The sequence below is a fragment of the Trachurus trachurus genome, assembly GCF_905171665.1.
Source record: "Trachurus trachurus genome assembly, chromosome: 13".
Lineage (NCBI taxonomy): Eukaryota > Metazoa > Chordata > Actinopteri > Carangiformes > Carangidae > Trachurus > Trachurus trachurus.
In genome coordinates, this window is record NC_139892.1 from 4,663,220 (window position 1) to 4,735,308 (window position 72,089).

The following is a 72,089-nucleotide window of genomic DNA, read 5'->3' on the forward strand; positions in this document are numbered from 1 at the left end:
TCCCTTGGCTGCACACACAGCCCTTCATGCCGTTCTCTCTCCTCATTGGATAAAACTTGTAGGGTACGAGAAAAGTTTTCTCCTCGGCTCAGCTCTCCTTACTCTATGTAAGTGATTGCTGTCGGAAGATATAACTATTTAAGACTTATATTAACACAAAAATATCGCTTACTTCTGCTTTAAACATCAGCAGTGGTTGTGTGAAAGGTGCAGATGACAAGGCCGTGGCAGGACCAGGATCAGTCTGAGTCCAGACAGGAGGAGGGAGACTGATTCAGATTCAGATTCAGATTCAGAAAACCTTTATTGTCCCCTGCACATAGCAGTGGATTTTTTTCTTAAACGTGTGCATACATGCGCATAAAAGAAACATAAAAACACAGTTTAGCATAACATAAAACAGACAACAAATAATAAACATGTGCACGGAGATGGGGAAGACAAAGGAGGTGACTAGGGTTGCAAAGGGGTGGAAAATTTCCAGTAAATTTCCAGAAACTTTCCATGGGAAGTTAAGCTGGGGAATATTGGAAATATTCCAAATTGGAAACTTTCCATGGGAATTTATGGGGATTATGGGAATTTATAGGAATTATTGGAAATGTATGGGAATTAACTGGAAATTGGGGGTAATTTAAACAAGTCTTAAGCAGACATCCCTGCAAAATAATACAATTAAAAAAACATGACATTTCAACAGATTTATTTGTGAGTAGAACTGTATCAAGTTTTAATTCTTGTATGAACAATCAATTCTTTTACTGAAAAACAAAAACATGAATGTTGACTACTGAATATTACTCTCTCTCTCTCTCTCTCTCTCTCTCTCTCTCTCTCTCTCTCTCTCTCTCTCTCTCTCCCTCTCTCTCTCTATATATCTCTCTCTCTCTCTCTCTATATATATATATATATATATATATATATATATATATATATATATATATATATATATATATATATATATATATATATATATTACTTACTTACTTATTACTACGACGGTATCTGATCATCTGCGAACCTCCGACTTTCATTCTTGATCAATGAAAACATTCTTGCCAAGTGTTTTCGCTTTTGTCCGTCTTGCACCGGTCCAAGAATTTCACTGTGTGCGCGGAGGCTCATGGGAAATGTAGTGAAAACACTTCGCTTTCCATAGATATTCAAGTGTACTTGCATTAAATCTGGTTGTTTTAGTATGCTACAATATATTTTTCACAACTATAATTAAGTTCCCTGTTAAGGGCCAACCTTCAATTTTGTAAATTTCTGATTTATTCCCTTTTATTCCCATATATCCCAGTTAATTCCTATATATTCCCGTTAATTCCCATGGAAAGTTTCCAACTTTGAAAAATTCCCGCAATTTTACAACCCTAGAGGTGAGTGTCAACGTGAGGAGTGGCTGTACCAGCCTCGGCTAGCTCAGCTGGACCTATAAGAAGGCCTTGACTGGACCGTGCTGGCCTCAGCATCCCAGTCCTGACACCCTGCTCCACGGCCAGCTGAGTGGCAGCACTGCAAAAACTCCAAAACTTTCCAAGAATATTTGTCTTATTTCTTGTCAAAATGTCTCATTTCTAGTCAAAGCTAATCTCTTTCCACTTCAAATAAGACTCATCACCTAAAAATGAACTTGTTTTTAGATCATTTTCACTTGTTTCAAACAAATTTTCACGTGAAATAAGTAGAAAAATCTGCCAGTGAAAGCAAGTTTTTAGTGCTTGTAATAAGAAAGAAAAACTTGCTCCACTATCAGATTTTTCTACTTATTTCAATTGAAAATCAGCTTGAAAGAAGTAAAAAGTGTCTTTAAAACAAGCTGCTTTTTTATGTGACGAGTCTTATTTTAAGTAGAATTAGATTTGTTTTGACTAGAAATGACATTTTGACAAGAAATAAGACAAATATTCTTGGTAAGATTTAGCGTTTTTGCAGTGAGCCTGCGCTCCATTGAGGACATGTGTCAGCAGTTTGTCTGTCCTCCTCCCCCCAGATAGAAGACTGAAGTCCAGCTCCTGTCTAGAGGCTGTGAGCTGAGCCTTAGACCTGGTCCTGCTGGGACCTGAATCCAGACTAACCCTCTTCATGTTTCACATGACAGTAAATGAAAGTTGAACCTTGAACTGACAGGTAGAACAGACTTCCTGCTTTGTCTGAGTGGATTCTGCTTTAAGGGCATTGGCACCCGTGTGACTGTGGTTTCCGAGGAGACCGGGGTGTGGCTGAAGGAGTGTTTTATGGCTTCATGTGAAGCATGAGGCCAGCCAGTTGTCATTTTGACACCTTAGGGCTTGGTGTGTGTGTGTGTGTGTGTGTGTGTGTGTGTGTGTGTGTGTGTGTGTGTGTGTGTGTGTGTGTGTGTGTGTGTGTGTGTGTGTGTGTGTGTGTGTGTGTGTGTGTGTGTGTGTGTGTGTGTGTGTGTGTGTGTGTGTGTGTGTGTGTGTGTGTAAGCAGGCAGGTCATTGGAGCACAGAAGCAGTGACGGTGATGAGGAGGGAGTCTAGGGAGCACATGTAGTCCTGTCATTGGTCTTCAGATAGTATCTGGCACCCACATGGTCAGTGCTGCCATTAAGGAGCTCATAATGTTTGACTGATGATGCAGCTCTGTTTGATTTTTTTTGTTAGTTTTTTTTTTTTTACTGCATTTCAGTAGATGTCCTAGCATCTGGATAGAGGCTCTCTGCACCTCCAAAAGCTTGTAGTTCAACAAGGGATAGTTCAACATTTCGTCAAATTGGCCCATTGCCATAATCCCTATAGTGATAGCAGGAGGTTTGTTACCTTTAATTGTCGGTGCAAGCTATTTTTAGAACGGCGGAGCAGAGCCGTGAGCAACGTTACCACACAGAGTTGTTTTAGAGGGAAATTCATGCAAAACCGCTGATGCGCGTTCTCATCGGGGACAGTTCTTCATCAAGCAGTCTCTGTATTTCCCTCTAAAACAACTCTGTCTGGTAACGTTGTGTTATTATCTCATAGTGTGGTGAATGTGCAGCTCACAACTTGTCCACCAGAGCGTTGTGGAGTTGTTGGATTGTGTATTTGATGAGTTTGATGAAGGGAAACCAAGAAATCCCATGAGCCTCCGTAGCGTAGCTCTGAGCAGCTCACGGCTCGAACTATCCCTTTAAATTGGAAGCTGAATGCAGAAGCAGCTGTGTTGGCAGCAGTAGACTGTGGTGGTGTGAAGACAGCAGAGCCTGGCAGCATCACGGTGGCTACAGCAGACTCTCCTGGCGTCTGTTCCACTTTAGATTCCTCCAATCAGCAAACAACTCAATTCCATATCAACATGGATATTGCTGTTTGGAGCATTGACTGGCTGCCTCACACAGCAGCAACACAAACAGTCCTATTGGCTGTGGAGCAGCTGAATAATGGACAGTGTGTCTGCTGAGCATGGCGTCTAGACCTTCTCTCCACTGCTGCACTTAGAGAAAAGCTGATCCAGATCTCCTTCACTGATGAGCAGGCAGGCTGATGGTGCAGCTCTAATCTGTTAAAGGGATAGTTCACCCAAAATTCAAATTTCACTCATTATCTACTCACCCTCATATCGACTGTGAGAATTTTCAGAGTCCTCCGTTCCTTCTCTGAGTTACTCAGTTACTCTTCTCTGTGCACTGACACAGGAAGAGCAGTGAACTGAGACACTGGGAGCTTCCGCTACAAACAAGCTTGAAATATAGACTTATTAAATTTTTTTCGGAACAATTTCTCATGTCGGGGCTTCAACAGATTGAAAGCTTGTCTTTCACTTGAGAGGGCCTTCATGTTTGTATCTTAAAATGTTGTTGTGACATGAATGAACGGTGCTGTGGGAGCCTGTCAGATATTTACTAAAAAAAACATCTCTAGTTTTGGGGATTTTGCTGCTGACGATAATTGATTATAATGTGCTGAAAAGTCCAAGGGTTGTGTTTTTTGATGAAGGCGGGTCTAGATAAATGTGACGTAATGTCCCTTTTTGGCATTTTCACAAATAGAATAAAGGTTTCCCAAATCCTAATCTGTATTTTAAAGACTGGGAAGGTGTTTGCTCTTGGCAGCAGCCGTCCATCTTCAGTCAGTTTAATAAAGTTTCTTTTTTTTTTGCTGGAGCTTCAGCTGGCTGGTGGTGGCTGACTTCCAGAGCTTTGCATGTCCTTCATATTCTGTGTGGTGGTTAGCCGGTGTATTTTGAGCAGCATCCGTCTTTTCCGAGCCAAACCACCTCCACCAGAGAGGACGGTCCAGCAGCTCAGTGTAGGGATGTGGACGCTGCTGAGGCTGATTGATGCTCTTTGTTCTCTTATTTTTACCTTCAGACAAGCAGAGTTAGCTGTGATGTGTGACCAGCTGTGAGGACTCAGGATGTGTTTCCACTTGTTTTTGCAAAATGAGTCCGACAAACTTGATATTATCATTTTGCACATTAAAGGGATAGTAGCATTTTTTTTAAAGTGGGGTTGTATGATCTACAAATAGCCCCTAAGTACTTTAATTGCAGTAGAAGACTCTCTGCACTCCTCCCGTTAGCAACGCCAGCCCATAGCCCTGCCCAGAGATTTACAACATACAGTGTTGTGAACAGACCCAAAGAAACGGCCTATTTTCACGGCCTAAAAGAGGTTTTACCTGGAAAAAAAAATACACAGTTCCATTGTTCGCTATAATATAATTTTTTCCAGCCCCTCAAAGTGCAGGAAAAACACAGTTTTTATTTGGAGCTAACCAACTGCTGATCGGCCGGCGCTAACCCTGGGCGGAGGGATACGTGAGTTGGTTAGGTCCAAATAAAAACTGTGTTTTTCCTGCACTTTGAAGGGCTGGAAAAAAATATATTATAGCGAACAATGGAACTGTGTATTTTTTTTCAGGTAAAACCTCTTTTAGGCCGTGAAAATAGGCCGTTTCTTGGCAGGGCTATTATGGGCTGGCGTTGCTAACGGGAGGAGTGCAGAGAGTCTTCTACTGCAATTAAAGTACTTAGGGGCTATTTGTAGATCATACAACCCCACTTTAAAAAAAATGCTACTATCCCTTTAAGGGGAGACACTACAGGTGAATAGGGCAAACATTTTAACTAACAGATATCACCATGAAACGTTTATCACTGACATTAAGACAAATATTTTTTCTATTACAAGTTTTGTCCAATTTTATGTTTAAATATGTAAATGAGGCAATATCTAATGAAATATGCGCTATATCCGAAATCTGAACAATGGATAAAGCCACTTTCAAAATTCTAGTTTTATTTTGTTGACACATTAGAGTCAGATGTTTTTACAAACTCTTCTCTTTTTATCACTCTGTAAATGTGAAAATACTGTCACCAGCCCTAAAAAAAAAAAAAAAAAAAAAAAAATCAGATTTCGCCACGTTTTCAGGAATAAAATGTTGTATGCCCTGTGTTGTCGCCCTACAACATTTAGGATACACACACACACACACACACACACACACACACACACACACACACACACACACACACACACACACACACACACACACACACACACACACACACACACACACACACACGTGCACACACACTCATATAAAATGTAGCATGTCTGAAAGTCCGGACAAGATCCAGAAAGACACTTCCCATGAATCCTAGCAGCAGAGTGAAGATCCAGTCCAGGCCAGATCCCAGCTTCTTGAGAGGTGACGTGTGTGTGTGTGCCTGTGCCTGTGTGCGTGTGCGTGTGTGTTGCCCAGAGACCAGATGGTGGAGGAACCACCCACTCACTGGACCAACCACACCTTCCAGATAAAACTCACACCGTGGCTTTGTGTTGATCTACACTTCCCCAGCACACACACCTTCACACACACACACACACACACACACACACACACACACACACACACACACACACACACACAAGTGTGAGTGTGATGAAGACACACAAAGCATCATATGTGAGAGTGAAAGAATGTTGACTAAATAAAGGAAACTTGTGTCACGTTTCAGTCCTGCGTGTGTGTGTGTGTGTGAGGACTCGCTGGATGTTTCAGTGCTGAAGTATTAAACACACCCTGCATCCACTGAGAGATACTGTGTGTGTGTGTGTGTGTGTGTGTGTGTGTGTGTGTGTGTGTGTGTGTGTGTGTGTGTGTGTGTGTGTGTGAGTCAGTGTGAGTTGATGTGTGTGGAGATGCTGACATCCTGAGGTCATCTCGTCTCCGGCCTCGTCCAATCAGAGACACGTGTCTTATCTCCTTCTTCCTCCTTTTCTGTTTTTCTTTTCTCCTCTCTTTCCTTGGCATCCTCCTCTTCTTCTCTTCACCCCACCTGTTCTTTTTCCCATCCTCTCCTCCTTTTTTCATCATCTCCTTTTCTTCGTTCACTCGTTCCTTTGTCTTCTTCAGTCTGTCCTTCCTCTTCGTCTTCCACGTCGTCATGGTAGCTCTCCTCTTCTTTAGCCTCTTTTCATCTTCTTTATTCCTTGTTCACTCATCTCCTGCTCTCTATGTGACATAAGCAGTGAAGCAACTCTAACACTATCATCTATAAATACTCCTCCATATCTCTCTCTGTTGAGTAGAGATCTCCCATTTGCTCTCATCCACATTCCTTCAGCCAGTAGCAGCTCATAGCAGGAGGAAACCAAAATGACTCATATTTGCTTGGCATCATGAATGTGGTGATAGATGAACATTAGTTGTGGTTAGAATAATGGAATGTTTAAACAACTGAGATGACGTTTGCCAGCATTTGAAGTGAGACAGTAGTTTTGACATGTGATGTCAGAGAACAGAGGAAAGGGGAAAGAGTATCTGACAATGCCACAATGTGACAAAGACAAGTGTTTCTAATGGACATCAGTTAGCTGTCTGATCAAATCAAAACCTTAAAGGGATAGTTCAACATTTTGGCAAATTGGCCCATCGCCATAATCCCTATAATCATAGCAGTAGGTTCGTTACCTTTAATTGTCGGTGCAAGCTATTTTTAGAACGGCGGAGCTGAGCCGTGACCTGCTCAGAGCTACGCTACGGAGGCTCATTATGGGATTTCTTGGTGTCCCTCATCAAACTCATCAAATACACAATCCAACAACTCCACAACGCTCTGGTGGACAAGTTGTGAGCTGCACATTCACCACGCTATGAGATAATAACACAACGTTACCACACAGAGTTGTTTTAGAGGGAAATTCATGCAAAACCACTTCAGGGACAGTTTTTCATCAAGCAGTCTCTGTATTGCCCTCTAAAACAACTCTGTGTGGTAACGTTCTGTTTAGGGATGGGCATGATTAATCGATGATCGATTATTGATCGTTAAGAATTTTATCGATCATGGAAAATATTTATCGATTTATTATAAGGGATCATGTAGAGGGCAGAGGTTGTCTTGGAGAAATAAACCACGGGTTTATTTTTTCATAACAACCAATAAACTCCATATAAGTATTATTATACAGGCCTATTATTATTATTATTATTATTATTATTACATGGTTTAAGAGTGAAATAATTCATTAAATATGACGAGGCGCTTGTGTCGCGGACTCGTTGCAGCAGAGACGTGAGCTGAGACACCGCGGCTCCGCCTGCTCTGATCAGCAGGTTTGGTTTTCAGCAGCGGTGTGGAAGGAGCCTCCACTCTCTCTGTAATACAAGCTACAAGTCATTTATCTAACATCACAATTAGTCCGAAGCTGTTTTACGACGGTTAAAATGAAACTTAAAGCAGATATCAGCTTCACGGCCGTTTCGGCTAATGCTGCGTTCAAGGCAGGCTTTTGAAACCGTAAGTTACAGCTTCAAGTCACAACTACGACTTGGTAGCGTTCCAGGTAACCCGTAGCTCGTGTTTTTACCATCCTGTTGTCTGTGAAAGTTCCCTATAACGGCCACTCGTAACTTCCGACCCGTGAACTCGTACCAGATCGAACTGGTATGACTTCACAGGAAGGAAAAACACAAAGTACGAGTTTCTTTGAACGCACCATGAGTTAGCAGCCCCCGCCCTTGTCAGGCATCAATTGGTCCTCGTGCTACGTCACCACATTCACGCGCATCCCTTGGCTGCACACACAGCCCTTCATGCCGTTCTCTCTCCTCATTGGATAACACTTGTATCCCACAAGGAAAATTTTCTCCTCGGGTTACAGCAGAGCAGAGTGACGGAGAGACTCGTGTTTAGGCTGAAATACTTCATGTAAGTGATTGCTGACGGAAAATAGGACTATTTAGGACTTATATTAACAAAAACATTCCACTGATATCTGCTTTAAGGTAAATATCCTGCATAGTTTGTTTCTCTTTTCTGTGCCGCGCTGATCAGAGCGCCGCTCCGCGGTGTGTTGGCCACAGAAAAAACAATAAAACACACGCTTTCACAGTTTGAAAGTGCTTGTTATTTTTATTTGTACAAGTGCAGCCAAACACGAGGCTGAAGAGAGAGGGACAGAGTGAGCCAGGCAGCGCAACAGTGCTTTTTTTTTTTTTACCTAAATGATGCCGGCACATACAGGTGAAGCACAAGCACACAGACGTCCGTGTAAGTTGTTGTCTGACCTTCTTCCTTCACGGGGATTGCCCTGGATTACTGGCACACGCCATAGCTGCACGCATTTTAAAAAAAAAATTATGATTATTAATATTGATATTAATATTAATATTAACGATTAATCGATAATTGATCGTTAATTTTCCCGAAGATCGATCAAAAAGATTTCTTCAAATGTCCATCCCTAGTTCTGTTATTATCTCATAGTGTGGTGAATGTGCAGGTCACAACTTGTCCACCAGAGTGTTGTGGAGTTGTTGGATTGTGTATTTGATGAAGGAAACCAAAAAAATCCCATGAGCCTCCGTAGTGTAGCTCTGAGCAGCTCGCGGCTCTGCTCCGCCGTTCTAAAAATAGCTTGCACTGACAAATAAAGGTAACGAACCTACTGCTATGACTATAGGGATTATGGCAATGGGCCAATTTGCCAACATGTTGAACTATCCCTTTAAGAGTTTCTCGCTCTACCTCTAATTTCACCTCCTCATTGAATTCCTCTCTCCCGTTCCTCAGGGTGTGTTTAATCCTGTGTTCTCACCTCCGATTCAACAGAGACAGGAACAACACCCTGTTCCCGCACCAACACACTCCAGATTTTAAACATGGCCAGTCAAGCGTGCCATCTTGCCCTCTACATGCACTCTCCGTCTGTCTCCGGCTTAAGGCGCTGAAATAAACCAAGCTACTGATAGCAAAGAGCAAACATTCAGACTACAGGGAGAAGATTGTAGTGTTTCTTCTCTTTCTAAAGAGAATGGATCGTTGGTGGCATAACGCTGCTTGAAAACTCACAAAACGTGCACATGCTTCAGAGTGACCCGGTGAGAATGTACGTATTTCAACTTTAAAGTAATGGAAGGATTTCACAGCAGCACGACAGTGACGCACAAGCATTAGTACCCTGAAGTAAAGGCTGGTGACTGCTGTTGGTTCTTCAGCCTTGATCTGGACAGACAGAGCTTATTAACTGATCCAATCTGCTCTAAAGTAATGCTGTTACCACTGAAGCTCAATGACTCTCGTCTTCAGTCAGCATATGACTTTTGACCCAGGGTTTATAGGGATGGGAATCACAATACGTCTATCATGACACTATATTATGCTGTGATATATTGCGATTTGTTTATTTTTTTTATTGCAAATGATGTCTCCTAATAAAAACTTTGATCTGTTTTTTTTCTGATAAGATAAACTTCTTATTCTGTTCTGATGGATACTTGGCATCCGTATATACAATATTGCCATCATGCAAAATATGGCCATAAAGCTTGTCCAGTCCAGTTGTCTTAAAGGAGCATTATCGCAAATACAGCAGGAATAGCATAAAATAAGCTGAAGTATGCAAAAGATGGGTCGGGGGGAGCCATAACTAAATTTACAAAAAAAATCGCCAACAGTGTAGTGTCCGTGGGGCTAAACGAGGCTCCTCTCTCTCTCTGACAGCTGCCCACTTGTTTATATCTGATATGCTCCGCCTGGCTCTATCTAGTGGCCGAATTAAGAATTTGGATTTGCGATAATGCTCCTTTAAAGGGATAGTTCACCCAAAATTGAAATGGCACTCATTATCTACTCCCCCTCATGTGGACTAAGGGCTGGGAGAAGTTTCAGAGTCCTCCGTGGCTTCTCTGAGTTACAGGGGGTCTCGGCGTAGCAGTGCAGGTCCATATAACGGTTGCAAATGGATACCAACTGTCTTTGTAACAAAAAGACACACCAAAAAACATCCAAATACCTCCATGCTGCTCGTATGTAATGTCCGTCTTGTATTGAAGCCCCGAAATGCGAAATGGTCCCGAAAAAAAAAAAAAAAGTCTATATTTCAAGCTTGTTTGTAGCGGAAGCTTCCGCTACAAAACAAGCTTGAAATATAGATTTATTAAAACATTTTCGGGACCATTTCGGGGCATTACATATTATATGGACATGCACTGCTACGCCGAGACCCCCTGTAACTCAGAGAAGCCACGGAGGACTCTGAAAATTCTCACAGCTCTTAGTCCACATGAGGGTGAGTAGATAATGAGAAATTTGAATTTTGGGTGAACTATCCCTTTAATTCAAAGGCCCATACACAAACAAATGAGGTTCAAGACGCCCAGTCCACAGGGCCCATGACCTGACACTGTGCCTTTACATGAGTCATGAGGGCTTGTGGAAACATTATTGCCTTCAGCTCTGCTCTTCATAGTCTTTTAGTCTATCTTTTAACTTTGAATGTTTTGAGCACAACTTTATATCAAATGTAACAATGGAAAACAGACCTTTTTGGGAGATGTCAAGATGCATCCTATCTTATACATTTAAGCCCAAAATGATTCATACCCCTGTCAAATACAAGGAATTTCTCTTCTATTTGTTTCAGTTACAGATTAGTATTTTTTAAATTAGGTTTACGGACGGTGTACGCAGACATTAAACAAAAGACTGTACATAAAGATGTGTGTACCAGATTTAGCAGAAAGCTAATTTCCATCTGTACTTCATTACATAGAACACACATTCAGACGTCCCAGACCCCAATACAATAAAAATAGTGATATACAACATCTATAACATAAACAGTACATAGAACACATAGACATTCCAACTACTTCTGATGTAAAGTGTGAGGGAGAAATGTGCTTAGATAAAGTGCTGGATTGCTTGTGGCAGGAAATTACAGATATTATAGTTATTATATTATTATAGTGAGAGGACAAGAATAATGAGGATTTGAAATACCAATGATGGTAATTAGAAATTGCAGAGGTGATTTAAATACCAACAAGGGTAATACGCAAGTGGCACAAAAACGGTCCCTACTTTCCCTTTCCTTTGCCTTTTTTTCACCAGATAAAAGCCACATCTCTGTGCCCCAAAACTGACCACAGAACTGAAGACCAGAAGCGTTTGTCTTTCTCAAGGTGCGACTTTGCAAAGGTCAGGTGAGCTCTTACATGCTTTGGTCTTGGTTGAGACTTAGAGAGACCTAGAGAGTCAGGCCACTTGTTCTCAGTTCCTTCAGGACAGCCTTGGTCGTGGTCCAACATCTGGCTTGAGCTCTCTGAGTAGCCGAGGTGACACTACTGACCTTCCACAGCATCCTTTGAGGGTTTTCACTGAGTTCAATCTTTGGTTGATTTGTTGATGATACTTTGCAGCGTTGACACTGGCACCTTTTTGTTTCCTTTTCCTTCCTTTCTGGTATTTACAATGTGTGCTCTTCAGTCCTCACTCTTTGCCATGGCAAGTCTTGTGTTGACATGATAATGACTGAAAGGTCACAAGCAGGTCAACTTTTATAGTCAGAAAACGTGTCCCCAGAAACATTGAAAATATAAAAAAAAATTTTTTTAGACCCTTAAAGAGAATGGTTTATTCCAACATCCTATGGCTATTTGTCTTGGTAGCACTGGGGCATGAATCATTTTGGACTTGGTGCATCTTGTTCAACATTTAAAAACACCTTTTAACAAAGTAACGTTACTTAAATAAATTGGCCATGGCTTCAGACTTTCCTCCATGTCCTATTTATGTTACATCTGAGGTGAAATACTATTCAGTAACTAAAAAAAAGAGAATTTTCTTGTATTTGACAGGGGTATGAATCATTTTGGGCTTAAGTGTATATTATGAATCATGACGACTTTTAATTTTCTTCCATAAAGATGAGTGAAGTATCCTTCTACACATTCATCAGTCGCTATTAATTCATTAGAGTTGGATAAAAATGCGTCTGTCAGACTCTTCACTTGAATGAGCTGTTGGTTCCCCATCTTTCCATTGGCTTTCTCTATCTAGAATACATCAACCTCAGCTGTGAGCACTACCAGGAAGAGGATGCGTTTGAGGTCTGATTGTCAGACCACATCCAGAGGTGGTCTGACTCTGGGCCACATGTGGCCACATTCTTTTAGCTGTGTGAACACACAGGGAGATGGATTGGGGAACATGGCTCCAGAGCATCACTGAAGAGGATCATGACTGCAGGTGTGAACAGGGCCTCTGAAACCCCATCATGATAGGTCAAGTCTTTTTCTACACCTCCACCCCTTCTTCTCGATGTGTTGTGTTTTATATGAATAAAGCTTTGCTTACTCACATAGTCCAACAGGCTTGATGAGGTGATGGAGGAAATCCAGTGTCCGCCAGAGGCACTGAGAGGATTATTCTGACTGAGGATCTATCATGTCTGTGATCATTCATGAAGTGAAATGTGAATATTAAAGGGATAGTTCACCCAAAATTGAAATCTCATTATCTACTCACCCACATGTGGACTAAGGGCTGGGAGAATTTTCAGAGTCCTCTGTGGCTTCTCTGAGTTACAGGGGGTCTCGGCGTAGCAGTGCATGTCAGTATAACGGTTGCAAATGGATACCAACTGTGTTCGTAACAAAAAGACACACCAAAAAACATCCGAATGCTGCTCGTATGTAATGTCCGTCTTGTATTGAAGCCCAGAAATGCAAAAAAATGCAAAAAAAAATTAAATGAGTCTATATTTCAAGCTTGTTTTGTAGCGGAAGCTTCTCGAAGCTCCTCTTCCCGGTTCGTCAAATTTGGACGAACTGGGAAGAGGACAGATTTGACGAACCGGGAAGAGGAGCTTCCGTTACAAACAAGCTTAAAATATAGACTTATTTAATTTTTTTTCGGGACAATTTCGCATTTCGGGGCTTCAATACAAGACAGACATTACATATGAGCAGCATGGAGGTATTTGGATGTTTTTTGGTGTGTCTTTTTGTTACGAAGACAGTTGGTATCCATTTGCAACTGTTATATGGACATGCACTGCTACGTCGAGACCCCCTGTAACTCAGAGAAGCCACGGAGGACTCTGAGGCCCCGTCCAGACGAATACGCGGCTTCACCGAATCCGATCTTTTTCTTAATCGTTTTGAAAAAAATCTCCGTAAACACGGCATCGTTTTCAGAAATACCTGCGTCCACATGGATTCAGTGAAAACGACCCAAAACGCTGTAGTACCTACATACTGCAGGCGTGTGTGGAGCGGGTGGAGCATGTGGCGCTGTAGCACTGCCACACACAAACACAGAGAAGAAGACGGGAGGTCCCCGCTGTAATTCAATAGAAGAAGAAGTCCCCCACTGTCTTCAAACTCAGACATGGGATTAAATGTTGACAGGGAGTCGTGTCAGAGTAAATATGATGATCAGTGATGATTAAACAGACGTGATTCAGCTGCAGCGTCTGAGCGACCCGACGGCAGTCGGCCGTTGTTGTTGTTACGTCCATATAGGCTGTTGTGCAGCTGCTGCAGCGGTGTGTGTGTGTGTGTGTCTCAGGTTACAGGTAGAGCGGCGGGGGGCATGACATCATCGTTTCTGAAAAAAGCCGTATTGGCCGTCCAGACGAAAACGCTGGGGCGGTGTTTTCAAATTTTCCCACTCTGGGACCCGTTTTCAAAAAATACCGTTTTCACCCCCTGAAAACGCCGGATCCGTGTGGACGCGAGGCCAATCCGATAAAGTATTTATCCGGATTAGAAAAAAACGGATTCGTCTGGACGGGGCCTGAAACTTCTCCCAGCCCTTAGTCCACATGAGGGGGAGGAGATAATGAGTGAAATTTGAATTTTGAGTGAACTATCCCTTTAAGTGGGTAACTTCCAATATGACATGATAGATGATGATGACTAACTGGCTCTACTGTAGCAGCTCTGCAGTAAGCTGCCTCTAGACCAGTGGAGCTGGCTCAGTGGATCATGTATATCTGTGATTAGCAAAGGCTAACCCTATGCCAACTGTCACTGTGTCTCTCTGTGTGTGTGTGTTTGTGTTAGTGCATTCAAGCAAGGTGAAAAGTTTCACACACACAGGTGGCACCATGTGGCATTAGCTTGTTGTAATGAGAGTTAAGCAACACCTAATCTACAGCTATATGTGCCTGGCCTTCTGGCTGCTACTATTACTGTGTGTGTGTGTGTGTGTGGGGGGGGGGGGTCACAGTAAGATGTGAATGTGAGGACAGCTGCAGGTCTAACGACCTCACCTCCTGCCCCCCCAAAACCTTCATCTGTTCAGCTGACACCAACATGTTGTGTATGTGCAAACAGTTCCTCCCACATCCACCAGCTGGCTTTAAGGCTTTAACAACTGGCACACGGTCAGGTGCGAAGGGGGTCAGGGTTTTTTTTTTTTTTTTTTTTTTTTTATTGACCAAATTTTACAAAACCAACAAGGTATACGTTCCTGTGTAACAGCACATCAAAAAGTACAAAGGGACAGTTATACAGTAATTTTTTAAAATATAGCTTGAAAATAATGAAATAATAATACTAGTAGTAAGATGAATAAATAAATAAAAATAAGTCAGAGATGGGTACAACAAGGATGAAAAATACGATAAGATACATAAAGTAAAATAATACTAATAATAATAATTTAAAAAAAGAAAAAAAATAGACATTAATAAAGGGTTAGTCAGAGGTTTTGGGGAAATACTTTTCATAATTGTCCAGTAATGTATTGCTTTTTTTGTTATTGATCAAATAGAGAGATTTAAACTGAGAATTTAGTTCAAGTAAAAAAGGAGCGAATTTAGGTACAGAATTAGCAAATTTTTGTTTGTGAATAAAGAATTTTGCGTAAATGGTGATAAAATTCATCAGGTGTTGAAGAGCGCGATCTTCTGGATTAACGTAGTAACAAATTATATCTTTAAAGGTAAGGGAGTGGACAGAAAAATACTTGGCATTTTCTCCTTTACTGATAGATAGAGAGATATTAGTGAAAGGGGGGTGGAGAGATGGAAGGACTTGCAGCAAAGGACGTGGACTGGATTTGAATCCGTCGCTGCGAGAAACACTCGTTTTAAACTTTCCCCTAATGGAATTCTTCTGGGCTTTTTTTCCCTCACTCAGGACATGTTGAGGATACAAAATCAGTTGAGTTTGCTTCTATTGCAATTTGTTCAACCTTTTTTCATAAAATGACTGGACTATATTGTCATGGTGGTCATGTCCTCCTTTCTGCTCTGTAGTTTGATTGCAGGACTATAAATGTGAATTGACTGAGAGTCATAAAAGCCTCCCAGCTCAGGATGTACTGTTCCAACTCCTGGAGTGGTTTTAATTGCAGATGATAAGCTGTAGTTGGTGTAAAAGAAAGTGACAGGTCAGTGAACAGTGTGTAGTAACAGCTGAATTAATGTGTCCCTCAGCCGTCCTGTGTGAGGAGGGACCAGGACACTACAGCCACAGCTCAGCACGGCTTAACCCTGAGTTGTAACTCTGTGCCTTAAAGGGGAATTGCAGTTTTTTTACAATCTGGACCTTATTTCTAGCATAAAATATGATCATTTACTCACCCAGATAACTTTGGTGTCGATGAAATTAGCTTCAGTCGAGAGCCGCATATATCCGTATAATGTGAGTCTACAGAATGCAGCCTCTAAAAAACACATTATCTGCAGAGAAACTCCTTCATTTCACCAATATTTAGTTATGATAGGCTAGTGCTATTCCCCTCTGAGACCGGGGTTAGCTGTTATCAACATCCGGGGTCTGTACCTCTGACCTGGATGCAGTAGCAACAAGCTGCACCGTTCAGAGATGGCATCATCCAGGTCAGAGGTCAGTAGGTCAACCTACAGACCCCGGATGTGGATAACAGCTAACCCCGGACCCAGAGGGGAATAGCACTAGCCTATCAGAACTAAATATTGGTGAAATGAAGGAGTTTGAAATGACACCAAAGTTATCTGTAGCAGCAGCAGCAGCAGCAGCAGCAGCAGCAGTGCTGCACCACTGATGGAACATGACTGTTTCACATTATGCAAGTAAGCTGTAATGGGATTCTGCCTCTCTGGCCTGATAGCTCCCAGCATGCACTGCAGACTATATTATTTATGACATTGCCATGGTAACGGGGGGAGGGGAGGGTTGGAGTCTGGATGGGGACAGACCCTCCTCAGATGCAACAACACAACAACAATAGACTTAACAATACACAGCAACATCCACCCTCACACATCCAACTTGTGATCACACTGGGTGGGGTCTGTCCATGAAGCAGAGGAGGCATGCACATTTTGAGGCTTTTTTTTCTGACAGATAACTGATGCTTGTTAACCCATTAATAACCGTTAACTGATAAGATTATATACTCTATTGAATGTCTTTTTTCTTTTTTCTTGTGGTTATAAAACACACACGCTGCTACAGCTGTGCAGCTCCACATCCACTGAGCTGTGGCTCAGCTGACGGTGCTCAGATGGAGTTAGATCTTCACATGTTGAACTGTTTTTATACAAAGTGCAGCCAAACACCAGGCTGCAGAGAGAGGCAGATGTCCCTCATGGGGACTGTGCTGTAGAACTGGCACATGTCAGTCCTCCTGTGTAACCTTTAGCTACAAAATCGGACTGAAGGCACATGGAAGTCTGTACGTGCACAACACGCCCTCATGAGTTTTTTTTTTTTTTTTGTATTTTTGTTTTTGGCGTTTTTGCCTTAAAAAAAAAAAATTGATAGCACATAGTGAGATAGACAGGAAAGGGGGAGGCAGAGAGGGGGGGCGACCCCCATTCCGAAGGACCGCCATTCCGATGGTCTGCCAGTCCGAAAATTCCTTCCGAGGGGCCGCTGTTCCGAATGTGTTTTATTTTGAAAATTGACCGGATTCCATGTGGTTTGACTTCCTGCCTGGCTTGACACGATCGCGCCGCGGGGACAGCCCCCCTCCTCCCCCTCCAAAGTTTCACCCAGGTGCGAGTCTGATGCAGCCGCGGCGCTCCTGCTGAAAAATAAATGTCCTTGCTCTGTGCTTTGGTTGGGTTTAGGCAATGTAGAAAGGAGTTGGTTAAGTTTAGTAAAAAGATCAGGTAGAGGCCAAGAAAGTCTCTGCTTATATGCAGCTCTTCCAGGAGTCGAACCCTGATCTCCCGCGTCGGAGGCGGATGCTCCCCAACCTTTTTATTTCTGCGGACCGGTCACCGGTGGAAAATTTTACCGCGGCCCGGGGGGGGGGCGGTCGTTCTTTCTCTTCGGGGGTGGGGGGTAGCGTACGTTCTCCTGTTTACATTACATGTAGGCCTACTGTATAAATATAAATATAAAATAAATATATATATAATAATAATATATATAATATAAATATAATGGAAGCAGGTTTTCCGTGCTTTTGTGGTGATCTCAGGATATTCTGCTTAAATCCAGAACGCAGGGAGATAAGTTTTCTGTGAAGTGATGAAGTGTTCCGGCCGGGTCCCGCACACACACTGCGGAGCTTGGAGCATGTGAATCACCTGTTGCAATGAACCCGTAATTAAAACAGGACTCGTGCTTTTTCTTTTAGAACAGCTTTCTTCTTGTTGGAAGGCGTCGGGTCTTCTGTCGTCTCATTATTGAGTTTTTCCCGGCCCGGCGACGTGTGTTTTTCACTCTTTTACGTTTGTGCCTGCCTGTCAATTGCCTGTCATTTTCCTGTCAATTGCGCAGCACTGGGAAGATGCACAAACGGAAGTGGCAACATTTTCAAAATAAAACGACCAGAAGTGTGAAATAGACAAAACAAACGATTTTTTTTTTTTTTTTCATTTTCATTTCATCTTTCTGCGGCCCAGTACCAAATGATCCACGGACCGGTACCGGTCCGCGGCCCGGTGGTTGGGGACCACTGCTCTAACCAGAACCGGCAGAGAGAGGGGGAATGACATGCAGGAAAGGTCTGCCCGACGCGGGATTCAAACCGGGGACGGCTGCGTTGAGGACTGTAGCCTCTACATGGGGCGGCCGCCTTAACCACTGCGCCACGCACCGCCCCACGCCCTCATGAGTTGATGATTTAAGGAGCTCATTTAAAATAGCAGAGATGAGTCCATGATAGCAGCCTGCTGTAGACTCACAGCTGGATGGCAGCTCGCTGTCATGCTCCATGGATGTGACTGTTCCATGACTCATTTGGTTTCTGGTCATCGGCCATCATTTCTAGTTCAGCCTGACTCAGCTGCCACTGTTGCCCCCCCGCCCCAGCCCCCCCCCCCCCCCCCCCCCCCCCCCCAGCCCCCTGTGACTTGTTAATGTCATTTCCTCAGTTGTTGAGCTTAACGACACTGTTTTATCTGTTTGTATGTTGTATGTTACAAGTAACATATTGATTGCTGGATAGTATTCAAACATTTCCTAATTTGATTATTTAAACAGAAACAATGCAATCAATCAACAGTTAAAAAAACAGATTTTAATATGCTTTCCCTGGCCAGATATTTAAAGGAGAATTCCGGTCATTTTTGACCCCTACATCGTTGTCCTGATGGTCACCCAGTGTTGGTGGAGCAAAAAACGCCACTAAAATTGATGCAGGCAAACCAGAGTTACACCATGGCTAGACAGCGCTAGCGATAGCCACAACGCTAAAGTATGACGGCAATTTTTTCAACCACAACAAACACTCAAAAAACAATCAAATATCTATGGTACATGACTGGAATCCTTAGAGACACCACTGAACTCATAAACTGTATGGTTATACTGAGTATAAACAGTATAAACTTTGTGTTTTTGCATGTAGTCACTCACCTCAGACAGCTGAACTTTACAAAAATACACGTTCAGAGATATTATGGACATTACCACTGCACTGCTCCACCGGTTATTTTAGTAAAGAAATCATCACAACAAGGACAAAGTGTTTGTTTCTGTGGCGGGGAGAGCAGGCGCTCTGCGATCGCTTAGTAATGTCTTTCTGGGATGTTTCAGAGTTCGGCTGTCTGAGGTGAGTGACTACATGCAAAAACACAAAGTTTATACTGTTTATACTCAGTATAACCATACAGTTTACGAGTTCAGTGGTGTGTCATAAGGATTCCAGTCATGTACCATAGATATTTGATTGTTTTGTGAGTGTTTGTTGTGGTTGAAAAAATTGCCGTCATACTTTAGCGTTGTGGCTATCGCTAGCGCCGGGTAGCCATGGTGTAACTCTGGTTAGCCTGCATCAATTTTAGTGGCGTTTTTTGCTCCACCAACACTGGGTGACCATCAGGACAACGATGTAGGGGTCAAAAATGACCGGAATTCTCCTTTAAGGCGGCCCAAAAAGCGTCAAGTCAAGATCACTTTGACCACACAAAACCAACTGTGGCTGTAAGTGAAGAATGAACACAGTCTAATCAACTAGACTGGGGCAAGCCGCCCCTCAGCAGTCACAACCAGCCTGGGACTGGTCTGGGTGCAGTTTGCATGTTCCTGTGCCTCAGGAGGCTGAACTCTGCAGGTGTGTAATGTCTGCCATGAGTCCATAGCCAGGATATTCACTTTACAAAGATATCTAAGAGAGAAGTAACAAGTGCAACTGAGAAGTTGTAATGTGCCAACAACAGCTTGTAAAATGTAAATAGATGAATAAATGTGTTGTGCTGTGGTTGTTGTAGTGAGCAGTGAATGGGTGAGAGCCAGGGCCAGAGAACAAAGAGACAGAGGGTGAAAATGCTTTTGTCAAAATTCCGGTGGACTCGTTTTCTTCTCAGTTTGATCCCCCCACTCTTTATTTTCCTCTGCCCCCCCCACTTGCCCCTTTCTCTCTCTGACAGCCTGGCTCTCTATTCTTAGTTTGTGTTCTTTCACTGTGTGTCTCTCTCCCGGTGTTTCTGATTTACCTCCCTGTCCGTTCTCTTTTGTCCCGCTCTTTTTTTCCCTTGCTGGCTCATTGTTGGGTGACTCAGATGGGACAGAGTTCTCTTTTCATTCAGACTTTCTAAAATATATGTTTTTAAATTCCTGCCACATATTTGAACTTGAGAAATAAGTGTATGCATAACATTTTCCAGTTGGATTAAAAGGAGAATGGGCTGATGAAAGCTCAGAGAATAGAACGCTAAGTACAGGAGCATTTAGTACACACACACACACACACACACACACACACTCACACTCACACACTCTACTCATATCGTGCTTTTTGTAATGTGTGTGTTGAGTTTGCTCTTATTCTGGGGTGCTGTCCCAGGGTTGTGTTGGGAGACTTACTCTACCGTCAGTCTTACTTCATCCACTTATTTCTCTTTCTTATGCCTCCTATATATATATATATATATTAGGCCTGGGACAATAATAAATTTAGCTGGACGATATATTGTCCCACAAATTATTGACGATAAACGATATTATTGACACATTTTTTTGAGAACATATTAACCACTAATATAATAATAATATTTCATAATAATGCAAATAGACCCTTTTAAATGCGATAAACTTTTATTTCTCATGAGTATTTTCTTTTTAACCATTGTAATTGGAGTGACAAGAACTTATATAGCTCCTAAATAAATAAAATAAACAAAAAATAATAAACAGTGCAGTGCAGCTCTTCTGTCCAATAACGTCACACAAGCTCCACTTTTCATTCAAACAAACTAAGTTAATATGACTTCCACAGATGTAAGATTGCATCAATGAGACTAACGTTAGCATTTATCTCCTAAAAAGTATTAAACCAGCCGGCGGTAAACCTCTAAAAACCTGCTGATACGTTTTCTCCCCCAATGACAGAGGTTGACCGGCCCGTGAGCTGCTGCAGACGGCTGCAGACTGTGGGAAGCCCCGCTCCTCCTGCTCGCTGCTACCACATTAGCTCCAACAACGTCGGAGGAAATCTCCTAACAGGCGATATGTGGATGAACTGACCACAGACTGGGGATCTAAACTGTGACTTTCTCACATGAAAAAAATATTAAAACTTTAAAAAGTGACGTGTTAACAGCGCGGCAGCAAGAATTACGGTAAAACAGCTTTTAGCTGCTTAGCTTTACAGCTAGCGCTGCCGGTTGCTGCCAAATGCATTCTGGGAAACAAAGATCCTGGATGACTGAAAAGAGGGTTCACTCCTTTCATTCTGCAAAACAAACGGCCCAGGTGCTGAGACCGATGCACAGAGTGAAGCATCTTGTCATCCAGCCTGGTTGGAGGCCAGAGACCAGGAAAACAAATACGTGCACATGGCGATTTATCAAGGCCGGAAAAACTATCGAGTTCATTTTCATTTATCGTGCGATTAATTGATTTATTGATTATCGTCCCAGGCCTAATATATATATATATATATAATTTTTTATTTTTTTTATATATATAATATATTATTTTATTTTTTACAAGGGTGTTTCTCTGTTTTTTGCTCTAATAATTGATTAGACAGTGTTCCCAAACTGGACATGGACTATTCCAGAGAGGCAGAGACAGTGGTCTGGTTGGACAGTCAGTGCTGCCGTGGTTACAGTCAGGACTGATCCACACAGGTCCACCCCCAGACAGCCAGCCAGTCACTCTGACCTTCTATTGACTGAACAAGCTTCTTCTCCTGCTCATCTGTGATGGACCCTCAGCTTTTCTAAATACTCAGACAGCTGTTCTGCTGTTTGACCTGCTCTTGGCTTCAGCCCTGTTTTTAGCCAAATTAGCATTTGGATCCATTTTTGGTAAAGACTGAATCATATTTGTTTTGAGAGGACAGTGAAGAGAGACAGGAAATCAAAGCAGAGAGAGCAGGGGAATGACATGCAGCAGAGATGCTGGTTTGGGGCAGATGATGTCCATACTGGACATGCTGCAGCTATGCTCTGACCATTCCTCTTTCATTGATTCCTCCCAGCAGCTTGTCTTGACCTTGTTGACACGTGGTCAGTCAGGACTTGATTATGTTTTAGTGTGAAGATTCTGACTAGAATTCAAGGACAGGGCTGTGGCGGCTGGAACATGCTTTCATTGAACAAAGATATTCAAGTCTTTACACCCTCGGGGGTCAAATGTCCTGTTGTCTGTCATCTGGGATGTAAACAGTTGTAGTTGTAGTTTGGAAATCATAACGGAAGAACAGGTTTGTTAAAGTTAATGGTGACACAGAGGCACAATGAGAGATATGACTCATTACAATGTGGTGATCTTTCTTTCTTTCTTTCTTTCTTTCTTTCTTTCTTTCTTTCTTTCTTTCTTTCTTTCTTTCTTTCTTTCTTTCTTTCTTTCTTTCTTTCTTTCTTTCTTTCCACAACACAGCCTTGTATTTGAAGGGTTGCTGCAGCCACTTCATTCCTCTATACAAAGTTCATAAGTTGGTTTCTACCAGTGAACAGTTTAGTATGGTGACAGATACATGTTTACTTAATGTAGATTGCACGCACACACGCACGCACGCACGCACGCACACGCACACACACAGGCCTCAGTTGGCCCCTGAAGGCAATATGCAAGGCCGGGCTGGACAGATGGACAGATGGTAGCATGCTGCAGTTGTCCCTGTGTTTGTGTGTGTGTTTGTGTGTGTGTGTGTGTGTGTGTCTCTGGGATGGGATGTCTTGCTTACAATAGCCTGCATAATCAATATGCGGCATGCACACACACACACACACACACACACACACACACACACACACACACACACACACACACACACACACACACACACACACACACACACACACACACACACACACACACACACACACACACACACACACACACACAGATGGGCGGACGGCTAGCCTGTGGGTGTGTATGTATTTCAGTTTTCTTTAAAGGGATAGTTCAACATTTTGGCAAATTGGCCCATTGCCATCATAGCAGTAGGTTTGTTACCTTTAATTGTCGGTGCAAGCTATTTTTAGAACGTTACCAGACAGAGTTGTTTTAGAGGGAAATTCATGCAAAACCGCTGTTGACCAACTCTGTGTGGTAACGTTGTGTTATTATCTCATAGCGTGGTGAATGTGCAGCTCACAACTTGTCCACCAGAGCGTTGTGGAGTTGTTGGATTGTGTATTTGATGAGTTTGATGAGGGAAACCAAGAAATCCCATGAGCCTCCGTAGCGTAGCTCTGAGCAGCTCACGGCTCTGCTCCGCCGACAATTAAAGGTGTGTGTGTGTGTGTGTGTGTGTGTGTGTGTGTGTGTGTGTGTGTGTGTGTGTGTGTGTGTGTGTGTGTGTGTGTGTGTGTGTGTGTGTGTGTGTGTGTGTGTGTGTGTGTGTGTGTGTGTGTGTGTGTGTAGGCTGTTTGGAAACACACTCTGATGACTTTGACCACCACCGTCCTTTCCTTGCTTAACTCTCTTCTCTATATGTTTTATGTCTCAGTGTCTTCATTCCATATTATCTGACAGGCATTCCCTGTGAAGTGACATGACTGGACTGGTTGGTGGGGTGGGGGTAACTCTAGCTCTCTGTCTCTGTCTCTTGCCCTGTCCTTGCCCTGTCCTTTGTCCTCCTGCCTCCTCTTCTTTCACTCGTTTTCAGCCCGTTTTGCTTTTGCTGCGACTGTCCTTTATTTTTATTTGGCCACATTCCTCTTCAAAATTACCATCTGTCTCTTTACCACACAAACACAATGTGTGTGTGCGTGCGTGCGTGTGTGTGTGTGTGTAGTGGAGGCTTGGTGCATGCATGGATGGTTGTGCTAGTGATGTCTTCTTCCAGTAAATGTGGCTGCAGAGGCTGACACAGCTTTTCCAGGAAGTACTGACATTTATTTGCACCCATCTCTCTCTCGTGTGTATGTGTGTGTGTGTGTGTGTGTGTGTGTGTGTGTAATCTACATTAAGTGAACATGTACAGTATCTGTCTGTACAGTAGTAACATAAAGAAGGATGGATGATGTACAGAGAGAGATGGACATGAGAGTGCAGCTAATGGCTTGTATTGAACCTATGTATTGATGTGGAGCGGTTCTGAAGGAGGATGTGTCCTGTCTTCATCTGCTGCAGGTTCCAAGTCTTTGAAAGCATCAGATATGAACTAGGCAATGCAGCTTTTTTTTTTATAGATACATTTTCATATTTTAGTACAGAGACAAAAGGTAAAACAAAAGACAAGTACAAAATACACCCAAGCTTCACCCAAAGCTTTTTGAAGTCGGATTGAGTAAGTCATTTGCTCTAGGACATGCAATTGTTTTACAATGTTAAAGGGATAGTTCAACATTTTGGCAAATTGGCCCATTGCCATAATACCTTCATCAAACTCATCAAATACACAATCCAACAACTCCACAACGCTCTGGGGGACAAGTTGTGAGTTGCACATTCACCACGCTATGAGATAATAACACAACGTTACCACACAGAGTTGTTTTAGAGGGAAATTCATGCAAAACCGCTGATGCACGTTGCCTTCAGGGACAGTTTTTCATTCTGGGGTTCCAGGGAAGCTCAGTTTACCTGGCTGAACATTGACAGTAATGTGGGTCAGAGGAACCAATCAGAGAAAAGGAGCAGAGGAGGGAAAGGACTGAAGGAGAGAAACTTGACTTTAGGCAGAGAGAGGGAATCACTCTTTCCATAATGAAGATAACAGATCATTAGAATCATAGTTCCCGGCAGCTCTGACATTCAGTGTGAGGATGGATGAAACTCTCCCTACACTTGTGTCTTCTGATACTGGTATCTCGCCTGTGATTGTTTGATTTTCCTGCTCCTCAACCTGCCGGCTCTATGTTTTGTCATGCAGGAGTGGCTGGCTGCAGCTTCCCAGAAGATGTCTGATAATGGGGAGGTCGAGGACAAGCCCCCAGCTCCACCTATGAGGAACACCAGCACCATGATCGGATCCTCCAACAAAGATCCCACCCCCCTTAACCACGGGTCCAAGCCCCTCCCACCTAACCCGGAAGACAAGAAGAAGAAAGATCGCTCAATCCGATTCATCCTGACTGGAGGAGGGGATAAGAGTGAGTATTCCTCAGTTATGAGAGTAGGAAACCTTTTCCATCACATTAACATGGACATACATCCTGTAGAGTGGGCATCAAGTAGAAACATTAAGAAGCAAGATCTTGGCTGAGTGGTCGCCAGGATGGATCACTGTGGATCTGATTTGGCACAGGGTTTAAAGGGATAAAAAATTATATTATAGCGAACAATGGAACTGTGTATTTATTTTCAGGTAAAACCTCTTTTAGGCCGTGAAAATAGGCCGTTTCTTTGGGTCTGTTCACAACACTGTATGTTGTAAATCTCTGGGCAGGGCTATGGGCCTCCCGTTAGCAACGCCAGCCCATAGCCCTGCCCAGAGATTTACAACATACAGTGTTGTGAACAGATCCTGACCTTTAACCAGCCACTCCACAAATCATACAACATATCTGACTTTATTTTATTTGAGGTACTTGAGGTTTTCTGCTAGCTTTACGAAAAGTGATGGTGATTTCTATTTACCTTCTTCCCTACAACTTCTTAACTGGAAAATAAAACATACATTAAAGAAAAACACTAACACTTAGTGTGAATAGTCTGCTAATAAATGCAACTATAATAAAATTATGCCATATGAAAAACACGGTCAAAGTGAAGATTTTTACATTGACCAACTAACCCTAACCCTCTCAGCTGTATCCTGATGTAGCCTGATGAGTTAAAAATCAAGACAGGAGTTTATATGCATGAATGGACATTTACTGTACATGTCGATGTAACAAGATAAACATGCTCTGCAGTATTTCCAATGCTGTTTTGTAAAGTAATAGTTGACATTTTGGGACATGGTCTCATTGCCACAGTATGTAGCACCAGTTACCAGTAACAGGTGGGAATGGCTAAATGTAACACACACACTACTAACATGATGTTGTACGATACACACTGGTTGTTTGTTTTTCAGCCTATAAGAAAAAGGAGCGCCCAGAGATTTCTCTGCCGTCGGACTTTGAACACACCATCCATGTTGGATTTGATGCTGTTACGGGGGAGTTTACTGTAAGTGTGTGTGTGGCAACTCTCCAGCATCTGTGCTGTGTGTTTGTACCAAAGGACCCATGTTCATTGTTGTATGTCAGTGTGTTCAAGTGTGTGGAAGTGTGTATGTGCCTTTGATAGACTCGGCACATGAACCTTTTCAATGACTCCCATTAGATAAAGACATCTTGTTGACTCGCACACGGGTCATTCTATGAAAATGGTGGCTTTTTGAACAGCAATTTCATGTTTCATTTGGATTATTTTTTTAACAACTTAAACATGGTCACATAACAGTTAACCACTTACCATTATAAATCAACATAGGCTAAATTACAGCTTATTTTAATATTTTTTATTATATTACATTTAAAAAACGCTAATGGTGGTTGGTGTTAATGATCATCACTGGTGTTACCCACTGGTCCCTGGTGTTACTAACGAAAACTGGTGTAGCCTAACTAACTAGAACAATAACACCAGTGACAAATCGACAAGATGGCCTATTCAAGATGGTGGACATTGCAAGCAAAATCATTGCTTGCATTATAACTGTCTTATGCATGGTTTAATAACAATAAAACACTTTAATTACAAAAAAACATGTATATTTTGTGTCATTGTTGAACACTTTTGAGCGCTTTTCCTTGTGAATAATGTAGGGACAGGAAAGCCACCATTTCTAGGCTATAGAATGACCCACACATGCAAAATTATAAAACAAGTCAACACAACCTCAAAATAAGTGAGTGAGGTGACTGCAGTAGAGCAGTCTACAGAGTTGTGTGGTTGCTTTAAAGGTAGAGTCTGGAGTTTTGTTTGTTGCAGTTTGTAAACAAAACATTGAAACTGGGCCCCTCCTCTGGGGCTAAGCTGTGTAGCCTCCAGACCCAGACAGCAGCAGTTGTCATGACAACAAAGGAAAGGAAAAGAGTGAAGCGCTGGAGCCGTGGGCCGATAGCCGACTGTCACCAACACCGGGAGCCTCCAGTTTTATGTTGTTATGCCGTTGTGGTGAGCTGCGAAGACGGTGTTAGCGGCGGATGCTAACTGCTACCGCTAGCCGAAGTTAGCATCGAGCAAAGATGGTTTATAAACCGAGCTAGCTCCCCACAACGGTCCTCATACTTGTTAGCAGTCGAGGCTTTAGTCGTCAGTGACGATGGGGAATCGGTCCGCGGCTCCAGTGCTTCACTCAGACTGTATTTCTTTTTCTTTGCGGTCCTGACTTCTGCTGCTGAGAGAGAGAGACGTGCTAGCACTCGTTAGCATCAGAGACAGCTAACACGGCTAGCAGTCCTGAGCCTCCTACTCTGCTGCACGTAGCTTCACCTGAACTCTGTAATTGGCTGGAGAGAAAACACCGACTCTCTCGCTCTCCACCCAGAAACGTCCACATGTAGGAACAAAGCAAAAGTCCAAAATACAGGCAGACACAGCCCCCACCACACAGGACTAGAAGCCCAGAGGTGATGATTAAGATGGATTTCATTTAGGCCTAAGTCTAATGTTTATTTTTGGGCACAAAACTCCAGACCCAACCTTTAAAATGAAGGAAAGATGAGCCCTGAACAGAATCAGGGATGGTGTGATGGAGCAGGAAGCAGAGGAGTGTGTGTGATGGACTGACCCTAACAGAGGAGTAGAGAGAGAAAACAAGGAGATGTGACCCACTTATGTGACTGAGCTACAAATATGACAAGACAGCCCTGTTAGGACTCTTTACCAAGCCTGTGTGTGTCTGTGTGCGTGCGTGCATGCAATTAATATTTGTCATCTTAATGTTATAAAGTAGTGGGCATGGCATATCAGGAAATACAGTACAGTGTGTGTGTGTGTGTGTGTGTGTGTGTGTGTGTGTGTGTGTGTGTGTGTGTGTGTGTGTGTGTGTGTGTAGGGCATGCCGGAGCAGTGGGCCCGGCTCTTGCAGACATCCAACATCACAAAACTGGAGCAGAAGAAGAACCCCCAGGCTGTCCTCGATGTGTTAAAGTTCTACGACTCAAAAGAAACCACCAACAGCCAGAAGTACATGAGCTTCACAGGTACACACACACACCTTACACCTCTTTTTCCTACTCTTTTCATTTTGTGAAGCAAGACACAGAAAGTACTGGAACGTCAACATGACCAAACAAACATGGCAGCATCTGCTGACAGCTTTTAGTGTTGCTGATAGATTTAGATGTGACACACTGGGAGGGAGAAAGAGCTGGAACTGTGGTTTTGAGTTGTTGCAGAAGTCACAAAAGTTAAAGGGATAATTCAACATTTTGGCAAATTGGCCCATTGCCATAATCCCTATAGTCATAGTAGTAGGTTCGTTACCTTTATTTGTTGGTGCAAGCTATTTTTAGAATGGCGGAGCAGAGCTGTGAGCTGCTCAGAGCTACGCTACGGAGGCTCAATTTGCCAAAATGTTGAACTATCCCTTTAAATCGGGATGATAACTCTAACTCCAAGAAATCCCATGAGCCTCCGTAGCGTAGCTCTGAGCAGCTCACGGCTCTGTTCCGCCGTTCTAAAAATAGCTTGCACCGACAAATAAAGGTAACGAACCTACTGCTATCACTATAGCGATTATGGCAATGGGCCAATTTGCCAAAAATGTTGAACTATCCCTTTAAGTCGGGATGATAAAGAGAAAGTATTGAAAAAGATAAAGCCGTGAATTAACATAATACAAAATACAGCAAATGCAAAAGATCAACAACTAGATTTGGGTGGTGTGTGCTGCTGGTGTTTTTGTCTTCTAATGTTTCATGTTTTGTCTGCAGATAAAAACGCAGATGCCTACAGCTCCTCCATCACAACGGTGAGAAAACATCTGTCAACACACAGACACAGCTGTGTCTGTATCCTGTATCTCTCCCACAGCAACACACACACTGAGACATAATTCTGTTAGGATGCCTCTGCACGCCTTTGTTCATCGCCACAGCTATCAGCTGCTCTGAGAGCGATCGGATGGCATACGGCTCTTAGAACCACACCATACAACATATTGCTTTCTGTTTAATTCATAAACACAACATAACAACATGAAGCTTGTAAGAAATGAAGAGGAACTACAGGAAACTGAGCATCTAATCTATGTTTAGTTTGGTTTGAGGGTAGTGATGGCAGCAGGCCACAGGAGCTGCCACTGTTTTACTTCATGTTTTTCACATTGATTTGAGAAACATAAAAGTCTCTCTCATCTGTTCTTATTGATCATCTGTCACTGTTTATCATGACTGTGTAGGGAGACACACTCAATGACATGCTACATGCTCACTCTCAAGAATCAAAATCAGAATTTATTTTTCATTGCACAACAGCACAACGAGATTAAAAGCTAAACCTTAAAGTGCACCTCATAGAAATAAGACAGACAATAACAGTAACGCATTAGTGCCAACATTCAGTTGTACAGCAATCAACAATATGAGTATGTGTATGGATAAAGTGATAAGTGCAAGTGCAATCAATCCCACCTACTCACTTCTGAACAAAAACATTAATACCATACATCAAATATATTTACCCCATAATATGATCCAAACCTCCTTGGTAGCTGTGGCTTCAGTAGTTTGGCCTCAGCAGCCCTGCAGTGAGCAGTGTGCTGCTGCTGTGTGCTTGCATTACATCTGGTTGGTCAAATCTGTTGAAGTGAAGATTATGCTACTATGTATTTTCCCCAACTATATTGAAGTTCCCTGTTAAGAGCCAACCTTCGACTTGGTAGATTTCCGGTTAATCCCATGGAAAGTTTCCAACTTGCCAAATTGCCAGAATTTTGCAACCCCAATTCTGTTATTTTTCTACTCTTCAGGTGGTTGCTTCGTTGCAGGAAGTGGATGACTGTGTCAACTAATTTCATGTTTAAAATTGTGAGCTGAATACAGCATGGATCTCCAGCTGGAGTTCAAACCCTTTCATTCAGATCATTTCAGAAGCCTGGGGCCCAGTCAGAATAAATTGGGCCTATTTTTGCGGCCTAAAATAAGTTTTACCTGAAAAAGAATACACAGTTCCATTGTTCGCTATAATATAATTTTTTTCAGCCCCTCAAAGTGCAGGAAAAACTGAGTTTTTATTTTATTTTATATGATGATAAAGAGAGAGTATAGAAAAAGATAAGGCCATGAATTAACATAATACAAAATACAGCAAACGCAAAAAATCAACAACTAGATTTGGGTTTTTTGTCATAAGCTGTATGAGCATTTCTAATATAGCAGCACACACACACATACACACACACACACACACACACACACACACACAGCTCCTAACTCTCTTGTGGGTCTTTGTTTTTGCCGCAGTGAAAGTGTTGGGCAGGTCCCTTTAAACCAAACTGAGAGTGAAAATAAAGAGGAAGGAGGAGGAAGTGATGCTGATTCTCTCTCTTCCTGTCTTTATTGTGAATCAGCATCTTTTCCTCCTTTCACATATCACTGTCTCGGCTCGGCTACTTGCTGAGCATCAGACTGTCAAAGACACTGACATAGAGGAGAGGAGGACGTGTGACTAGCCAGACATGACCAGTGCTCTCCCACATCAGTGGTGATGATGAGAGAGGGGACACCCAGAGAGAGGGAGGAGAGGAGCTGAATGAGCAGGAGGAACAGTCTCCAGGTAGAGTGCAGGACAGAAAGTCTCCTGGTAGTGTCCAGGTGGGACGGTCTCCTGGTAGTGTCCAGGAGGGACGGTCTCCTGGGAGTGTCCAGGAGGGACGGTCTCCTGGGAGTGTCCAGGAGGGACGGTCTCCTGGGAGTGTCCAGGACAGACAGTCTCCTGGTAGTGTCCAGGAGGGACGGTCTCCTGGTAGTGTCCAGGAGGGACGGTCTCCTGGTAGTGTCCAGGAGGGACGGTCTCCTGGGAGTGTCCAGGAGGGACGGTCTCCTGGGAGTGAGCAGGAGGGACAGTCTCCAGGTAGAGTGCAGGACAGACAGTCTCCTGGTAGTGAGCAGGACAGACAGTCTCCTGGTAGTGAGCAGGAGGGACAGTCTCCAGGTAGAGTGCAGGACAGACAGTCTCCTGGTAGTGAGCAGGAGGAACAGTCTCCTGGTAGTGTCCAGGAGGGACGGTCTCCTGGTAGTGTCCAGGAGGGACAGTCTCCTGGTAGTGTCCAGGAGGGACAGTCTCCTGGTAGTGTCCAGGAGGGACGGTCTCCTGGTAGTGTCCAGGAGGGACAGTCTCCTGGTAGTGTCCAGGAGGGACAGTCTCCTGGTAGTGTCCAGGAGGGACAGTCTCCTGGTAGTGAGCAGGAGGGACAGTCTCCCGGTAGTGAGCAGGACAGACAGTCTTCTGGTAGTGTCCAGGAGGGACGGTCTCCTGGTAGTGTCCAGGAGGGACGGTCTCCTGGTAGTGTCCAGGAGGGACAGTCTCCTGGTAGTGTCCAGGAGGGACAGTCTCCTGGTAGTGAGCAGGAGGGACAGTCTCCTGGGAGTGAGCAGGAGGGACAGTCTCCTGGTAGTGAGCAGGAGGGACGGTCTCCTGGTAGTGTCCAGGAGGGACAGTCTCCTGGTAGTGAGCAAGAGGGACAGTCTCCTGGTAGAGTGCAGGAGGGACAGTCTCCAGGTAGTGAGCAAGAGGGACGGTCTCCTGGTAGTGTCCAGGAGGGACAGTCTCCTGGTAGTGAGCAGGAGGGACAGTCTCCTGGTAGTGAGCAGGACAGACAGTCTCCTGGTAGTGAGCAGGAGGGACAGTCTCCTGGTAGTGAGCAGGAGGGACAGTCTCCTGGTAGTGTCCAGGAGGGACAGTCTTTTGGTAGTGAGCAAGAGGGACAGTCTCCTGGTAGTGAGCAGGAGGGACAGTCTCCAGGTAGTGAGCAGGAAGGACAGTCTCCTGGTAGTGTCCAGGACAGACAGTCTCCTGGTAGTGTCCAGGAGGGACAGTCTCCTGGTAGTGTCCAGGACAGACAGTCTCCTGGTAGTGAGCAGGAGGGACGGTCTCCTGGTAGTGTCCAGGAGGGACAGCCTCCTGGTAGTGAGCAAGAGGGACAGTCTCCTGGTAGAGTGCAGGAGGGACAGTCTCCAGGTAGTGAGCAAGAGGGACGGTCTCCTGGTAGTGTCCAGGAGGGACAGTCTCCTGGTAGTGTCCAGGAGGGACAGTCTCCTGGTAGTGAGCAGGAGGGACAGTCTCCTGGTAGTGAGCAGGAGGGACAGTCTCCTGGTAGTGTCCAGGAGGGACAGTCTCCTGGTAGTGAGCAGGAGGGACAGTCTCCTGGTAGTGAGCAGGAGGGACAGTCTCCTGGTAGTGTCCAGGAGGGACAGTCTCCTGGTAGTGTCCAGGACAGACAGTCTCCTGGTAGTGAGCAAGAGGGACAGTCTCCTGGTAGTGTCCAGGAGGGACAGTCTCCTGGTGGTGAGCAGGAGGGACAGTCTCCTGGTAGTGTCCAGGAGGGACAGTCTCCTGGTAGTGAGCAGGAGGGACAGTCTCCTGGTAGTGAGCAGGAGGGACAGTCTCCTGGTAGTGTCCAGGACAGACAGTCTCCTGGTAGTGTCCAGGAGGGACAGTCTCCTGGTAGTGTCCAGGACAGACAGTCTCCTGGTAGTGTCCAGGAGGGACAGTCTCCTGGTAGTGTCCAGGAGGGACAGTCTCCTGGTAGTGTCCAGGAGGGACAGTCTCCTGGTAGTGTCCAGGACAGACAGTCTCCTGGTAGTGAGCAGGAGGGACAGTCTCCTGGTAGTGTCCAGGAGGGACAGTCTCCTGGTAGTGAGCAAGAGGGACAGTCTCCTGGTAGTGAGCAGGAGGGACAGTCTCCAGGTAGTGAGCAGGAGGGACAGTCTCCTGGTAGTGTCCAGGACAGACAGTCTCCTGGTAGTGTCCAGGAGGGACAGTCTCCTGGTAGTGAGCAGGAGGGACAGTCTCCTGGTAGTGTCCAGGAGGGACAGTCTCCTGGTAGTGTCCAGGAGGGACGGTCTCCTGGTAGTGTCCAGGAGGGACGGTCTCCTGGTAGTGTCCAGGAGGGACAGTCTCCTGGTAGTGTCCAGGAGGGACAGTCTCCTGGTAGTGTCCAGGACAGACAGTCTCCTGGTAGTGAGCAGGAGGGACGGTCTCCTGGTAGTGTCCAGGAGGGACAGTCTCCTGGTAGTGAGCAAGAGGGACAGTCTCCTGGTAGTGAGCAAGAGGGACAGTCTCCTGGTAGAGTGCAGGAGGGACAGTCTCCAGGTAGTGAGCAAGAGGGACGGTCTCCTGGTAGTGTCCAGGAGGGACAGTCTCCTGGTAGTGTCCAGGAGGGACAGTCTCCTGGTAGTGAGCAGGAGGGACAGTGTCCCGGTAGTGAGCAGGAGGGACAGTCTCCTGGTAGTGTCCAGGAGGGACAGTCTCCTGGTAGTGAGCAGGAGGGACAGTCTCCTGGTAGTGAGCAGGAGGGACAGTCTCCTGGTAGTGTCCAGGAGGGACAGTCTCCTGGTAGTGAGCAGGAGGGACAGTCTCCTGGTAGTGAGCAGGAGGGACAGTCTCCTGGTAGTGAGCAAGAGGGACAGTCTCCTGGTAGTGTCCAGGAGGGACAGTCTCCTGGTAGTGTCCAGGAGGGACAGTCTCCTGGTAGTGAGCAGGAGGGACAGTCTCCTGGTAGTGTCCAGGAGGGACAGTCTCCTGGTAGTGAGCAGGAGGGACAGTCTCCTGGTAGTGTCCAGGAGGGACAGTCTCCTGGTAGTGTCCAGGACAGACAGTCTCCTGGTAGTGTCCAGGAGGGACAGTCTCCTGGTAGTGTCCAGGAGGGACAGTCTCCTGGTAGTGTCCAGGAGGGACAGTCTCCTGGTAGTGTCCAGGACAGACAGTCTCCTGGTAGTGAGCAAGAGGGACAGTCTCCTGGTAGTGTCCAGGAGGGACAGTCTCCTGGTAGTGTCCAGGAGGGACAGTCTCCTGGTAGTGTCCAGGAGGGACAGTCTCCTGGTAGTGAGCAGGAGGGACAGTCTCCTGGTAGTGTCCAGGACAGACAGTCTCCTGGTAGTGTCCAGGAGGGACAGTCTCCTGGTAGTGTCCAGGAGGGACAGTCTCCTGGTAGTGTCCAGGAGGGACAGTCTCCTGGTAGTGTCCAGGACAGACAGTCTCCTGGTAGTGAGCAAGAGGGACAGTCTCCTGGTAGTGTCCAGGAGGGACAGTCTCCTGGCAGTGAGCAGGAGGGACAGTGTCCCGGTAGTGTGATGGGTCTGCTGTCTCCGCTAGCACATGTAACAAACAGGCTCCCCCCCTCTGACATCATGCAGGTCGCTAAGGCTGTGTCTGAGACGCCTGCCATAGCAACCGTTTCTGAGGATGAGGACGAAGATGAGGCCGAGCCACCGCCGGTGATTGCCCCCCGACCAGAACACACCAAATCAGTAAGGACACACACACACAATTTCTTTCCTCCTGTTTTTCGTGGTAATTTTTTTTCCTCCTGTTTTTCGTGGTAATATTATTCTGTTTTTCGTGGTAATATTTTTCTGTTTTTTGTGGTAATATTATTCTGTTTTTCGTGGTAATTTTTTTTCCTCCTGTTTTTCGTGGTAATATTTTTCTGTTTTTCGTGGTAATATTATTCCGTTTTTCGTGGTCATTTTTTTTCCTCCTGTTTTTCGGAATAATTTTTTTCTGACTTAACGAGATTTCAAAATCCGGTGAGAAGCTCCCACCTGCAAGTAACGTTTAACCGCTGCAGTCAAGCCCCCACTTCATCACGGATCTATTACATCTTACTGTAGATCCATGAGATACACTGATAGGAATTTTTATTCAAACTCCACTTTGGTACAGGTTCCACCATTGCTTTATTTTCCAGACTGACGGCTCCAACACAAGCATCAACAAACTTTTCCCGGGGCGAGCTACACACGTCACATCAGGGAACGTATAACAAACAGCCTTCAAAATAAAAGTACTACTCATAACACATTGAGTAAAGGCACTTTCTTTTACATTGCTTAACATACATCCATGGATATACTCCACAAATAATACAGTCTTATTTTCACTGTGTTCCCAGTAAGTTCAGATTTATATTGAAAGGATACTACCTGTTATTACAGAACACCACCTCAGAGAGTGTCACTCAGAACAGTCTGATGGAGCACCTTTATTTTTAAATCAGTCCTTACGTTACTTGCAGGTGGGAGCTTCTCACGGGATTTTGAAATCTCGAAGCTAAGTCAGAAAAAAATTACCCCGAAAAACAGAAAAATAATTAGTCAGAAAAACAAACCAAAAAAATAAATTACTCAGAAAAACCGGATTTTTGTTTTTATTCAAGTGAATGCAATACGCTTCCATAATCAAGTGATGCATGGCAAGGCAAGGCAAGGCAATTTTATTTGTATAGCCCGTTTTTACAAACAGTTTGTCTCAAAGGGCTTTACATGGCATCGTAACAACATCCTCTGTCCTTAGACCCTCACATCGACTGAGGAAAAACTCCATGGAAAACCCTTTTAACAGGGAAAAATCGGAGAAACCTCAGGGTGAGCAACAGAGGAGGGATCCCTCACCCAGGATGGACAGACGTGCAATAGATGTTGTTACAGACAAGAAAACAGTTTACAGTTTATGTCACAGAATGTGACATAAACTGGCCTATATGTAAATAGATTGAGATTATAAAATGCAAAGACAGAGAAACAGAGACACAAACATTCAATCAGACACATTAAAAATGATTGTGTCATCATAGCTGAGTCACTCACTGATATCTATCTTTAATCTGTGAAAAGACCTGCCTCACCTCTCTAATCAGACTAGAAAGACTGTGTGTGTGTGTGTCACAGAGAGAGATGCAGTCACAGGGGAGAGCTGAGGTTTTTATTTAGAAACAGTCTTTCAAAGCAGCTCTCTGTTCTCTGCTAGGTCAGTTCAGGAACACACACACACACACACACACACACACACACACACACACACACACACACACACACACAATATCTGCGTGGCCTCACTATCTCTATCCGAGTAAACAAGCACATTGTCTGCAGAGCCCCTGCTGTATTGCCATCATTAGGGACCCTGGTTCTGCTGGTTTCCCCTGACCCCACCAGAGCTGTCCTGATGCCAGCCTGCTGACACTCTGTGACGTACAACAACACAGTACTGGGCATGGGTGCCATGATGGCTTTGTTTGTCCCACCGGAGTTGATCTGGCTTGGGGGAGCAGCTTTAGGCAGAAAGGCAGAACAACAGTGCCCCCCAGGTCTGTGATGGTACCTACAGACTGAACAGCATGCTGTGTAGGCTGTATGGAAAAGGTGGTGATAGGAGAAAAAAAAGCAGCTTTAACACTGCAAAAACTCAAAATCTTACCAAGAATATTTGTCTTATTTCTAGCCAAAATGTCATTTCGAGTCCAAACAAATCTCATTATACTTAAAATAAGACTCATCACATTAAAAAGCAGCTTGTTTTTAGACACGTTTTACTTCTTTCAAGCATATTTTCACTTTTCACATTTTGACAAAAAATAAGACAAATATTCTTGAAAAGATTTTGAGTTTTTTGCAGAGCTGTTTGGAGAATTGCCTTCCAATGAGGATAACCTATAGGTCTGGCAATAAAGTCTGGTTGGTTCTAGGCTGGTGCTGTGTGTTCACTCACTCTTACCTCCAGTCACGCAGGCAGCTATAATATCAGAGTTAGCACTGATGTGTCTGGTACCCCTCTAGCCCCAAGCAGGGGGCTGCAAGTAAAGCAGCCAGAACACTTACAGAGAACGGCAAGTCCTGGAAAGTCTGTTACATGGAAAGCAAAGATCTGTGCAATTGCAAATATTGAGTGAGAAAAGCAGTCTTCCTCTTGTTAGCATCTGTTAGCTCTGTCATAGTGTCTGGGCAGCCTGGTCAGACCACAGAACAGACTGAAGTGAGATGTGATAACACTGTTCAACATCCCACTGATAACAAGTCTTCAATAACTACATACTGTTCTTATGTCTCACTGTTTTCCTGATTGAAGGAATGAAATCAATTATTTTGAACATACACATGGAATTATATATTCATTTAATTAATGAGTGCATTAATTAAAGGACAATTCCGGGCAAATTCAACTCGAGGCTGTATTCTCCTAACATTTTAGGTCTAAAAGAAGGAATCTGAAGATTTTCAGTTTAATTGCTCCTGTTTTGCGGTAGTTGTGTCTGTCCCCGCATCGCCACGGCAGCGATGAATGGGAGCGGATTGAAGTTCTGCTGCTTAGGCCGTTTACATCCCTCAGATGGCTACTCCAAAAAGTCAAGAGTTGGTATTTCTGTGTTTATGACACAAACGGGAGCTTCCGACTGCACATGAACACACCGAGTGTCAACTTGAGTCTTGCGCGAGACTTTGAATTAGATCTAGTTTTACAAACATGTCGGCTTGCTTGAAGTAAATAAACTTCTCGGTGCATGTTTGAGTCGCCATCTGACGCTGTCTGTGGCTTTGAGGGATGGAAACAGCCTAAGCAGCAGAACTTCAATCCGCTGCCATGGCGATGTGGGGACAGACCCAACTACCGCAAAACAGGAGACGTTAAACTGAAAATCTTCAGATTCCTTCTTTTAGACCTAAAATGTTAGGAAAATACAACCCCGAGTTGAATTTGCCCGGAATTGTCCTTTAAAATTTAAATAAAATAAATAATTACGAAATAAGATAAATTCAAGTGAACAAAACTGAACAAAAACAACTCTGAGCATGGTAAACTGCAAATGTAGGACCGATCAAAATTCATTGCATTTCAGGCAGACTTTGAGATGTGTTTGTTGCGCACGCTCATATTGGGATGAGGATGAAAATGTGATTAAAGGTTCACTCAAAATTGAAATGTCACTCATTATCTCCTCCCCCTCATGTGGACTAAGGGCTGGGAGAAGTTTCAGAATCCTCCGTGGCTTCTCTGAGTTACAGGGGGTCTCGGCGTAGCAGTGCATGTCCATATGACGGTTGCAAATGGATACCAACTGTCTTCGTAACAAAAAGACACACCAAAAAAATTGTCCCGAAAAAAATTAAATAAGTCTAGCTTCAAGAAGCTTCTGCTACAAACAAGCTTGACATATAGACTTATTTAATTTTTTTCGGGACAATTTCTCATTTCGGGGCTTCAATACAAGACGGACATTACATACAAGCAGCATGGAGGTATTTGGATGTTTTTTGGTGTGTCTTTTTGTTACGAAGACAGTTGGTATCCATTTGCAACCGTTATATGGACATGCACTGCTACGCCGAGACCCCCTGTAACTCAGAGAAGCCACGGAGGACTCTGAAACTTCTCCCAGCCCTTAGTCCACATGAGGGGGAGAAATTTCAATTTTGGGTGAACTATCCCTTTAATGGTGCAGTCCCTACAGACAGCTTCCTTTGTCAGTAAACCTGAAAACATGATGTCAAGAGAAAAGTTTTCTGAGTTCCATCAGCCGTCCTCCTGCCTCAGTTTACTCTCTTTTGACCGTGAGAAGAACTAAACACATTAAAACTAGACAATGGTTCCAATTTTGCACTATAATATTTTGGGATTTTTTAAAAAGAGGAAACCACAGTACATGTAAACAGTACAAAGGAAATGAGTGGTTGTTTACACACTATATATTATGGTGTGTAAATGATTAGCCAAGGTGGCAAAGAGTATTTATATTTTGAATAAGGTTAAGTTTGTCTTGGACACTAACACACTAAGAATTCTGTACTGTACATTTATTTAGCTATATCTTAATTACTGCGTGGAGGTGTGGGGCAACACCTATTTAAGTAACATCGCTCCTCTGATTCTGCTACAAAAAAGAGCAGTAAGAATAATCCACAAGGCAGGTAATAGAGATCCCTCAAATAGATTTTTTAATTCTGCAGGTTTGTTGAAAATGGCCGATATAATAGAATTACAGACCCTAAAAATAATGTTTAAAGCAAAGAACAGATCATAAACAGAACATTTACAAAACTTGTTCAAACTGGAGGAAGGGGACAACAGACTGAAGCTTGATTTTAAACATTAATTTGCAAGGCTAAGCTTAAAACAAATGTGTATTTCTGTTGTAGGGGTAAAATTATGGCATTCACAAAGCAAGGAACTGAAAAGCTGTACAAGTTTGTCTCAGTTTAAGAAAATGTTTAAAAAAGAAAAGATAAGCATCTACAAAAAAGAAGAAGGAGAAAGAGAAAAAGAAGGGGAAAAAAGAAAAGATAGATAGACGAGTGGTGTCTACCGTTATTTTGTTGGTTTTCTTGTCACTACTATGTTTCATCATTCCTAATATTTTGAAACACAGAATAATACTGGTGTTGAAGTAAGCCAATGTAACTATAACAACAGAGAGGAGCAGGTACTATAAGTTTTCGTCATCCTGCTCCTTTTCATTCATGGTGAAAACGTGTACATTATGTAAATATGTGCAACCGTGTGAGAATGTATACCATGAATGAAATAAATCGAAATGAAATGAAATGAAATTTCCTGTTTAGAGTAGTAGGCCTTACATGTGTGTCACAGTGTTGAACTTGTGTTATTCTTTCAGATATACACTCGCTCAGTGATCGAGCCCCTCCCTCCTCCAACCAAAGATGCTGCAACCTCCCCCATCTCCCCTCCGACTGCTGCAGCTGCTGCCGTCACCCCGGCCCCCCCCTCAGAAGGAGCCCCCAGCAGCCCCCCCAGTGCAAGCCCCGCCCCCGGGCCCTCCTTGCCCCGCCCACAGGACAAAACCAGGAAGAAGAAGATGTCAGATGAGGAGATCCTTGAGAAACTACGTAAGGCCCAATCATACAACACACACACACACACACACACACACACACACACACACACACACACACACACACACACACACACACACACACACACACACACACACAGTGAACCTTTGAGTACCTTTCTACAGAGTCCAATGAGCATTTAGACGGTGGTCCAGGTTTTTGGTGGTTTACTCTTTCAGCATGACAGAGCAAGGTTTTAAAGACGTGGTTCTCCCAGTTTGCTGGTCTTGACCGGGCCCTGAGCTCAGCCCCATTCAACACGTTTGGTATGGTCTGGAAGGTAGGCTGATAGACCGTGCTTTCATTTGAATTAGACAGTTTTTCATTTTCTCTTGTAAGACTCAGTGTAAAGTTTGATAAAAAGGGATAGTAGCATTTTTTTTTAAAGTGGGGTTGTATGATCTACAAATAGCCCCTAAGTACTTTAATTGCAGTAGAAGACTCTCTGCACTCCTCCCGTTAGCAACGCCAGCCCATAATAGCCCTGCCCAGAGATTTACAACATACAGTGTTGTGAACGGACCCAAAGAAACGGCCTATTTTCACGACCTAAAAGAGGTTTTACCTGAAAAAAAATACACAGTTCCATTGTTCACTATAATATATATATATATATATATATATATATATATATATATATATATATATATATATATATATATATATATATATATATATATATATATATATATATATATATATATATATATATATATATATATATATATATATATATGGGTCTGTTCACAACACTGTATATTGTAAATCTCTGGGCAGGGCTATGGGCTGGCGTTGCTAATGGGAGGAGTGCAGAGAGTCTTCTACTGCAATTAAAGTACTTAGGGGCTATTTGTAGATCATACAACCCCACTATAAAAAAAATGCTACTATCCCTTTAAATCATTTCTTGTGTCTGCTGCCACAGCTAACAAGAGGATGAGGCTTCCAGGAGGCTGGAGTGTTGCTCTGAAATCAACTGGCTGTGGTCAGTGTTGCACAGACCTCAAGCTTCTACCTGTGGCAGTGATTGTGTTGCTTTGACATCACAAGAATAAATGAATAGCATATACTGGGATGAAGTTGCGGTTGTCACATGATGATCAGAGTTCATTCCACTGCACACAGCAGGTGAAAACACAGTCAAGGTTAAATATGTGTGTTAAATATATGATGTTATAAGTAAGGGATAATGCCCGACGAGGTGTCCATTATCAGCTTCGCGTCGGACGGTTCACGCCTCCGCGTCGTCCACAAAAAATGTGTTTTGATATTAGCATTAGCTGTTGTTAGCCACGTAGCTCAGCTACTTAGCTTCAACTGTGTTTATAATGATTACATAGATGATAAACAAATGTAATACGGTGTCGATAACGTCTCTGTATCTTCACGCTGGTCCTGTTGCTGCGGTGCTAATCAGACACGGGCTCAGAACCAGAACCAGCATTCGAAGCAGCTCGGTGGAGAAGCTTGTAGCTCGTAGCAAGCTAGTTTAATGTTTATGTGTTGCCTGGCAACAGCCTTGTCTCCCTTCCAGTTGCGGAACTATTTCTGTTGGCGGAGCTAAAGAAATGATTAAATAAACAAACAAATCATAATCTCTTGTAGTTTATTACTGTTCTAAAATGCGCTCGTAGCACTGTTGTATAAAAGCAATATCACACTCGAGGTCGTGCTGTTGTACTGTATATCAGCACGGTGGGATTATCTGACCGAATCACAGCCGTGCTGATATACAGTACAACAGCACTCCCTCTCGTGTGATATTGCTTAAATACATAATAATATTTAAAATGATGTAAAGTTTGACTAGTTGTACGCCAAGCAACACATTTCATAAAAAGTCAGTGAAGATTTTATACATAAAAAACAACTACATTCTACAACATCAAAAGTGACATGTTGAGGAATAAATAATAATAGTTTAGTTATTTTGCTGGTTTTGACACAGCAGCCTTGTGTTGCCATGTTTCAGTTGCGACCACTTTGAAATCTTGAAAAATAAATGTATTTGAACCCAGAATCAAATATTTCTTAGAAAGTCTGGAACAAAGGTCTTCACAGCTTTGATTGATCATTGATTATCAGTTACTTGTGTGATGGTAAAGACAATTTTCACTTTTTGGAGTTGAACAGTTAGTTAAGTTTTAGACTTCAATAGCTAACAAACCATGTACACTGAATAAAGTGAAATTTCTTATTTCTAAACTAAAATATTTATTCCATAATAATCCATCCATCTACTGTATGTGTAATTCCTCATGCTGAAAGGAGGGAGTGTATGAATACTACAGATCTAAGTGAAGGAGTAAAGCTGAACTCCTCCGCACTATGAACTGTGTTGTTTTGTGTTTGTAAGCCATGAATTAAGCCCTTATATTTTCTAAACCATGCGCCACGCCTGTCCAGATGTGCTCAGGTCTCTCTCTGCTGGTAAGCCCAGGACTCTCCCTGTCTGTCCGTCACTCTGATTGACAGACCTGATAGTCACTGTCCCCACTGTCCAATCCTCACATTTGATTGGTCGTCCTCTTCTCTCTCCATCGTTCAGTCTCCTGCGGTTCCGGAGTGACTTGAAGTTTTGTCCTCTAATCAGCCTCCTACTGGACTCTGATTACTGAACTGCAGATACTTCTTTCTTTCTTTCTTTCTTTCTTTCTTTCTTTCTTTCTTTCTTTCTTTCTTTCTTTCTTTCTTTCTTTCTTTCTTTCTTTCTTTCTTTCCTTCCATTTCTCGACATTTTTTTGCTGACCTGTTTAGCATCTGTCTCATCCCTTGTTCTCTCTTTCTGTCTTCTGTCCCGTCTGTTGTTCCTGTCCCCCCTCTCTCTGTCTCCCAGTCAGCATGCTGCATTGACCTGAGGGTGACAAACGTATAGTAGAATTAGGATGGATAGAAAGACACCCGACACTTCTATCCATTCAGATTCAGTTGTACTGCAACATGAGCAGCGGTGGATCATAGGTCCAGAGTGTTGCTCTTTGCTGTTTGTCTTGGTTAGTCACTGCTTGACTTGTCTTTCTTTTTCTCAGGGACAATTGTAAGTGTCGGAGACCCCAAGAAGAAATATACACGCTTCGAGAAGATTGGACAAGGGTAAGTGATAAATCTAATAAGCCTCCACTCAGTCAGTGTGAATATTTAGTTGATTCCATTTGTATGTCAGGGACCACTGTCACTGGGTTCTTCAATGGTTTTAAAGTCTCAAACTGAGAAAAATAGCGTCAATGGCGTAATTAGAAATGTATTGTGTGGATCTCACATTGTGCTGCCTCAAAACACCTTTGAGAAATGGACCAATAAAGCAGTTTATTATACTGGCATGCATTTTAAAGGGATAGTAGCATTTTTTTTAAAAGTGGGGTTGTATGATCTTATTTGCAGTGGAAGACTCTCTGCATTCCTCCCGTTAGCAACGCCAGCCCATAGCCCTGCACAGAGATTTACAACATACAGTGTTGTGAACAGACCCAAAGAAACGGCCTATTTTCACGGCCTAAAAGAGGAAAAAATACACAGTTCCATTGTTCGCTATAACATAATTTTTTCCAGCCCCTCAAAGTGCAGGAAAAACACAGTTTTTATTTGGACCTAACCAACTGCTGATCGGCGGGCGCGGAGGGATACGTGAGTTGGTTAGGTCCAAATAAAAACGGTGTTTTTCCTGCACTTTGAAGGGCTGGAAAAAAATATATTATAGCGAACAATGGAACAGTGTTTTTTTTTTCAGGTAAAACCTCTTTTAGGCCATTTCTTTGGGTCTGTTCACAACAATGTAGCTATGTTGTAAATCTCTGGGCAGGACTATGGGCTGGCGTTGCTAACGGGAGGACTGCAGAGAGTCTTCTATTGCAATTAATGCAGTTAGGGGCTATTTGTAGATCATACAACTCCACTTTAAAAAAAATGCTACTATCCCTTTAATGTTGACCTGGAGCTCTGCTGCTGTGTGTTGTCAGGGCGTCTGGGACGGTGTACACAGCTATCGACATCGCTACAGGACAGGAGGTAGGCTTCTTATTATCACACTCAGAATTACATTTTCCACTTCCTCCATATCTCTCTTCTCCTTCACCTCACACCTCAGCCAGTTGGTGAAACTGGAGAATACAGACACTCAAGTCCAGTAAAAGCAGAAGTCCAGGCCTTAGCTTAGCTGAAAGGCCAGAAGGTTACCTGAAATCATGATGCTGAAGTGAACTGACATGAATTCCACAGACTAAGTCTCAGTTTCCAGGGTTTAGATTTAGAATGATTGATGCCTTTCCTAAAGTTGAGATGTCAGGCGTCGGCCAGGAACAATAAAGCAAAGAAAAGACTCGGGGAAGGAGAGCAGTAGGCTCAGCTAGAGTCTGCATGGGAACAATATTACTGGGGTAAGTGTGTCATTTAGGTTCATTTTAAATGAGCTCAGCTCATCAGTCAAACTAATCCTCCTTAGTTTCACTCTAGCAGGATTAGTCTGTGACTGCTAATGTCTGTCAGGCTTTTTACTGCCCTGCCTGACTTCCACGCATCCTGTCATCTTTTTTCAACGAATTCTTCTTTTCTTTTTCCTGTCATCTTTCATCACTTTAAAGGGATAGTTCAACATTTTGGCAAATTGGCCCATTGCCATAATCCCTATAGTCATAGCAGCAGGTTCGTTACCTTTAAGTGTCAGTGCTAGCTATCAAGCTATTTTTAGAACAGCAGAGCAGAGCCGTGAGCTGCTCAGAGCTACGCTACGGAGGCTAAGGGAATTTCTTGGTTTCCCTCATCAAACTCATCAAATACACAATCCAACAACTCCACAACGCTCTGGTGGACAAGTTGTGACCTGCACATTCACCACGCTATGAGATAATAACACAACGTTACCACACAGAGTTGTTTTAGAGGGAAATTCATGCAAAAGCACTGATATGCGTTGTGTTCAGGGACAGTTTTTCAGCAAGCAGACTCTGTATTTACCCTGTATTTACCTCGAAAACGTTAACGTTGTGTTATTATCTCATAGCGTGGTGAATGTCGGGTCACAACTTGTTCACCAGAGCGTTGTGGAGTTTTTGGATTGTGTATTTGATGAGTTTGATGAGGGAAACCAAGAAATCCCATGAGCCTCCATAGCGTAGCTCTGAGCAGCTCACGGCTCTGCTCCGCCGTTCTAAAAATAGCTTGCACCGACAATTAAAGGTGTACAGAAAAGAAAACTGAATTTGAGCCCACTCTGGATCATAAAATTAATGTGATAACTCATCTTTCAGACGATGTAGGCCAAACTTTGTGCAAAATTCTATTTTTGAGTAAATCCAGGATGAAAGTGTGTATTTTTTTTTTCGCATTGGATAATGCAGGCGCACGGATTATACGTCAGCCTGTACACGATTCACCAGCCACTGATATTGGATCCGTCATCCGTCATTCAACGTCTGAGACACGCACACACACACGGAGCTCGGGCTCGCCCCAAGCTTTGAATATCCCGCCCGCTCGATAACGACCAATCAAATTCGTTTTCCTTACTCGGGTAAACTCGGCGCGACGGGCGCGACAAACAGGACGAACGGCCATTTCTGTACACCTTTAAAGGTAACAAACCTACTGCTATGACTATAGGGATTATATGGCAATGGGCCAATTTGCCAAAATGTTGAACTATCCCTTTAACAAAGCGATCTGTACCCCTCCCTGCCTTCTCCAGTCTCTCTGATCTTAATTTGCGTTTCCTCTGTGTGACTCTGCAGTGAAAAGTCAAACGTTTCCCTTTTTCTCTCAGGTTGCCATTAAACAGATGAACCTGCAGCAGCAGCCAAAGAAAGAACTGATCATCAATGAGATTCTGGTGATGAGGGAAAACAAGAACCCAAACATCGTCAACTACCTGGACAGGTTAGACACACACACACACACACACACACACACACACACACACACACACACACACACACACACACACACACACACACACACACACACACACACACACACACACACACACACACACACACAGCTTGTCAAATCAGATGATTTGCTGCTTTGATTGTGTGATATGGTGAAGTATTATTATTATTATTTTATTTTATTTATCATTCATTTTTCTCATCTGTTCACAAATAATTGTCATGCACTGACGTCTTCCTCAGCAGTAATTCAATGATATCAAATATTTCAGATTCAGTGATCCACCCCATATTAAAGGGATAGTTCACCCAAAATTCACATTTCACTCATTATCTACTCACCCTCATGTCGACTAAGAGCTGTGAGAATTTTCAGAGTCCTCCGTACCTTCTCTGAGTTACGGGGGGGGGGGGGGGGGGGGGGTCCGCGCAGCAGTATTTGTCCATATAATGGTTGTCCATGGATACCAACATTCTTTGTCCAAAAAGACACACCAAAAAACATCCAGATACCTCCATACTGCTCGTCTGTAATGTCCCTCTTGTATTGAAGCCCCGACATGAGAAATTGTTCTGAAAAAAATTAAATACGTCTATAATTTAAGCTTGTTTGTAGCGGAAGCTCCCAGTGTCTCAGTTCACTGCTCTTCCTGTGTCAGTGCAAATCGAACAATTTCTCATGTTGGGGCTTCAATACAAGAGGGACATTACAGACGAGCAGTATGGAGGTATTTGGATGTTTTTTGGTGTGTCTTTTTGGACGAAGGATGTTGGTATCCATTGACAACCATTACATGGACAAATACTGCTGCACCGACCCCCCCGTAACTCAGAGAAGGAACGGAGAACTATGAAAATTCTCACAGCCCTTAGTCGACATGAGGGTGAGTAGATAATGAGTGAAATTTGAATTTTGGGTGAACTATCCCTTTAATCAATGACCATGCCTCAGTAACATTCTCTTGGAATTCAGGCTGTTTGCATACTGTAAAGCCAATACCTGGTGGTGCTTTAACACATCCCTCCTCCAGGACCCAGAATGTGATAGTCTCATTAAAATGAGTGGGCATCCTTCCCCAGAGTCATCTCCATCTGTCTATGCTTTGGGAAACAGGCATTATCATTTCATTTTCCACCTACAAAAAAAGAAAGAACAACAATAGGATGCTGAATTGGAACAAAAAGTCAAGCAACAATGTAAATAGTCAAGCATCAATGCAAATAACTTGACAGAGAAAACACAAAATGAACTAAGAAAGCATAGGTTTCAGTTGAATGAGATCTTAAACAAGGAAGCTCAATTCTTAATACACAGACTGAGACAAGAACGATGTCACCATAATAAAAATCTAATCAAACAAAATTAGGAAAAAAGACCGATCTCTACTGTTAAGGACTCAGCAGGGAAGCCAGCGCAGTCTCCACAAGAGAGAAATCAGATTTTCTGAGATTTTTATGCAAAATGTACCAACCAGAAATAATGATATTAAAAATTTCCTCAACAACATGAATCTACCACATCTTTCTCCCGACCAAACAACCAGACTTGATTTACCAATAACAGAGCAAGAACTCTCCAGTGCCCTCAAACTCATGGACCGATGGCTTCCCTGCTGACTTCTACAATCACGTTTGCTCCATTCTTAGCCCACTTTTCAATAGATCAGAACTGAAATAAAACCAAACTCTACACTATCAAAATAACATGAATACAGCTACAGTATCACCAACAAAGATCTATTATTACCATGGAGCTACCGTCCTACTGTCCTCTCTTATTCATGTCAAAATCAACCCATAGAATATAAGAAGTTATCTTATCCATAATCCATCCAATCAAACCGGTTTCATTGAAGGCAGACCTGCATCCAATAACACTTAACTTTAATATAATGGACTACTCTCATCACAACAACAAGAACAAACCATCATAAGACGCTGAAAAAGCTTTTTACAGGGTTAATTATGACAAAAACTGCAAAACTGCTCGTTGGACCACTAACCCATAGGGGAGGGACTGGCCTCCTCCTCCCGGTCTGGTGGTGGAGCTAATGGGATGGAGAGAGGTAAGAGAATGACAATAAATACATAAAATAATGGTCATAGTAGTAAAAGAGAAAGAACTAAACAAAAAAAAAGCAAAAAGCAAAATAACAAAAAGAACGAATACATCAAACCCCACCAGTGCTCCCACCAGCCAGAGCTCAGAGTTATTTTGTCTTGTTTGTGTTTGTTGATCACCTATATTCCACCCCTGTATTATTTGATCATGTGTCCTGACCCTGTATTATAAAAAAGAATAAAAAAAGTATTATTTATTAACCAATCAGACTGGACTGCCACAAGTTTACTACTCGTATATATGATATTTTTCTGTCTGCGTGTCATGCTTCTGATTGAAATGTGTGATGTGTTGATGTGTTGCCATAGTTACCTGGTGGGAGATGAGCTGTGGGTGGTGATGGAGTACCTGGCCGGAGGCTCTCTGACTGATGTTGTAACTGAAACCTGCATGGATGAGGCCCAGATAGCCGCTGTGTGCAGAGAGGTAAGAGACACAACGCACACCGCTCTCCACTTTAAAGGGATGTTCCTAAAACCAGACTTATTCCATTATTTACCTCCACCCCCCCTCCCTCCAGTGTCTGCAGGCGCTGGAGTTCCTCCACTCAAACCAGGTCATCCATAGAGACATCAAGAGTGACAACATTCTGCTGGGCATGGACGGCTCCGTCAAACTCAGTCAGTAACATCAACTCATGTTATAGAATCTGATTCATTCAATGTGTTTAGCTATTTCATTTATTTGTCCATTTGCCTTACTTGTCTTGTGTAGCAGTGCTTGTTGCAGTGCCTTATTCTGACCAGCAGGAGAGGCTCTTGTTTTGTTGTTACCAGTCTTCAACCCTCCTGTTTGTCCAACCTGTTTCCTTCCTCCATCCTTCCTTCTTTCCTTCCTTCCTTTCTCCCTTCCTTCTTTCCACAATCCTTTTTTCCTTCCTTCCTTCCTTCCTTCCTTCCTTCGTCAGTCCTTCTGCTTCCTTCCTTGACCTAATCTGTTCCTTCCCTCCATTCTTCTTTCCTTCCTTTTTCCCTTCCTTCCTTTGTTCCCTTCATCCTTATTTCTTCTTCCTTCCTTTTTGACCCAATTGACCCAAGGTGTTTCCTCCCTCCATTTATTGTACCTTCCTTTTTCCCTTCCATCTTTCCTCTCCATCTCTCACTTCCTTCCTTCCTTCCTTCCTTCCTTCCTTCCTTCCTTCCTTCCTTCCTTCCTTCCTTCCTTCCTTCCTTCCTTCCTTCCTTCCTTCCCTCCCATCGTCCTTCTTTCCTTCCTTCCTTCCTTCCTTTTTTCCATTCGTTCTTCCTTCCTTCCTTCCTTTTCTCTCTTTGTCCTTCCTTCCTTCTTTCCCTTTGTCCTTCCTTCCTTCCTTTTTTCCATTCGTTCTTCCTTCCTTTTTTCTCTTTGTCCTTCCTTCCTTCCTTCCTTCCTTCACCCAGGAGGACAACAGGAGGGTTAAGTTCAGTCCGTCCTTACATCATCCAGCCACTGAGGTTTTATATTGTTCACTCAAGCCCTCACATACTTAGAGCACAGTAGAAACAGATGTAAACAATAAAAAGAGGCTCCTGGCTTCTGGTTTATAGTATTGATTATGTGGAACTCTCATGCAGTGGCATCATGGCAGTCAACCTGAGCTGTAAACTCCTGAGTTGAACAGATTTCTGTCCAACTTTGTGAAGCCACTAACTCATGTTGTCCTCTCTCCTCCTTCCAGCTGACTTTGGCTTCTGTGCCCAGATCACTCCAGAACAAAGTAAACGCAGCACCATGGTTGGAACTCCGTACTGGATGGCTCCAGAGGTTGTGACCAGAAAGGCTTACGGTCCCAAAGTGGACATCTGGTCTCTGGGCATCATGGCCATAGAGATGGTAGAAGGGGAGCCGCCATACCTGAATGAAAACCCACTGAGGGTAAATGTTTTCTAAACCACCTACAGCTTTGAGCTGTGGTTTGAGAAGGGGATAGCGGTGTGAGCTGCTTATGGTTTTCTGTTGCTTGGTCCCTGAGTCTGTTCAATGTGATTCATCGGTCAAGTGGCCAAGAATTACTGCTGTTGCCAAATGTCATAATGAGATTAAAAAGAGTGTGTGAGTGCTTGACAAACTCCGGTCGGGGCAGAACAACACATTTAGAGAAATCGGTGAAAGGTCGAGCAAACTGCAACAAAGGCATACAGCACTCAGGACTGGGTGTGTTGTCCTGTGGGGACGATAGGGAACTGTTTTGTTTTGTCTTCTCAGACATAGAGTTTGGGACACTACAGGCAAACACACTGTTTTTTCATGCATTGTTCAATTTTGAGATTTTGGGCTAGTTCTCTTCCTAAAGGGATAGTATCATTTTTTTTTAAGTGGGGTTGTATGATCTACAAATAGCCCCTAAGTACTTTAATTGCAGTAGAAGACTCTCTGCACTCCTCCCGTTAGCAACGCCAGCCCAGAAACGCAGTTTTTATTTGGACATAACCAACTGCTGATCGGCGGGCGCTAACCCTGGGCGGAGGGATACGTGAGTTGGTTAGGTCCCAATAAAAACTGTGTTTTTCCTGCACTTTGAAGGGCTGGAAAAACATATATTATAGCGAACAATGGAACTGTGTATATTTTTTCAGGTAAAACCTCTTTTAGGCCGTGAAAATAGGCCGTTTCTTTGGGTCTGTTCACAACACTGTATGTTGTAAATCTCTGAGCAGGGCTATGGGCTGGCGTTGCTAACGGGAGGAGTGCAGAGAGTCTTCTACTGCAATTAAAGTACTTAGGGGCTATTTGTAGATCATACAACCCCACTTTAAAAAAAATGCTACTATCCTTTTAACATGTATTCTTTCAGAAAAGTCGATGGTATGTTCAGATTTCGGTTCTGGAAATGAATGCAAATTAGCGCATATTTCATTAGATATTGCATCATTTACATATTTAAACATAAAATTGGACAAAACTTGTAATACAAAAAATATTTGTCTTAATGTTAGTGATAAACTTGGGAAGTTTCATGGTGATATCTGTTAGTTAAAAGTTTGACCCTATTCACCTGTAGTGTCTCCCCTTTAAACCAGTTGTCTTAGAAAACCAGGCTGCTCATATAACAGGCAGTATATTGCATTCTCAAATCATTGGATTTGAAAATCCTTGTATGTACCTCCATGGGATGTTGACTCACAGGTTGATGTGTATGTGTGTGTGTGTTACCTAGGCGTTGTATCTCATAGCAACCAACGGGACCCCAGAGCTGCAGAACCCAGAGAAACTATCAACAATTTTCAGAGACTTCCTGAACCGATGTCTAGAGATGGACGTGGAGAAAAGAGGCTCAGCTAAAGAGCTACTGCAGGTACGGCTGTGTGTGTGTGTGTGTGTGTGTGTGTGTGTGTGTGTGTGTGTGTGTGTGTGTGTGTGTGTGTGTGTGTGTGTGTGTGTGTGTGTGTGTGTGTGTGTGTGTGTGTGTGTGTGTGTGTGTGTGTGTGTGTGTGTGTGTGTGTGTGTGTGTGTGTGTGTGTGTGTGTGTGTGTGTGTGTGTGAGAGAGACTGAGACTGAGACTGAGACTGAGACTGAGACTGAGACTGAGACTGAGACTGGCTAATGTACGGTAAGGTATGTGTGAAAAATCTCAGTGGTGAATCCAGTAAAAGAACAGGGTGATTTTTAATCTTCCAAAAATAATAAACAGAATATTTCTGCCACCCACTTGAGCTGCCTCCAAAAGATTGAAATATTTACATCTTCAAAGGGACAACGAGGAGTTTCGGAAAGCGAAGTGTTTTCACACTACATTTCCCATGAGCCTCCGCGCGCACAGTGAAATCCTTGGACCGGCGCAAGACGGACGAAAGCTAAAACATTTGCCAAGAATGTTTTCATTGATCAAGAATGACAGTCGGAGGTTGGAAGACGATCAGATTCCGTCGTAGTTCCGACCATAAACGGCGATCCGGTGGCGTTATTCCCATGACCCGCCGGACAGCGTCCGGGAAATCGAAAGTAGGAAATGCTGGGCGAGTCGACAACTAGATAATAATAACAAAATAACTATAAAGACAAAACGATATATTTATCTAAATGGAGCCATTAACAAGTGGTAACGTAGATTCATCCACATTAATATGAGACTTTTTTATTGTCGCGGAATTTTTCGTTCTGCCGCTGGAGAAACTCCTCGTTGCCCCTTTAAAGGAAACAGAAATTACTCTGATGCAGACAGAAATAATATTTTGAGCTCAACAAGTAATCACTGACCTTACATTGACTTTGAGTAACCCTAATACCCAGGGGGCAAAGCAAAAAAACAGACAGGGAGCGTTGTAAAAGGTTTGACAGCAGAGATGATATGTACTGTAGGAACTTGAAGGATTAAAACCTGGGTGGACAACCCGGTCAACTAGCTGCTGGAAAGCTACAGGGGCCAAAACCCCTTTCTGGGGTCATTTTGCTGGTGAAATGATGTAAATGCAAATATTTAGGTACTACAATGGCATTAATAGTCATACAACTATAACATTTGGCAGAGAGTATCTTGACACATAGGGGGAGGCATGAAAAAAAGATTCTGGGGTTTGTTGCAACTTGATTTTAAGATATCACCCTCAACATCCCAAAAAAGACAAAAAAAAGTACTGTTCGCCTGACAAATTCTCATGAAAATGATTATTTTTCAGCACTTTATGGAGAATATCTATGCCTAACATGTATATAGAAAACTTCCTTGAAGCAGAAGTAAGCGATCCGGTCGTTTTGGCTAATGCTGCGTTCCAGGCAGGCTTTTGAAACCGTAAATTACAGCTTCAAGTCACGACTTACGACTTTGTAGCGTTCCAGGCAACCCACTCGTGTTTTTCCGACCAGTTGTCTGTGAAAGTCACTATAACGGCCACTCGTAACTTCTGACCCGTGAAGTCATACCAGATCGAACTGGTACGACTTCACAGGTCGGAAAAACACGAGTTACGGGCTGCCTTGAACGCACCATAACGTCTTGTCGCTGGAGTTAGCAGCCCCCGCCCTCGTCATGGATCTATTGGTCCTCGTCCCTACGTCACCACATTCACGCGCATCCCTTGGCTGCACACACAGCCCTCCATGCCGTTCTCTCTCCTCATTGGATAAAACTTGTAGGATACAAGAAAAGTTTTCTCCTCGGCTCAGAGCAGAGCAGAGTGACTGAGAGACCCGTGTTTCAGACCAAACACTCTATGTAAGTGATTGCTGTCGGAAGATATAACTATTTAAAGGGACAACGAGGAGTTTTGGAAAAGCGAAGCGTTTTCACACTACATTTATGAGCCTCCGCGCGCACCGTAAAATTCTTTGACCGGCGCAAGACGGACTCATGTTTTCATTCATCAATAATTAAAGTCAGAGGTTCAAAGAGGTTCAGTTACTGTCGTAGTTCCGACCATAAACGGCGATTCAGCTGCGTTATTCTCATTAAGGAAACGCTGGTTGGCTCGACCAGCATTTCCGCCACCACTAATAATAACAAAATAACGATAGAGACAGAACGATATATTTATCGAAAATGGGCCCATTAACAAGTGTGGGTAGCGGAGATTCATCCACATTAACGTGAGACTTTTTTATAACCGAATATAAACTCCTCGTTGTCCCTTTAAGACTTATATTAACACAAAAATATCGCTTACTTCTGCTTTAATTCATAAGCTTCCATTTGAGTCCAAGATAGCCTTTCTACTAGCTACTGGAAAGCTACAGGCTGGCTCCAAACAATGCAACACCTATTGTGAAAAACCATTCTATTTCTGGTCTCCCCAAAGTGAACAGATAGATAGAGAAGACCGTTGGCCACAGCAAGTGGGGCTGTTGAGATAGAAAGGCTATCTTGGACTCAAATGGAAGCTTATGAATTAAGGAAGTTTTCGATATACATGTTAGGCATAGATATTCTCCATAAAGTGCTGAAAAATAATGAGGCAGAAAGTGGAGTTTTATTTTTCTAGGGGGCGCTGTGGAGCTTTTTGATTTTCACTGTCCAGGCATTTAGCCACAGCCATGTCTCAGACCCTTTCAGCAGGTCTGATGTGTGTGAAATGTTTGATGAGATCCGTGGAGTTGTGGAGAACTTCTCTCTGCCCACCTCATAGATGAGTTGGATGAGGATGAAACGATAATGATGAACATGTTTCTAGACTAGCCGTGGTTGTCAAATCGGCCCATTGCCATAATCCCTATAGTCATAGCAGTAGGTACGTTACCTTTAATTGTCAGTGCAAGCTATTTTTAGAACGGCGGAGCAGAGCCGTGAGCTGCTCAGAGCTACGCTACGGAGGCTCGTGGGATTTCTTGGTTTCCCTCATCAAACTCATCAAATACACAATCCAACAACTCCACAACGCTCTGGTGGACAAGTTGTGACCTGCACATTCACCACGCTATGAGATAATAACAGAACGATACCAGACAGAGTTGCCAAAATGTTGAACTATCCAGTTAAGTAGCAAATGACAAAAGTGAATTTCTGCTGGTGAGTTGTTTCTCTGTGTTGTCTAAACCTACACTGCCTGTTTAAACTAAAACCTCTCTCTCTCTCTCTCTCTCTCCCCCCTTCTCTCCATCATCCTTCCCCTTCCTTCCCCTCTCCAAGCATCAGTTTCTGAAGATGGCGAAGCCTCTCTCCAGTCTGACTCCTCTCATTCTGGCTGCCAAGGAAGCTGCCAAGAACAATCGCTAGCTCGTCTTGCACTCATCCTGGTGTGTGTCTGTCCCTGTCCCTGTCTCTCTCCCTCTCTCTTTCTCTTCTTCTGTTTTTTTGGAGATGGGGATGGCTGCTGACATAACTAGTCTCCTTTTTTTTGTCTTTTGTAACCTGCACCTACAGTACTGCTCCCCCCCCCCCCCCCCCCCCCCCAACCACCCTGTTATCTCCCCAGGGAGAGAGTAGGGCAGTTCCTTCCTCTAACTTCTTTTTCAACTCTCCACTGGAGGAAGGCGGGGGCTTGATGACATCATCATGTGATTACTGACATCACTCCCCCACAGACGGTACAAAAACCCAATAAATGGGTTTTCAACAAAGCCCAAAGACTCATGGGATTTTTTTTGTAATTGTTTTTTTCTATTTTCTGTGACCCCCCCCCCCTCAGTCCATAACAGGCCCCCAGCAGCCTCTGCTGCAGACTGTAGTTTTTGTGCATGTGTTCACTGCAAAAACTCAAAATCTTTCCAAGAATATTTGTCTTATTTCTTGTCAAAATGTCTAATTTCTAGTCAAAACTAAACTCTTTTCACTTAAAATAAGACTCATCACCTAAAAATCTACTTGTTTTTAGTTAATTTTCACTTGAAATAAGTAGACTTTTTTTTTTTTTTTTTTTGGATTGTTGAAAGAAGTAAAAAGTGTCTAAAAACAAGCTACTTTTTATGTGATGAGTCTTATTTTAAGTGAAAAGAGTTTAGTTTTGACTAGAAATTAGACATTTTTACAAGAAACAAGACAAATATTCTTGGAAAGACTTTGAGTTTTTGCAGTGTTGCTGTCTGTCAATCATCTAAGGGTTTTGGTTCAAGTTATTACATCTTCTCAAAGTGCATTTGTTGATTTTCATTGATTATGCATTTTTTAAAATCAACTTTTTGTGCATTTGTGCGTGTGTGCGTGTGTGTCTTGGGGGATGTTGGGATATTAAGTTGATTGTAGCGTTACCTTCTGTAGTTCAGACACAAGGAGGAGAGGTGTGGTACTGTGTCATGTCTGCAGTGTGAGCTGTGGGCTAGAGAGTATTAATATTCATTGTACTGAGGAAACACTGGCGTGCTCAGAGCTGATGGACTGAGTTTGGAGCTTTCACTTGAGATGCAACCATTTTGACTGGACTGGACGATGTCTTTCCATTAGATCCACTCAATCAGTTTTTTAAATCATCACTTTTTTGTTATTTTTTGTAGGTTTAAGCATGAAGTCAATAATTGAAGTTCAACATTTGACTCAGAATCCCACTAATATTTGTTAATGTACTAACAGCTGAAAATCCAGTCTTTGTAGCTTGTTTCATGTTTAGATGAGCATGGTAGTTTTTGAAAAATGATCTATTGTTGCTTATTTAGAATTCATTTTCTTGTGGTGACCTTTAACCGACAATGTTTCCCAGTAGCCCAAGAGGTCAATCTGGACAGAGGAGGTGAGACTGTGAGTGAGCTGAGCACAGAGTTTTTAGACTTCACAAACCCAACACTAGAAGAGAGCACTGGTGACTTCCATGAGTGTCATCAGTAGTTTTTTTTTTGTACTTTTTTCATACAGTACACACTCACAAAGTAATTGTAGTTCAATTTTGTTAAAATCACAAAAATGTACATTCCGTCTGTCCACTGCTGTATTAGAGACAGATTGTTTTGGAGCTGCATCTTCATAAAGAGGCGGTTAAAAGAAGAAATGACAATATTTGCTAGAGTACGGAGACCTGCAGGGCTCAAAATCAAAATCCAAATTGCTTTGAGTTTTTCTCATCATTGTCAGAGACGCTGGTGCTGGTTGAGGAGAGACTGGATAAAATGTGGAGAGAGGCAGCTACTTCATTGTTTGTTCTGTATATGAATCTTTCTTTCTTTTTTTTTGTGAAGAACTTTTTATTGAAGCACAGAGGCTTTAGCATTATTAATCCGTGCAGTAGACAACTCAAGTAACACTATATTGTGAAAATAAATCAACCATTTCCTAGTAGGCTACCAAGATCATGAGGTGGTAGCCATCTTTGCACTAGGAGTTGTATATGAATCATTTTTGTAAGACACATTGTCGCATCGCATTCCTACAACATTGTCTGACTCATGATAGTTAAAGGGATAGTAGCATTTTTTTAAAGTGGGGTTGTATGATCTACAAATAGCCCCTAAGTACTTTAATTGCAGTAGAAGACTCTCTGCACTCCTCCCGTTAGCAACGCCAGCCCATAGCCCTGCCCAGAGATTTACAACATACAGTGTTGTGAATGGACCCAAAGAAATGGCCTATTTTCACGGCCTAAAAGAGGTTTTACCTGAAAAAAATACACAGTTCCATTGTTCGCTATAATATAATTTTTTCCAGCCCTTCAAAGTGCAGGAAAAACGCAGTTTTTATTTGGACCTAACCAACTCACGTATCCCTCCGCCCAGGGTTAGCGCCTGCCGATCAGCAGTTGGTTAGCTCCAAATAAAAACTGCGTTTTTCCTGCACTTTGAGGGGCTGGAAAAAATTATATTATAGTGAACAATGAAACTGTCTATTTTTTTCTCAGGTAAAACCTCTTTTAGGCCGCGAAAATAGGCTGTTTCTTTGGGTCTGTTCACCACACTGTATGTTGTAAATCTCTGGGCAGGACTATGGGCTGGCGTTGCTAACGGGAAGAGTGCAGAGAGTCTTCTACTGCAATTAAAGTACTTAGGGGCTATTTGTAGATCATACAACCCCACTTTTAAAAAATGATACTATCCCTTTAAAATCGATTTCATTCCACACCTTCTTCTTTGTTGTCAGAACAAATCAGTCACAGCAATCAGAGATCTCTAGTACCAAATACGGTAGATGTCATTGAAATATTTCACAACTGTTAAAGAAAAAAAGTGGCAGGTAGTGTGTGCTTCTATTTTCTACTTGTACACAAAATCAGCTCAGTGTAGTCCTAATCAGAAATACAACAACTCCGAGTTGTGTAAACATGTACACACAGCAACTGCACTGTGATGTGAAAAAGAAGAGATAGTTGTAAAGCTGTGCTTCAGAACTTGCCCCCCCCCCCCCCGCCAAACTCGCTCCATCTGCAGCTCTGGGACTTCACTGTCTGCAGGCCTGATGCTAAGACTGTGTGGTAGAGAATGTGCATGTCAACAAACTTTTTGTATACGGTATGTTAAAGATGGAGAGAAAAAAGTGGTATGAGCTGTGATGATGCTGAAATGTACAGTAGTGATACATGAAGGATGCTTATGTTCAACAGCAAAGATCATATCTTAGACCTATTTTCAGAAGAATGAGACAAATAAATTCTATGATGGTACGACAACAATTGATTTTGCATGGAGGACTGTCACATCCCAGGAGCCCTCTGAACATTAGGTGTATATTTTATGTGCAAAAAAGAAAAGAAAAACTGCAAATAAGCAACAACCTGTTTCAACTTTAGTTTACAGACTGTGTGGTTTTTTTTTTTTTTTTACGATTGAACAATATCAGATTTCTACGACGGAGTATTAGGGCCACATTGAGAAAAAACAAAACACAGACTTCGAGAATAAAGCAGTACATTTCCTACAAGAAAAAAGTCATAACATTACGAGAATAAAGTCGTACATTTACAAGAATAAAGTTGTACATTTCCTACGAGAAAAAAAAAGTCATAACATTACGAGAATTAAGTCGTAAATTTACAAGAATAAAGTTGTACATTTCCTACGAGAAAAAAAGGCATAACATTACGAGAATTAAGTCGTAAATTTACAAGAATGAAGTCGTAAATTTATGACTTCATTCTCAAAGTTTGTGATTTTTGTATTTGTCGATGTGGCCCTAATACTCCGTCGTAGATTTCAGAGTTCACCACGTCTTCTTGACTGCAATTATAATCAATGGAGTATTTTTTCTGCTGAATTAAAACAGAGTTTTGACAGGTCACAGGTTCAAATCCTGCAAGAGCCAAAGTTACCAGCAACAGGCGCTGTTATTCACTCTGCATTCTGTGTCCAATGAGAAACACCTGCTGCAGTGTAAATACCCCAATCATGCTCAAAGCTGTCACTGATTACAAAGCTGATTTCTGTTTTTAGATGGTGTTTTTTTTAATGTACTGTTAATGTACCTCTGGCCTTAAACTGTTTAAGGGTGCAGGACTTCTTAAGTAACAGTCTGATGGAAACAATACACCTGCAACATGTTGAGGCAACAGTGAACTGTAGTTGGGTGATTCATCTGGTGTCCAAATATTTGATGATGAAGGTTTTAATGAACCAATTACTCATTGCATCAGATGTTAAACAAAATGACTTGGTACTCCATGTCATAGCTGTGGTCACAGATGTGAGCAATGACTGCTAACGTGTCTCTGAGCACACAGCTGTTTGCACTGGCTGCTACACAGAACGCAAGCTGTAAAAATGAAACATCAATGAAACATCAAAACTGCCTGAAACTGTTGCCTGTGTGTGTGTGTGTGTGTGTGTGTGTGTGCGCGCGCGAGTGCATGCGTATGTCCTGGTCTAAAATGCCAGCACAGAGCTGACCTGGACTTATTCTGGCCTATTCTGTGGTTTCCCATTTCATTTTCAAAGTTTGCTCTGTGGCAGTTGTCTGAACACAAGGTGTATCCGCTAACAAGTTGAACCTTTTGCTGCCAATGAACACTCTGCAAAATAGAAAGCAGCACTAAACAATCTTATCTTATTGATTATTTCCAATGAAAACATGACTATTTGTAAGTTTTCTCTGCTGCTGCTGTTAGCTCGCTAACTTCGGTAGAGGCAACATTGTTGTTGATTTCCACATAGCAGATTGCTCTTGGCAAGTGAAGGAATTACATGGGATGGTTAACTCGTAACTTTTTACAGGTGACAGAAAAGAAAATGAAGTTGTAAAATGACAGAAGCTTGAAAATTAAACAAAAATACAGCATGCGGCATCTTATTATTGTCAGGGACTTTGCCCTCAACCACTTGTACAAAGAGAAATCCATCAACAGTCATAGTTTATGATGGCCAAATATGAAATAAAACACAACTTTCCACCTCATAATATGAAATATATATTTTGATGATAATCTAATTTGGATCAATATTTTGTATTCACATAATGCCATGTCATCACATTCTAAAGATTCATAATACAAATAGTCACAGTCATCCTCAGATTTACAGCTACTGTAGTCTGACCAACACAATATAGATAAAATGGGATTGCCACTGCAGTTTATATAAAACTATTTACACCTTCCCCCATGTATACTGTAGGTGGAAAAACTCCAGACCAGATTAAAACTGCCCAGAGAAACTCTTATTCCCAAACTCAGATCACAACAATGTGACTGTCTCCTTCAGCCTCTATAGGAAGCTGCCGCTGACTTGACTACTGTACTAAAAAAATACTGCTGCACCTTAGTACAAGTTGGAAACCATCATCTTTCCTGTGAGAAGTGAAGTGACCATCTCTTAGCAGCTCAAAAGAGGGTTCAGACTTGGTCCAGGTCAGAAAGAGATTGTGAAATGAATTCTGCACTCCATAGTGTATCAGAGCCATAATTTCTGTTTATAACTTATTTTGGTTATTTGAAATAACTCTGAAAAGTGAAAAAAAAAAAAAAAATAAAAAAAGTCTGTACAAAAACTGACAAACTTGACTTGTTTTTTGAGTTGCTTTACTGGTATGAGTTACTACACTACATCATTAGCACTTCAAATACTGGAAGTGGGCGGAGCCATAACTGAGAGCGAGCTGGATGCTGGAGCTGGGATGTAACAGAAGTGGGTGGGGCCATAGGCGGCGCTATCAATAGGGGAAGCTTAGCTAATAATCACAAATAATAAAATGAAAAAATAAAATAATGTTGTTGTTTTTCGTTGTTGTTTTTTAATTATATTTTAGAAAGATGTGGGAAATTCATTAAAACACACATTTTTAAAGTATTATCTATGTCGATGATTTATTCTGTAACAACATCTATTGCACGTCTGTCCGTCCTGGGTGAGGGATCCCTCCTCTGTTGCTCACCCTGAGGTATCTCCGATTTTTCCTGTTAAAAGGGTTTTCCATGGAGTTTTTCCTCAGTCGATGTGAGGGTCTAAGGACAGAGGATGTTGTTACGATGCCATGTAAAGCCCTTTGAGACAAACTGTTTGTAAAAACGGGCTATACAAATAAAATGGCCTTGCCTTGCCTTGCCATTTATCTTTTATTTCGGTGGTATTTGACTGGTTACCTGCGTCATTATACGTACACACGGCGTAGCTACAACGCGCAGCGTAGAAGCTTACCCCTTTGCCTAGCTAGCTATGCTAGTCACCGACAGTCCAGTGAAATTAAAAGAAAAAAGCCCGGTAGAACGGACATTAGAAGTTTTTGAATATCAAAATTGAAGAGTCCTAAAGTCCCATGCAAGAGCACACTGTGAGCTGCAGCAGCAATGAAGCCGACCACGATGCTTCTGATGTAAAATAAGTTCGTCTTTTTGGGCCTCGAACCTATTCAGCATCACTCTAATATAATAACTTTGAAGACTCCAATGAAACGCTGGAAAAGGACGGATCTGACATAGAGTTGTCTTTTATTCACTCTTAGACAAAAGTAAAATAAAAGCAACCCGAGTCACTTACAGGATACAAAGGAGAATAGAAATGACTGATTTTCATATCATCCGTGTGTGGTTTATATGCTGGTGAGCCTGTGGTTTTTGGTACTTTCCCCACCCGTGACCTTATCTCTGCTGACTGCTTGCAGCCTTGATTTCAGCCTTGTGTCCTTCTCTATCAAGCCATTCTACTATTGTTTTCCAAGATGCTGCCATAGACTTTCATACGATTTCGTGAGCCCTCTTCAATCCTTGCCTGGTGGCCATTCAATGTAACTGCAAGTGCATAACAACTCTCAGCACAACAACAGGTGTTACAAGGGGTCATACATAGTTCACTCTTGTCTCCTGACTCTCCACTTTGCCTTGTACTCCAGACCCTGTTGAAATGTACACTCTCATCCATTAAGTGGTGCTAAAGAGCACGTTGCAATGTTTGTAGACAGATGATGGCAATCAGCAATGATAAAGCCACGGTGGAGTGAAACAACATAAGAACACAAAAAATAATTGTATTCTAACTATTCAAACCAACACAAAATAACATAAAAATGTAATGTGATCATTAATGAAATAATAACACAGCTTTAAAGGTGGTACAACATTCTTTTCATTGGCCTTGTTGTTTTCAACCTTTTCTTAAAAAATACCACAACACTTCCACGACCGGCTGCTGCCTTCTCTCCTGCCACTGGCCTCCATCATGACGCCGGCTGCCTCCCCCCCGGGTACCGGCCACTGCCCGCGAGTCACCGGCCTCCCTCCAGACAGCGGCTGCCTCCCTCCTCCAGTCACTGGCCTACCTCCAGACCAGACGGCGGCCGCGCCCCCCCGGACACCTGCTGCCTCCCTCCTCCAGTCACCGGCCTCCCTCCAGACACCTGTGAGAGCGCAAATTCTCAGCGATACACCGGTTGCGCAACTGGATGAGGACAACTATGGCACAGCAGATACTGTCAACTCAAGTTTCAAGTTTATTTATTTAAAATAGGGACAATACATATTAATAGACATATACATGTAAATATGCAAGATTATAGCCAACGGCTAATTTCCATCTTTAGTCCCTTCGGCAGGTTGATGTTAACATAAGATTAAGACAACAGTGACAACAGTAGAACAATTGATGACAACAAGTGAAACAATTAGTGTTAATGACTAATTACAGAGAGAGAGAGAAAAAACATGTCCTTGAAAACATAATAGGACAGAAAAAGAACAAAAAACAATGAAACCGTACAGTGGATCAAGAAACATACAGACCAAGGGTCAGGGGACCATACGTATTTCGCTAGTATTTAAAATGCTAAAATTATATATCAAAAGGCTGATTAAAGTGCAGAGTGCTATAGTGTTAAAGTGTTAAGTGCTTAATTATATTGCAAGTTGCCCGATTGCATATATATAGTGCTATTTTAAATGCACAATACTCAATACATATTACGTTACCCATTTTTAAGAATATAAAGTGCGTCTTGCCTTGCACGTAGCCCTAGTACCTGAGAAGTAAAAGGTACCCCCAACAGTTAAACACAAATTTAGGCATGATTGTGGCAACAGTGTTGTTCTTCCAGAGATGTTTGGTGAACTCTGTCGCTTCTGTACATCGAGAGCGATAACTAAGAGGATTTAAACCTGAAGAAATAGTTGAGAAATATGACACAAACGCCCCGTGGCGTATGCTGCTATTCTTTTTTTGTCCCATAGCTTCCCCATACTGCCCTAGCGCCACCTATGGGTGGGGCTATAATGCAAAGTGGGCACTGGGCAGGCCGGGCTGTCACTGGGGGGTGGGGTTATAACTGAACACCTACAGCAGGTGGGGCTATAACTGGAAGTGGGTGGGGTTGTACAGGGAAAAGTGGGCGGGCTGTAACGAAAAGTGGGTGGGGTTACACCTAAAAGTGGGCATGGCTATACTTGCAAGTGGGTGGGGCAATCGCAAACCGCTACTGACATACTGATTATGGATTATTAACTAACCTACAAACTTATTTCATTTTTCGAATCATCATATCCTGGCAGGTTTTTACCCATCTGTGGTTTTTATTCTGAAATGGCACCAAATTCAGCTAGAAGTGCAGCCTGGGGTTGATTTACATTGAATCTTCAAATTGATATAGTACTGGGATACTAGGCTGACTAAAAGTAACAAAATAATGATGCATTTACTGTAAACACATCATCTACTTTTAAATTTTTTTGGTCTTAAATAAACTGCAACAGCAAAGTGCAACAACAATTTGAAATGTAACAACAATTAAAGTGTTTCTCTAAGGGTCGACAGAAGTTACACACTACAGCTTTAAAAAATGACTTGCCCTTTGGGGGCCCCCCAATGGTCACTGGCCCCCAAGCAGGTTAGCCTTGGGCCGGCTCTGGTTTTTCCTCTTAAATATTCTGCATGTGACAGCTGCTGCAGCCTTCTCCCCACCATCCATCTGGCTGTGAAACCGGATTCCACCTGCTTGTTCCCCCTAACTCCTGATTAAAAATGGTAATTACTGTCTGTTTCCCTGCTTGCAAGGGTCATATTTCATCCTCAGGCTAAGATGGAATGAGTTTTTGGTAGAGGTGAAGCTGTATTGCTGCATGTGAGTCAGAGTTGAGCCCCTCATGGTCCTGATGCAGATTCCACACTGGTTGTTGCATAAAGTTGAACTTTCCTCAGTGATTCCAATTGAGTGACCTCCTGCTGGCTGTGTTGGCTCTCAGCACAAAGATATACACACTGAAACACCCATGACATTTAGCCCTAATTACACTGCTTTTTTTCCCTTCTTTTCTATCAAGAAACAAACATACACGGGACATGACCAAACAAAAACAAGCTGGGAATAACAACATAAAAACCACAGCACAAAGAGAAAGATCGCTTCCAGGTTTCCATATTCTTTCAGAAGCATTCGTTTTGTAGTGCAGGAGACAGGTCAGATCCCACAACTGAGGAGGGTTTATCTGAGATCCAGTGCTGAAGAATATTTTTCCTGTCACAAAATGTCATAACATTATACAGTTTTTTCTGATATAGGCCTATGTCAGTTAAAACGGCCACTGGGAAGACCCAGAAGGAGGGAAACCAGGTCGAGTTCAAGCTCCTTCTTCAGAACCTTTCGTATTTCAAATAAGACATCACTCCATTCCTTTTATATTTTAACACAGGACCAGAAAATCCTGTATACACCATGGGTGGGGGGGATAGGAGAGGGTGAGGGGGCAGCAACTGCAGGAGAAGGAGAGCAGGCATCACTCTGCAGAGTAGGACTCCTACTTATTGTATTTTTTGTATTTTATTATTTTATTTTTTTTGTACAATGAAAAAACATGTGAAATTAAATTTTAAGATGTCTTACATGTTTTTGAAGCCAAAATTAAAAAGGATAAATCACTGTTTTTCTTGAGAGACTCTCTTTCACAAAAATGCATTTTTCTCAGCTTTCTAGAAAAAAAGTGGTCTTTTTGGTGCATCCAGGCTCTATTCAACTTAAGATAAATCAAGAATGGAACAAGGTGCAAACAAATGTTTTTTTCCCTAGTTACATAGAGAGTCTCCTCTTTCCTTTGAGCTATTTGGTGTTTTCAGAGTCATAGTACAAAATATTCTATGGGTCTTGAAATATTACTCAAAAAGCCCCGAGACGCTGGCACCAGGCACTGACCATTTTATAAAAGGGCTGGCACTCAATGAGTTAACATTATTCCTGAGTCTCTGTGACATATTTTTATGATTTTACGACTATTTGCTTTAGATTTCATATAGGTTCTTCAAGTTGGGTAGGACCATCGAAAAAATCACCCAAGGTAGAAATTCCTTTAGCTGTTTAGCATTTGAAAGCCGTGTCCAAGGTCTCTGGGAGAAAGTCAGGGTTACTAGTGATCAGGGTGAAAACCCATGTAAGCCCTGGGGCCTGATTTATCAAAGAGGGTGTAAAACTGCTACTAAATTTTTGCGTATGGCGAAAAGACGAAAATGGCGTACACCCAAAAATATTTACGTACGCACAACTCTCCGCAATTTCCCTTTGATAAATCACACCGGACCCAAGAATGGTGCACATGTGAACACACCTCTTACTCCACCCCCAGAACGCCATATATGGTCAGCACGTGCATATTAAGTAGCCATGTGCGCTCTGTGGAGCTGCTACAAAGTGACAACAAAGTGACAACGGAGACAACGGGCAGAGGGCGGGGGGGAAGAAGCGGAACTACATACACGGCGATATCGGGCAATAAATCAGTCAGAAAAATTATCTTGCATTTTAATAAGCTACAATAAAAACAAAAACCTCCCAAATCTCAACCAAAGGTAGCATAAAGAAGAAGAATCTTATGTAATCTTATCCCAGAAAATCTTTTTTTTTTTTTTTTTTTTTTACACCTAGCCTAGATGTTAAAACAATGTAAAGCATTGTTTCCACGATAGTTACCTACCATTACTTTGCAGGCCTTTCCACTACACAGTTACAGCTACTGGACTCGGTTTGGGTCATTTTCCATTACAGCTGAGTCCTGTCTTGTTATTCACATAAGGTTCGTACAACGACGTATTCGGAGTCTGGCTTTATTCAGCAACTCGGCAGTACAACCACCGGATGTATTATCTGATACAACGGCACTCCGCTAGCATGTATCCCACAATGCCCCGGGCTCACAACACAGTACTGACGTCACTCCCCCTTCTTAAAGGCACTGAGCACTATTATAACATAATACCACATCTCCCTTTCTGTGAGAACAAAGGGTGGACTACCTTTGTCTCTGCAGGTCTTAAGGGGTTTATTCTGCCCTTTTGCTGGAAGACCTGTCCCTGATCTGTCCCTGTGTCAAGCATGCAAAATAAGAATAATACTTTACACATTACCGCACTGTGAACTATTACTTTAACAGGTTGTGCACTTCAGAACTTAAACTCTCAGGTTCCAGATAAATGTAAACAGCAAAGCAGAACAATTTCACAATCACATTTCACTCTCTTTTTTTTTCTTCTTTTTTTTCACATGGAATCAATATGTCATATGTCCAGTCTCTGCGGCATTCTAACCTCTCTCCCACACCTGGTTCGCACAGTCTCTGTGGTGGGGCCCTCTCTGCTGGGTGATTGGGTCGTTGGTGGAGCTGGCTCTGGTGTAGGCAGATCTTCTCCTACCGGTGGCTCATCAGCCTCGACCACCCCACTGTTGGTCTGCAGTGGCACCAAGTGATGCCGGTTCCTCCTCAGTGTGCCCTGAGGCCCCTGGATGATGTAAGAGCGAGGGGTTTCGTGTGTAGATAGTACTGTGCCCTGGACTCGTGCATCGGTTATCCACACATCCTCTCCAGGTATGAGTGGCTCCAGGTTTCTCGTGCCGTGTCTCTTGTCAAATGATTTAGCATCGTTCCTCCTCTTCTCCCTCTCTTTGGCCTCCAGCACGTTGTAGTCAGGCAAAACTGGATGCAGCAGGGTTGGGAGGGCAGGGACTGTAGTGCGGAGGCGGCGGCCCATCAACAGCTCGGCTGGGCTATAGCCGTTCTGTAGAGGGGTTGCTCTGTAGGCCAGCAAAGCAAGATACGGATCTGATGCCTTAGTTAGCAGATTCTTCACAGTTTGAACAGCACGCTCCGCTTCCCCATTACTCTGAGGAAACTTGGGGCTGCTGGTGATATGCACAAAGCCATACTCTGCTGCAAAGGCTTTAAAGTTGCCACCTGAGAACTGAGGCCCATTGTCACTTTTCAAAATTTCACAGATGCCATGACGAGAAAACATGGATTTCAGGTGCAACACCACATCTGTGGACCTTGTGGGTGACAGCAATGCAATTTCCACATACCTTGAGAAATAATCTACTACTAGTAGATAGGTCTTGCCTTTCAATGTGAACAGGTCAGCTCCCAAGGTTTGCCAAGGCCTGTCTGGCATCTCCGTTGGCATCAGTGGCTCTTTGACGTTCCTTCTCTCTTGAATGCAGGTTCTACATTTCAGCACCATGTCGTTCAGCTGGCTGCTGAGCCCTGGCCACCATACTGTCTGTTTGGCCCGGCCCCTGCACTTTGTCACCCCCAGGTGACCCTCATGTAGTCTCCGCAGCACATCACCTTGTAACGCTGACGGGATGACGAGTCTTGTGCCCCGCAGCAGCAGTCCGTCGTGCACAGTTAGCACTGCTCTATCAGCCCAGTAATGTCTCAGCACTCCCTGCAGTTGACTTTTGTCTGGCCAGCCACCTGTGCAGTACTCCATCAGTGCAGAGCATGTGCTGTCTGTTTTCAGGTGCTCACGTAGGCTGCTCAGATAATCTCCACCGACAGGAATGTTGCTGACGACAGTGTCTACATAGATGTTGGTGTCCTCTAGTAAGCTTTTATCAGTGTGCGTTCCTGCGGCCCTCAGAGGAGCACGGGATAAGGTGTCGGCTGTCCACAGGTTTTTGCCAGGAACGTGATTGACTGTATAGTTGTACCTCATAAGTCGCATCCTAAATCTTTGGATTCTTGGCGGGAGGTCATCCAAAGCCTTCCCTCCAAGCAGACTCACCAACGGCTTGTGGTCAGTTTTCAGCTCGAATGGTCTTCCCAGGATGAAACAGCTGAATCTTTCACAAGCCCACGTTGCAGCCAATGCCTCCTTCTCTACTTGAGCGTAACGCTGCTCAGTAGGCGTCATTGACCTGGACGCATATGCCACAGGTGACCACCTGGTGTCACTCTTCTGCAGCAGGACTGCCCCCAGGCCAAATGAAGAGGCATCAGCAGAGATCTTTAATGCACTGTTTGGGTTGTATAGTGCGAGCACTGGTGTGGATGACAGCTCTTTTTTTAAACGATCAAAGGCGGCCTGCTGCTCTGTCCCCCAGTACCAGTGGTTCTTCTTGGACAGCAGGTCTCTCAGCACCTTGTCTTTTTCAGCCAGGTTAGGCAAGAAGCGGCCCAGCTGATTAACCATGCCCAAAAAGCTCCTGACTTCGCTGACGTTTTTGGGTGCATCCATCTCTTGAACAGCCCTTGTCTTGTCTGGATCTGGCTTCACTCCATCTGCCGAAATCACATGACCCAGGAATTTGACTGTGTGGCGTGTGAGCTCACATTTCTCCATGTTAAGCGTAATGCCGGCCTTCTGTGCCTTCTCCAGCACCGCATGTAGCCGCATATCATGCTCGTCCTGGGTCTGTCCCCAGACAAGGATGTCATCCATGTGACACAGTACTCCCTCCAGGCCACCGGTCACTTCTGTCATCATCATTCTTTGAAAGTGCTCTGGGGCGGAGGCTATGCCGAAGGGGAGGCGGTTAAAATAGTAGCGCCCAAAAGGCGTGATGAAGGTGGTGTATTTGGCAGACTCTTTTGTCAATGGTATTTGCCAAAAACCCATATTGGCATCTAATTTGCTGAATACTGTTGCGCCAGCTAGCATGCCCAGTGTGTGTTCAACAGAAGGCAGGATGAATTTTTCTCTGCATACTGACTCATTCATCTTTGTAAAATCCACACAAATGCGAACAGTACCTGCTTTTTTTGGCACCACCACCATCCCGGCGCACCAATCCGTCGGCTCCTCAATCTTGGTGATCACGCCCATCTTCTCCATACGGTCGATCTCCTCCTTCACTTGTCCCATAAGCGGCAGAGGAACCCTGCGTGGTGTATTGAGAGAGAAGGGCACTGCCTCTGGCTTCAATTTAATGGAGTATGGCCTCCGAACAAGACCCAAGCCACTACACAGCTTCGGATACTGGTGTTTCACTGTTTCCATGGTGATGCTATTGATCCTGCTCAAAAGCTGAAGCTGATCTATGGCAGGCCTTCCCAAAAGTGCAGTGTGCAGGTCTTTTACAACATAAATGTCCTCTACGGCTGTCTTTTTGCCACTGCGCAGTGTTTCTCTGGCTACACCGAGGACAGAAAGTATGTTGCCACCTGGGCCAAACAATGGGCGTGTCGACACTGCCAGGCACTTCACATCAAGCCCCCCTGTGATGTCATGGTACACCTCGGCTGGCAGTGCGGTGACATCAGCACCAGTGTCTATTTTAAAGCAAACATTCTTCTGTCTTACTTGTAGCTGCACAGTCCATGGGTCTTTTCCAGCATCCACAGCTCCCAGGAAGAAAGTCTCTTCGTCCTCTGCAGTAACAGCATTGAGAGATCTTGCACTGTGTCTGCACACTTTGCCATAATGTCCCTTTTTGCCACAGTTGTGACATACAGCATCTGTAGCAGGGCATTCAAATTTTCCATGTGAGGGCACTTTTCCACATCTATAACAGGCCTTCGAACCTTGCTGTGGCCATGCATTAGGCTTGTATTTGCCTGGCGTCTGTGCTTGTGGCTGAGGCTTGGAGGGAAATTTCTGTTTTCTGTAGCTTTTAGCATGCACAGCATCAATATTGGAGTGCACAGCATCAACATTGGAGCACTTGCTAGCACCGCCATTTTCTCCTCTTAAGTCAGACTGCTGTCTTCTAATTTCTTCGAACTGCCTTGTTTTTGCTATAGCGGTTTCAACGGTTAAGTCTCTGTCTAGCTGTAGCTTCTCTGACAACGAGACATTACTCAGCCCGACCACCAACCTGTCGCGTATCAGCTCTTTCTGTAACTGTCCATAGTTGCAATGTTCAGCTAATCCGTATAGAGCAGTGATGAAGGAATCGACTGTCTCTCCCGGCATCTGCACACGCTGATTGAACTTGGCTCTTTCGTAGATCACATTCTTTTTAGGCACAAAAAATGCATCAAAGCCTGCCTTAACACCCTCATACGTCTTCTTCGCCTCGGCAGTTAGCGTTAGCCCCATTAGCACATCTTCTGCTTCATCGCCCATACAATACACCAGCGTGTTTATCTGATTGTCTTCCGACGTTGCGTGTAGGTTGCTTGCAACCCGAAAGCGGTCGAATCTCCTGATCCAACGCTCCCATTCTTGAGGCTTCGTAAAATCAAACGACTCTGGAGGCTGTATTGTGAACGTAGCAGTTGGCGTTGGTAATGCCATATCTGCCGGCTCGTCTCCCATTCCTCTGCGAAACCGATAAACTGTCCTTTTTTTTTTCTTCTTCTTTTCTTGTCTCCGCTTACAAGTCGCCCACTTCTGACGCCATGTCTTGTTATTCACATAAGGTTCGTACAACGACGTATTCGGAGTCTGGCTTTATTCAGCAACTCGGCAGTACAACCACCGGATGTATTATCTGATACAACGGCACTCCGCTAGCATGTATCCCACAATGCCCCGGGCTCACAACACAGTACTGACGTCACTCCCCCTTCTTAAAGGCACTGAGCACTATTATAACATAATACCACAAGTCCTTCACAGTTCCTCCTCAGGGCCGCGTTGTCTCGCTCTTTATTCTCTCCTCTCGTCAGCTCCAAACACACGTGCATCTTGTTAACTCAGGTGACAGAATAATAACAGTCTAGGCTGCAGATCAGTGTGCGCTGCTGCTGATGTGTTTTTAAGGCGAGACACGGCAGGCAAAAACATCGTTTTTTCATGCACTTATCAATTTTGAGATTTTGGGCTATTTTGCTTCCATAACATGTCTTCTTTCAGACTAATACAAAAAAATAGTCTAAAATACACATTATGGGTGTTTATTTTACTTCACTTTGACTGGTGTCGCCTGTAGATTTCTCCTAAATTCACCAGAACTGAGCGTTCTATCCCATCGCGGAGCGAGCCGCGTCTGCTATCAGACTCCTGTCATATCAGGTATCGCTGTGAAGCTCTCTCTCTATCTCTCTCTATCTCTCCCTCTCTCTCTCCTGCACTAATGTGTCGGTTCCATAAATGGTCATTTCCTTCGTACCAGCAACGAATCGTAAAAGTACGAGGGAGGGTCTCATTGGCTGGTGTCGTTTTCCGACAGCGTGATTCGTTTAGAAGCATCACGTGACGCGCTCTGAACAGCACGGAGGGACTTTTAAAAATGGGGAAAGGAAATCGATTTAAATCCTCACATAAAATAAAACAGCAACTCTCACTTGCTAGACAACAAAAGACACAGCACAGAAACTCACCGAGCGATAAGATCCCTTTACAAAGTGCGTCATCGCGGAAGCTGTCACCCGTAAAAAACGAGTGTTTGCCGTCGGAGACCAGCGCGATACACCGGTGGCCTTTTTTTTTTTTTTACACATGACGTCTGAATGAACTGATCGGAGATTTAATATGTCCCAATTGCGCTGGTACAGGGCTTAGAATTATCATCGATCCTCAGAATCACGTGTTGTGCAGTAGTTTACTTCTCAGTGACAGAGGTGAAACAGATGTGACACTGACATGGGCCAGAGATGATATTAGAGAAACTGAAAACATTTGTCATATTACAGATGAGCCCAACTAGGCTACACCTAAAGTGTTTTTCTTATTTGTTTGTTTTTATTTTTATTTTCTCTGACCTACTGGCCCACACCTTAAAATTCACAGTGGCCAGACACCCTTTACAATGGGCTCTATGCACAGCTCCACTACTTTCTAAATTCAAGGCAGCTCTTTTATTTACTGACAAACTGTTTAATCCAGGTGTGTCATAGTCACAATGGTCAGACACACCTGGATTCATCAGTTTGTCCAATAATGTAATACAGGAAATAAAGGAGCTGCCTTAAGTTCAGGAAGTAGAGCAGTGCATAGAGCCAATTTGTGGAATTTTTGCAATAGAATCTTTAAAGGCCGTTTTCTCAAAATGAGCTTTTTCTTATACTCTGGACCCGAAATCTCCAGTTCAGCAGCACTTACAGACACCAAACCTTCCAGTTGTATTCCTGCCTATATTCTGAAGGTTTTTACAGAGGGGATTGTTGATATATCATTCACAGCCTCATTTATACAACAATTTATACCTAAAAACAGGGTGAAATTTGATTTTTTAGGGCTGGTGACAGTATTTTCTCATTTACAGAGTGATACAAAGAGATATCCAAAATCCCCTCTGTAAAAACTTTTGACTTTAATATGTCAACAAAATAAAACAAGAATTTTGAAAGTGGCTTTATCCAATCTTCAGATTTCAGGTCTGGAAATGTACAC

At 43.2% G+C, this 72,089-nt stretch overlaps 1 protein-coding gene across 3 annotated transcripts; it reads left to right on the forward strand.

The window, feature by feature from the left end:
- Positions 1–24,984: 24,984 nt before the first annotated feature.
- On the forward strand, positions 24,985–54,498 carry pak1 (p21 protein (Cdc42/Rac)-activated kinase 1; the record flags this gene model as incomplete). 3 transcript variants are annotated; one of them, XM_083985010.1, is made up of 14 exons in its annotated part: positions 24,985–25,177; positions 26,107–26,201; positions 28,078–28,225; positions 28,958–28,995; positions 34,382–34,495; positions 39,634–39,865; positions 42,901–42,964; positions 43,828–43,876; positions 45,627–45,739; positions 48,181–48,298; positions 48,393–48,492; positions 49,530–49,726; positions 51,009–51,146; positions 54,412–54,498. In XM_083985010.1, the coding sequence occupies 14 exons, from the start codon at positions 24,985–24,987 to the stop codon at positions 54,496–54,498; spliced, it is 1,686 nt and encodes a 561-aa protein (XP_083841136.1). The 3 variants fall into 3 exon arrangements, with proteins under 3 accessions (XP_083841136.1, XP_083841134.1, XP_083841135.1); XM_083985008.1 differs by lacking the exon at positions 28,958–28,995 and having other exon boundaries at positions 28,078–28,271; positions 34,315–34,495; XM_083985009.1 differs by lacking the exon at positions 28,958–28,995 and having other exon boundaries at positions 34,341–34,495.
- Positions 54,499–72,089: the final 17,591 nt, after the last annotated feature.